The sequence below is a fragment of the Talpa europaea genome (assembly GCF_964194135.1).
Source record: "Talpa europaea genome assembly, chromosome: 4".
NCBI lineage: Eukaryota > Metazoa > Chordata > Mammalia > Eulipotyphla > Talpidae > Talpa > Talpa europaea.
Window position 1 is genome coordinate 82,840,788 of NC_140070.1, and position 72,089 is coordinate 82,912,876.

The 72,089-nt window shown below is 35.1% G+C and overlaps 2 protein-coding genes across 2 annotated transcripts; one reads left to right on the forward strand and one right to left on the reverse strand.

Moving 5' to 3' along the window:
* Positions 1-23,710: 23,710 nt before the first annotated feature.
* On the reverse strand, positions 23,711-24,166 carry LOC311169570 (large ribosomal subunit protein uL24-like; the record flags this gene model as incomplete). Its single annotated transcript, XM_084231630.1, has 1 exon — positions 23,711-24,166. The coding sequence occupies exon 1, from the start codon at positions 24,134-24,136 to the stop codon at positions 23,711-23,713; it is 426 nt and encodes a 141-aa protein (XP_084087756.1). The 5' UTR covers positions 24,137-24,166.
* A 27,448-nt stretch (positions 24,167-51,614) lies between these two features.
* On the forward strand, positions 51,615-56,679 carry LOC311170257 (ferritin heavy chain-like; the record flags this gene model as incomplete). The annotated part of the gene is made up of 2 exons (XM_084232641.1): positions 51,615-51,659; positions 56,026-56,679. The coding sequence occupies 2 exons, from the start codon at positions 51,615-51,617 to the stop codon at positions 56,677-56,679; spliced, it is 699 nt and encodes a 232-aa protein (XP_084088767.1).
* Positions 56,680-72,089: the final 15,410 nt, after the last annotated feature.

Here is a 72,089-nt window from a genome sequence, read left to right on the forward strand (position 1 = left end):
CTAGCTTTTAAAATTAGCATCTCTAAGTTTCATTCTTTGAATTTTAATTTCTACCCACATACTGTTTTTTCATTTATTTTCATAAATTTAACAACCTCCTCTGCATAAATTATTTCTAGTGATATACTTTCAGTTTCAATCATTTTCCAACTGTTGATCCTGCATCCCTAACTGCCTGTTTAAATAGGTTAGTTTTGATATTGGCTGGTAAGTCAAGCATACTGTGTCCATACCTGGACTCACTATATCCTATATCTCACTATATCACTCTATCACTATACAGTGATCACTTTATCACTATATACTCACTATATCACTATATCTCATCATCCTAAACCAATCCTCCAATTCTCTTTCTGTTAATGTCACATCTTTCCCCCCAGTGTTAATGCCTAGATTTAATTTCCCTGTATGTATAATTCTCTTCTCCTTGACATTCAAAGACTTATCAGGAATTGGAGATTTTTCTTCTGAAATGTTCCCGAATTTTGCCTCTCTCCTACAATCCAAATTCACCTCTTTGTAAACTTTGTAGACTACTGCAAGAGTGAATTGTCATTCTCCCTACTTCTGATAATATTTGTAAATTTACCTGTAAACATATGTTATGTTAATCTGCTTACATGCTCAAAGGCTGACAGTGGTCCTGAAGAGCTAATAGTGCTTTTTGTTGTTGTTAAACCATCATATTTTCTCCAGAAAATGACGCCAACTCTTGGGAGAACAGTATGTTCTGAAAGAACTCCGCTCACTGATGTTTTGTTTTGTGTATTCCATCCCAACCCTCCATGCCAGAGAGAGCCCAGGTGCTGAGGACTACAACTCCCATCATGCCACGAGTCTGCCATAACTCTTGCCTTCTTGAAAGGGGAATTGCTGGGAAGCAGCCATGCTTGGTGTAAAATGAAAGACACATAGGCCTGCAGGGTGGCTGCATGGTTTTGCCTGCCTCCAGCATGTACCCGGGTCCTAGCTCAGAGAGCATCACAGGTAGGCTATATTGACCAATTACTCCCTCAATCTCTCTCTCTCTGTGCTCCTCCTCTTCATTTCCTTTGTAAATAAACCTTCTGTTAACCTTTCTATGTATGCCTTCCATTGGTTCTTAGAAATCTGAGTTTTTTTTAAGCACATAGGTGAGGACTCACATCAGGCCATTCCATTTCCCTTTATGGGTGCCCTGTAACAAAACTACCTTGTTATTGTTTTTTCTTTCATTTTACTGTGCATTTTCAGTACAAGTCCGTATTAAAATTTATGTGCATACAAATCAAATGTGGCTTATGTAATGTTCTTAGAAATTACTATGTGCTTTCTTGACCCTGTGCTATTTACTCTGTGCAATACTTTGTCCTCCAATCCCCATCTATTATAATACTATTCTTCCTTCAGAACATATCATAAAAGGCAACCTATCCATCAGAATTTATTTACATAAATTTTATATTTACTTCTTTCAAATTCTCAAATGTCTGTTGTCCATAACACTTAAACTAAGTTACCCCACATAGTAGTTTCTCAATTAGAATGTAAAGCATTTTGAAGACAGAGATATGCTTAATTTTCACTTTGTATCTCTTTTGTAGCCCCTTTAGAGCTTGCACAATACCTCATGTGAATAGGTGCTCAGTGATTATTGTTTAAGTGAAATTATTCTGTGTGACTGAGCCAGAATGGTAGAATAAATCACTAGTAAGCAGACTTAAGTTAATAATTAATGTTTGTGATAAAACTGGAAAAGCTTGGATTTTCTTTAGCAGTGTCTTTTTATTTTATTTATTTATTTATTTAAGATTTATTTATTTATTTATATAAGCACTGGGTACAGTCAGAAGCGCGGGAGGGTGAGAGAATTCACCAGAGCCAGAGCAGGGAACAGAAGAGTCAGAAGGACCCAAGTACACTGCTGAGGGAAGCAGTGGGTGGCAGGAGAGGTCTGCGCGCCATGTGGGACCCTCGCAGGCGGCCGGGGATTTAACCAGCGCTGCAGAGGCTGCGGGCAGCTTCTCAGCCCAGCTGTCAACTGCTGTGCCACCAGGGGAGGCCCAGCAGTGGCTTTTTAAAGAAATGCTTGTGTAATTCCATATATCAAAATATGCCCTATTGTTATAAGAAGATCAGGTTTTAAGATGTTTGAGATTAAAAAGGAAAATGCTAATTAGTAATGATTATGAAGGTTAAGCCTTGTTTTTTTGACAGGGAAATCTAAATTGGTACAAATAAGTAGGAATGGGGGTGTTTTTCTGGTCTAACTGGAATCTTTTACCAAGTTTTTCAGTATATGTTTAAGAAATGTACATTCTCAGTGGTTGTCTTAATTTATCACCACCCAAGGAGAGGGACAATTGCTCCCATTGTTAGGTGAAAATTGCTGGAGCTTTAGACATAAAGAAAAATGCTTCTGTGGTGCTCATTCACCCATTTGCATTCTTGTGCTATTAATATGTGTCAAGCAATGTGTTAATCATACCAAATTGAAAACTATGACCTTTTGGGAGAATCTGATAGGGAAGATGGGAAAATAACTAATCACTAACAAGAGTGTGACAGTGGTTAATTGGGGAAGAGAATAAGTAGGATTTGTTTGCTACACAACAGACTGGAGAGGGTGTTTCTCATTGAGCTGTGTTTCTCAATCTTTTTATTTTTTCATCATTACCCCTGTCCTAAGGAGTATTTTAGAGTCTTTTCCTCTGCTAGACCCCACTCCCAGGAAATGTTACTAACAACAGACATATTGTATGTTCATTTATGTACTGTGGTGTGTTGGAGATTCACAAACCATTGTAACATCTCATTTATTTTTGTTGCCAAGACACAATTTTCATTGTTAGGGGTTATGTCACCCCCACTGAGAATGCCTGATACAGAGGTACTGGTATGTCTAGATCTTGCCAGCTAATTTGAATCCCCTAGAATCAATTTGGACAATCTTTTTAGAGTCCTATTGCCCTGTTATTATTGTCCCTTCCTTGCTCTCAACTATTTCAACTGATTATGGCTGAGCTATTACAAGTAGATGACTTTTGGGGTAACCCCTCTGCATTTAGTGAGTTGAAATTCTTCTGTGAGTAAAAGAACAATGAAAACAATTGGTGGTTTATACAAGATAATTCTTTCATTACTCCCTTTCATAGAGAAAGGCCAGGGACAGACAAGCCAGGACTCTGCTCTGCATTTTCTTGAAGGAACCAGGAGCCTTACAGTTCACACTACTTTGTCTCAACACTTAGCTGTGGTCCTTGTCCGAGTTGGCTTCTACACCCTAAGGTAACAGGAGGAAGGAATGTGGAAATGGGCGGATAGTCAGTGACAGCTGCCTATTAAGAGGATCCAGGAAGCTGCCACATAGTGCTGCCCACTCACAGCACTTGGCCAGGACTTAGTCAGATGCTTGATGACATGCCTGACTACAAAGGAGACAGGGGTATGACAGATTATTTTGGTGGCCATGTGCCCAGAGGAAATTTTTGTAGAAAATGAGAGGATGGTTATTGGGAGATCCCAATGGTTTTTGCTACTCCCTGCCAGGAAATTTTGCTTTAAAGGAATTATTTTTACTATATAAGTACAAAGCATAACATTGATTGGATTAAAATGCAATGCATTAAAATGATTCACTGTCAAAGATTTCACAGAATCAAACTCCTTAATGTATTTTTCCCCACATTTTCTTGGCATGAATTTTTTATATTTATTACCAGATGCAATTGCTTATTTTTGTTTAGTATTATTAATAAGTATACTTTTCCATGTTACAATATTAATGACTTTTAATTTGTTGTACCAAATATTTTTTTGTATGTTAACTTTTCCTTATGACTTTCCTAATTTTTTAAATCTATCTTTACACCAAAGTTAAGGTAATTGGATTATAGAATACAATCATTTTAAGTTTTGAAAAACTGGAAAATCATTTTTACAAAAGGAATCTTCTAATTTATTATCTTCCATAAGTTACATATGAGAGCACCTGCTTGACTATCATATTTCCTTATTTTAATGGTTCAAAAAGTCACATTACACTTATTTCAGGGCTCTTCTAAAGAGTTGTTAATTTCTATATACATTTTTTTTTTTACTTTTCTAAGTTTAATTCAAATTGTTAACATACTTTTTAAAATTTTAATATTATTTTGTTTCTACTTCACTCCCCAAATTAAATTTACCTTTACATTGGTATATGACCTTGGTAAACAGGCAGAAGCTTTTCAATCCCTGCTTGAGAGCCAAAGAAAAGGCCAGAGTACGATAAGGGGAGGAGGGACCTTTATAGAGAATCTGACCTGGAAAGATGCATGATAGATATAGAAAGGGAAAAATAATTAGGAAAGAATGACTGAGATGATTCAGATATGTGACAGTTATCATTTGGTTATTCTTCACACTTAAATGCATTTAATGCCTTTACCCTTGAGTTATGCTAATCTCTCTAACATCTCATGGCTAATACCAATCAAAATACCATTGTCTCATCACTTGAGTCTTTTACATGCAAGTTTTCCTTTTGTTGTTATAAGAACAAATATAAAACAAAAGAGAGGGACCAATTTCTATGAATTTATTTATTCTGGCAATCATAGCTTGATGAGTTTCTTTGAGGTTGTCATTGAGTTTGTATTGACTAAATTAGCTAGGTTTGCAACTTACATCAAATAGTTCATGAGCTTCAGAATTACCTTTGTACATATTAAGGTTCAATAGAAGGAACAACATTATATTGATTTAAGCTATCTTTTTTCTTATATAATTCAAGCAGGAAAATTTCAGTGGGGGAGTTAACTATTTTGGCCACTTGATTCCCAAAATAATCCAAGATGACAGAAAACTAAAGACCTGATTTATTATAACTTTTTGCCAAAGTTAGCTGGCAAGTTTCACAATCTTTCCCCCCTGATATTCTCTGTCAAAGTGAGTTCTTTTAAAAAGTTAAAGTGTAAAACAATAGTCAAAATACATGTTAAATATCAATGAAAAGTAAATGTTAGAGCAGCTATCTCAGCTAAGGGAACATTTTAATAAATTTCCCTCCCTGATTAATTTTTCTTGAACACCTCTGAAATAAATACACACACAAAATCAGCCTTCAGGGTTTTCTGTTTACTGTGATTGTGTGTTTCAATCCATTAGAAAACTAGCAATATATATAGTGCTTCGCACACTCCACTCGAGGAATCACAATTTCACAGTTTGGTTCCCAACACTGCCTTCCAGGGCTGCTATCATAATGAGTTTCTGGCTCTGGACAAGCAGCAGAAGTCTCGTATGCTGGCTTCTCAAAGGGGAAGAAGAGAAATACTAGAGTAAACAGCAATTATATCAATACATAACAACACAAAACTGTAGAATTATTCATAATACTCATGTGTATATGAGTACACCAAAGTAGCATGTCTCTTTCTCCTTAAAATAATGATTTTTTTAAGAAGACTGTTGTAGATTTGTATAAGCTAAAGCATAAGAAGCCTGAGAAACTAAGGTATTGTGCATTTTTTTTTTATTTAGAGCATTATTTAACTGGAGTCTTTGTGTGTGTATTTTTTTTAATTGGAAGAAAAGAAATGACCAAATTCAATAATTTAATGAACCATGGAATTTCTGATACAAAAACTTTATGGGTATGGTGTTTATAATTAAAAAAAATCATTGCTATTAAAAAATATTATGGAAATCCAAATATTTTATGGGACATAATCTCACCATATGCAGGGTAATGGGGCATATTCAATTTATGCTTTGTGGCACCTTTTTTTTTTTTTTTAATAAGGTCACTGAGCAACCAGAAGAGTCTAAAGTTATTTTACAAGTGCTGCTCTAGTCTCTGGAGACATATGTTATCAGGCTCCTCCCTGGCACTATTTTCTACCAGAGGCAATGTATATATGGGAAATTGCATTGGCCTTGAAGTTAGTTAACTGGGGGGACACATTGCTGCCTATTACTTTTGTGTCCCTGGATAAGTTTCTTAACCTTTCAAGGTCTTTCTCTATTGTAAGATTTTAAAAAGTGACACAAATATTTTCCTCGTAAGGACTTTGTGAAGATCTGTGAAAATATACTATGTACATAAGTAGCCAGGATACTGCAGTAGCAACTTGGGGATTAAATAACTAGTAGATACTATTATTTTCCATTTTCTTATGTATCCTACAGGTTCTCCCCCCCCCCCGATATATGTGTGGCAAATATATCTTTAATGTACTTGTATTTCCAAGCTTATCCTCTTTTCACATGGAGAGACTGGTAATTGATTATGGCACTGTATTCTGTTTGGACCATCTTAGATTCTACTTCTGCCTTATGTGAGCCTTAAAGGAAATCAAACCCACAGTTCAAGCAGATACATCTGTTTGTTGTAGTTACTGCTAGATCTTAATTTTCTAATTAATCCTTCTAAAGTCCTACATCATCATCAAGGTTTCTTTCATAAAGCAATCACCCCAGAAGACAGTGCTTGATTCCCAACCTGATGGTGTCACTGATTTGAACCCCATTAACATGCTCTGCCCTCATTCATCATTTACATCCTTTTTACTAATATATGTATATATTTGCAGGATTCTCTTATTAGGAAGCTTCACTCCTCAGATGCTAGTTCACAGTATTTTGAAAGGATGATTTCTTATTTATAATTTCACCCTCCACATTATCTAATTTTGTATCTTACAACTAGATTGATTTTTGTTTTGTGGAAGCAGAATTTAATTTTCATTTATTGACATACCTTAAAAAAACATTTCATTTATGAAATGAAGTAGAGAATTGAAATAATTACTAGAAGAGCTATTTAGTTGAGATCAAGCAAATTAAGAAAATTTATCGCCCAACTTTTACATCATCATCACGTAGCATATGATGTTACATACTAGAATTCTAATTTAGTTGGATCCATTTTCTTTTTTAACCTTTTCCCTCTCCTTTCATTTTTGCTGTACATACATGTCTGCAGGTACTATAGCAATGACCATTTTTCTTCCAAGATGTCAAAGAATTCTTTCTTTACTTGATTTTCCCTAGGGTTAGGTAGAGTAATTTAGAGTAAACTAAATTTGACTTGAATCCTTACACATTTCTAAAATTGTCAGATTTCTAAATTGCATACCTCTGCACAGGATTTGTGAAATCTTGTCTTCCAGATTCTGCTTTGAGCAACAAAACACACCATGCTTAAAATCAAACTCATTTGGAAAACACTGAAAGTAATGTTTGAAAGAAATATTACCCAAAATATCTCTTCCTTTCAGAAATGTCTCAATATGCTTGACATACCTATCTGCAAAGGAACAAACCTTTAAACTGAGCAAGTGAACAAAATTGATCTTAGTTGTTTACTTTCCTTTGGGGAGATCACAGTGAGGATGGAGGGTAAATGCTGCATAAAGTCTATCTTTACATGTTTCTGTGGTACTTTCCAAATATCATTTCACTTATAGCTATTTTTTTGAGATGTTTCCATAAAATACTAACCTGGGTACATCTTTACATTTTGATCTTTACATTTTTAGAGAAAACTGCTCAATTTGGAGCATATTCACTTCTGTTGAAATGTTACTGTTGAAAGCTGCATGTAGATCTTTTGAGAGGCCACATGGTTGAGTCTCTATTTTTAAACTTTCATGACAGCTTTTACACTCTCCTGAGCAGGCAGGATCTAAGTTTCTACTGAAGCATGTAATTACCGGCAATGACTTAGCACCTGCCATGTGGTGCCAAGTAATGGTAAATGGAAGCGATGTCAATAAGAGAAAATTGGCAGCTGGAGATAGCCAAGTGAGATAACTCAGAGACTCACATGCTCTGGCAAACACTTCCCCTATTGCTAGTGGTACAAAAGAACTTTATTTTTAAAGAAATTCTTATGTAATCTCCAAGGTGCTCTACTCCAGAGAAAATAAAAGGGTTGCTTTTCTGTTTTGAATGAAGACAGGGCATCAATGATGATTTAAGTGTCCTACTCTTCCAAAGTGATTTCTCCCCTAACCTGTCATTTTATCTACTGCCTCCATTATTTGATTTGCTTCTTTGGACTAGGGCATGCATGTTATGATATGGAAGACCTGGGACAGGATTGGAAATGAACCTGTAATTTTGCCTTTAGTACAGGAATCACCTGGGTAGATTATTTAAATTGTAGATTCCTGGGCTCATCTCTCAGACATTTAGATTCAGTAGGCCTGGAATTAAATACTGCAATCTGTATTTTTCTGAAGCACTGAGTCTTTGGACTAGACTGCACAGACACTGAACTAACTTGATAAAAGCCATTTCTCCTTAAAATGTGACCTGTGCACCAGCAGGATCCTAGCATCACTTGGGAGCTTATAAAACTACAAAGTCCACTTATTGAATTGGAAGTATCACTTGACAAGATACAAAGTTGATGCGTGTACACATTAGCGTGTGAGAAGTGTGTTTAACAATCACCTTGGGTTTAGTCACAGCTGCTTAATTAGATTAGTTGTCACCCTGAAGAGAGAAGGGAGGGAGGGAGGCAGAAGGGCCACATTTGATGGAAAGGTCAGCTACAACCATTGGGCATTAGGTGGGAAGGTGGCAATAGAAAGCTCAAGGCATTTTGGTGAGAACAGTTTAGGATAGAACTCCCCCATGAAGGTCAGCAGGGCAGATTTCAGTGATTTCATGTGACTTTCGGACCATATTAAAAAGTGCGAAACTCTACTGCTTCTCTTTGTTTAAAATGATTATATGTCATTCATTTAAACTTTGGGTTTTCATGAAGCAGTTTTGATAAATTACTATTTTGCAGTCTGTTAATTATGTGCGTTAATGTTTAATAGCTAGAATGGATACACTTTCTGAACTCTCTCTACCTTAAAATTTACACTGATTGACACAGTCATAGTTGCTTAATAATTCAGGGGGGGTGGAAATAGTATCTGACAGTTTTTAGGTAGCCATGATCTTTAAGCCTGGCTACAGATGCATTTTGCCTCAGCCAAATGATCTCAATTAAGATTAAAGTTTCAGAAACTGTGTTCTCTGAATGAGTTCCAAATCTGGTGAAATGAATTCAGGCATTTTAAGTATCTATAAAGCAGAATACATTTCATGATAATAGATTAAATTATATAACCTAATGAATGTACTTCTTGTCACTTAGTGAGATAACTATTACAAGTGAAATACTAAAAGCTGTGTATTTAATAGAGAAAATCACATTTATTGCATTAGAAATACATAGTTACCCTGTAATGTTACTACTATATAGAGTTTTGTCTCATTAATCCCAAAGAGACCTAGTGCAAGTTTTATGGTAATTTTGACAAATTAAATTTCTTGGTGTTTTAATTTGAATTTTGTAATCCTTCTTGCCAAATAAATATTTACCCTCACAAATGCTAGCTTTGTTATAATTAATTGGTATTTAATTATAATATAACAGGTAAGGTTATAATCTCTAAATGAAATTTTATTTCAATTAAAATAAATGTTCATTTTAACTTAAATTTGTTTTTAGAACAGTAAGAATTTTTATGCATGAAATAATGAACTTGATGATTCTTCCTAACTGAGCAAGCAAGTAATTTTTCAAGGTTAGCAAGGAATTTAGATTTCATTCTTACTGAAAACTGCTGTGGAGCTTTTTTATTCTAAAATACAAATCCAAATCACACACTTTCTTCCCTTGAGAATCTAAACAGAACAATTATTTGGTTTATGACATAATTAATTAGTAAAAAGGTAAAAACGTGAAAGCTAAGAGATGTAATTTTAGTTTTAGTGCCTAATTTAGATAATATTCTTTTTTTTAAGGATTTATTAATTTTTATACAAGAACTGGGGTACAGGCCAGATGTGCAGGAGGGTGAGAAGATTCACCAGAGACAGAGTGGGGAACAGAACAGGCGGACTGATGAAATACACTGCTGAGGGGAGTAGTGAGTAAGACAGGAGTGGTCTGCCGCACCATGTGGGATTCTCACAGGCTGTCTGGGATCGAACCTGTGCCACAGAGGCTGCGGACAGCTTCACAGTGTGGCGCTCAACCGTCTACACCACCAGGGAGTCCGGCCCCTAATCCAGATAATATTCTTGACCCTGAATGAAAAGTAGCAAAAATCATACATATTTATTTTTGATTTATCACTCTTTCTTAAATTTCCATAATGAGAAGAATCACCTAGGGTACTTGTTAAAAAATACCACTTCTTGGGCTTTCTTGAAAATTCTGATTTACTGGGACTTCGATGGGGGCCTTAGAATTTGTATTTATAACAAGGACCTAAATAATTTAAACCACCAGGGAAACACTGTTCCATATTAATATCCAGGAAAAGTTAAATTCATTATCCCTTGTGCTGAAACAAGAGCACAGAGCAGTGTTCTCAGCTTTGGTTGTACATTAGATACTCCTTTTTAATAATCTTGATGTGCAACATACATCCAGATCTATTAGGTCATAATGTGTAGAACATAATAAGTAACTGGGCAACTACCTCACAGGAGGGTATGATATTTACATCACGGGGTTTTACAGAATTTTAATATATTTTAATGCAAAAGGATAGGAAGATAAGCATAAAAGAAAAAATGCATAATTTTCAAGGTGATAAAGTTACAGGGTTACTGCCCTTTCACTGGGAGAATATAATTTAAAAAATGGAATTAGGAGTGTAAGGCAGTGGTTTTAAAGCTTGAACATCAGAATCACATGCAGGGCTAATTAAAACAAATGGATTTGTCTACCCCTAGAGTTTCTGATCAGTAAGTCTGGGTGGGACCTAAGAGTTTGTATTTCTAATGAGTTTCCAGTGAAGTTGATGATGTTGCCCAGGGTAAACACTTTGAGAACCAGTGTTCTCATGGAAAGAAAAAAGATTTCAAATGGGAGCTTAGTAGGAACAAATTACATTGAGTACAAGTCTGGGTAGAATGTTCATCTAATAGAATACCTCCAGCATGGGATTATAACTCAACTGTTATAGAATGTCTACTATGTAGTAATTTAATCCCTAAAATAATCCCAGATATACTATTACTGTTTTTATTTTATAGCTGTGAAGTTAAGGTGCAGGGTCAGTAACTTGTCCAAGACAATGCAGTTAGTAAATTGTAGAGTTAGATTTGGAATCCAGATGTTCTGGCTCCAGGATCTATGCAGCTGACCACTGTTACAGTGGAGTTGAAGATAGGTAAGACTTTTTCAAACAATGCATGTTTGTAGCAGGCCCAGAACTCATTCACTTTACTTCTTTTACTATCCCCACAGGGAAAATGTACAGAAATGTATTAGGGAAGTAAATATCTGGACCAGAAATTAAAGTAAAACGAAAGAATGTAGCCAGATCCAGTAACAACCTTTTATTTGTAAGAGAAAGAAGAAAACCAATTTAAAAGGAGTTTAAAAATTGTAGCTCAGTTACGCCTTCGTGAAAGGGTGTGGAAATTGTAAAAAAGATAAATAAACCACTAGGGGCATATCCTATCACAGCAGAAAAAGATGTAGCATAAAGAAATGCTATTTGAGGGTTGAAACATTCATACCCTGAGGAATATCCACAGCTGGCTTTCATTAGGCCAGCTGGAGGACAGGCTTTGGAAATACCTATTGTGGTTTCAATTTATGAATCTGTAAGGGTGATTTTCAGTTAGAAAAATTTCAACACTTAATGATGTTTTTCATTCAACCATAAAACATTAATATACTATCTGTTAGACGTCTAAGCGCTAAGGATTTAGCAGTGAAGAATCAAGAACAGTTTCTTATTGGGATGGTGCTTATATTTTACAGAGGAGAGTGTTAATAAACACATTAAATAAATATAATAAGTTACATGTTGATAAAAAGCTTTAGAGAAAAGTAATGCAGGAAAATGGGGACAGAACATGTGAGAGATTGTGGTACTGTGTATGAAATGGTAAATGAGAATAGCATTTACTCAAAAAGTAGTCAGGAAAATCTCTGATAAGTAAGTGATTGAGAAAACTGAAAAGAAGTATGAAGGAAAAGGATAAATGACACCTTAGTGAGAGCCCTAGAATTATCCATGTGGCTCACAAAATGAAACAGTGGCTCCTGTATGCATGATGGGGCCCAATGACGGATAATACATTCCTTTTGCACCAAAGAGACTAATATTGATAGGCAAGAAATTACCCAGACGTGGTTGTGGACACAGTTTGCTAAGGACAGATATCCACTTCCCCTAGAGCCGGCAAGTCGACCAATTGATTCTCTTGCCAGTGTCATTCCTGAGAGTTACCAATGGGTACTAACTGAAATTGATATATTTATATGTATGTATGTATGTATGTATGTATGTATGTATGTGTGCATGTATATGGATTTTATTCCTGGTTTTGCAAATCCTGTAGGAGAAAAGACTGTAGAGAATGCAGTTCAGGAATTGGAAAGAGTCAGTTTGACCCACCAAGATATTTCTTTTGATGAACGAAGTCATTTTTAGCTACCAATGTACAGGAAAGTATAATATTAGGCAAACATATCACGTTCTTTGACTTGTTGAGTATTCATTGAAAATTAAATGGGAAATTAAAGCATTTCCTATTAAAAATAAGTACGGGATTTGAAAGGCTGGTTTTGTCACTTAACTATATTGAATATGAAAGGGGAAAGTGGGAATGCATATGTTTTTCTTTTGTCTAATCTGCTTGTCTTGGGACCAGAATCAAAGTTACACATGCCAGTAGAAGAAGATGTCACTGGATAAGGGACAGTATGCCAACCATTAACTTTAGGCACATTACTAAATATATATTGAGAATAGGTCATAACTTTATGCCATAAGTCAAACTGGGGCTAAGTGTGAATGGAGTCCTGTTAGTAAACTGCAATGATCATCTATGGTCTTTACCTGAAAAATTACATAATGTCATCTGAGGAATGGGACAGAGGAGAGACAGTGGCAAGTTTGCTGTTACTGTTTGCTTTGTAGGTAAATACTAGAATCAAACCAGAGAAACATAACATGGCAGAGAGGATATGGTTGAAAACATATGGCTGCTGAACCTCTCATAATATGTTCATATATCATATACATGTTTTTATTCTCTATAAATCTCAGATTGTACCTCTGGAGACTATTCCCTGGATTCCTTATGGTCAGGCTTTAAGGAATTTTCTTAACTATCAGAATATTGAAAGATGGAATGAGCTGTTTTTGATTAAAGTTAATTCCAAAATTAAATTTCAGTACAATAATTATAATTTCTGAGTGTGGCTGTACAGATGACTTCATTAGTACCTTAACATATAAATGGGATATTGTGGGTATGTTGGGATTGGAGAAATATGAAAAACAATTAGAGGTTTTCCACTTCTTATAACTGGAAGTGGCATTATTGGTAATGGGCAAAATACAATTTGGTTGTCTTGCTAATTTTGTGGTGTTATTTCCTGCTATAGAAAAGTGGATGGTTTGAAAGAACCGTGATCAAGGAAAGGGTTGTACATTGTGGTTCTGTTAGCCATCGCTTTTACTTATTGATGCCTGTGAATTTTTTGTTGTAATGCTGGGTTCTCAGAATGATACAGAAGCGAAGGAGTTTACATGAACATCCAAAGTTAAAAGAGAAATATTTCAACTGAATCATTTTATTGAATGATATTTTAATATTTCAACTGACCAATATTTTATTGAACAGGATTGTATATTATATCTTTAAGCTACCTACAAGTATTTTCTATATTAAACATTCTCTCAAGGCCCATATTGATATAAAGATTTTAAATGCCATTAATTCAAATAGCTTTCAAAATGTCTTGATAATAGATTTTTAAAAAGAGTTTTATGGGTAAGTGAATTGGCAGTGTTTTGGGTTAGATGTACTGAAAGTTTTCTTTATTGCATAATTTTCCAGAAACTTTACAATGTAAAGATAGCATTGTGAATCTCTAAAATAAGGTATCACAAATTACATTTTGTACTCTTATTTCATCTTGAAATCTTTCTGTCTTGGTGCTTCTCCTGGGCAATAGATTTAGAACATATCCTTTTGAACTACTTTTATCTGTACATAAATATGAAAGGAAATTTAAACATATATATGTCATGAATATGTATTCTTTTTCTTCATTGGATATATAAAAATTTAAAGAATTAGTGCTTAAAGGGGAAAGTATATAGAAAGAATATAAGAATATGTTTGGTTTAAAATTATTATTGAGGTAACATTGTTTTCTAGCACTGTATTTGATTTAGGGGAATAGGATCACACCTCCGCAGATGTTTATTTCCATGGCCCACCCACCACCAGAACACCCTTTATCATATACAATTGGGCGCCTCTCCACTTTGTTCCTATCCCTTCTTTTCCCCTCTATTTGCCAAAAATCTGTGGTTATATTCCTGTACTTTGTTTTACTTTAGTTTTTGTCACTTCCCTTGTTTTGTTTTTCTATATTCCACATGACTAAAATCATGTTATATTTAAAGTAAATATTTTAAATTATTTACTTAAAATAAATTTAAAATAATTTATTTAATTTTTAAATTTAAAATAAGATTGAAATACTTGTTTCTGGTGGTTGTTATATTGTATGTGGAATTGTTTTCCCCAAATCCATGAGTAGCTTACTGAATAAGAGTTTGTCTTTCTCCTGCTAGCTTATTTGACTTTGCATAATCCCCTCCAATTTTATTCATATCATTGCCAATGGCAAGAGTTCATCTTTTTTAATAGCTGAATAGTATTTGTATATAAACCACATCTCCTTAATCTGGTCATCTGTCATTGAACATGTAGATGGTTTACAATAAATTAATTCTAATATAAATCTACATTACTGAGATAGCTAATGAAATAATGAATTTATCACATCATATGTGCTCTTCCTCTTCATCCTAAATCTCCCAAAATAATGTGGCAAACACCCAGATGCTCATCATCAATCCCAAAATGCTTAGAAATGACTAAAACTGAAGTGTGTGAATGCCATGTTTTCCTGTCTGAGTTGAATTGAATAATGAAAACTGCAGTTTAAGATGCTAATTACATATATTAATACTATGTCTTCTTTAGTAACAATGTGTGATTTGTTTTCTGTGAAGAAACATAATTAGGTTTAATAAAACTCAATAGTTAAAAATTAAATAAAATCTTAAAATTTTTAGACACATGTTGACAGTCATGTAGCCACCAGGTGTTAAATTTATGAATTTCTAAATTTGTTTTATTATATATTATTATATGTTAATATCTCATATGTTCAGCCAACTCTCCTCTATTGATATGTTTATCTAAAATCATGCCCAATGGGGTATGTTTTATGTTCATCCTAACACATCTTGTAAATTTATTTTAGTTTTTTTTTTAAAGATTTATTTATTTATGCATACAAAAACTGGGGCACAGGTCAGAGGTGCAGGGTGATGGGGTGAGAGGATTCACCAGAGACAGAGTGGGGACCAGAACAGGCAGATTGATGGAAATACATTGCTGAGGGCAGCAGCGGGTGGTCAGGAAAGGTCTGCTGTGCCATGTGGGTTGATCCCCGGCTGGGGATCAAACTTGGGCTGCAGTGGCTGCGGATAGCTTTACAGGTTGCATCTTAACCCCTTGAGCTACCAGGGAGGCCTGTAAATTTTGTTCTAAAAAGCAAACACAATGCACATTGGTAGACCAGTATCATGGATCAATACTCTTCCTCATGCCTTTGTATCTTGATTGAAGAGGGAGATGGTCTTGTTTTAATCCTTCTGCAACTCTCTCCTGGCTTAAACCCCCATTGAGACTCCACTGGACTTTCCACATCATTGTGTTTTAGAAATTATGGATATCCTCCAACATGGTCCCTGCAGTTTGCTTACCTCCCTTATTCACTAGAACTCTGGACTGCATACAGAGAAGGCACTGTGGCTCTAGTAGAGGATGGAATGAAAATAATCTCAGAATATTCCTTTTGCAGAGTTCTGGCTTTATTCCATATTTGGTTTTGCTTCAGTTTACTCTCTGCTCCTGCTTATGTAATTTTTGCTCATATTCTTACTTTTGGGAGAACACCAGTCAATCAACAATCTGCAGAATTCTGACCCCTGGTATGCCTTATGCCCTCCTGTCAGCATTCAGTTCCAGTACTTGCCAAGGTGGCTTACACTGTGAATTTTCTATCTCACTCCTGCCTTAGTGTATTCTAGAATATACATATGTATAAGAAAGTCATCTATGTAGTTTTGCCCTAAACTTTCATATCATATTCAGTGAGTACCTTTTGTAAACTCATGAATAGGACTCCAGTATAGACAGTGACCTGAAATTGCCACTTGAAAGTATTTTAATGTACATATATATGATAAATATTGTATAAATTTATGTTAAAATCATATCCCATTATTCTCTCACTTATTTTGTAGTGTCTAAATATATAGAAATAGATGAGTGGAGTATGAGTTTAAAAAATAATTGTTTATCTGGCATATTTAGAATTTCAAATTTGTGACCAAAAGTGTTTAATAGACTTGATGTACTTTTTCTGTTAAAATAACTCTTGATTTATTTAAAATAAGATTGGAACACTTGTTTCTAGTTCTTATTCTTTTGCCAGTGGAATTGTTTCCTCCAAATCTATGAGTAACTTACTGAATAAGCATTTGCCTTCTAGTGACTTCTGTTAATAGCTAAAGATAATATTCATTCTTCTGTTACAACTGTGAAATCAATTTTGAAATGCAAACACAGATATTTTCTTACAGTAATATATTGTGCATATCTTTTGAAAAGGAAGGCTATGTGTAGATATATTATAAGTGACATATATGTTAATACCGTGGCCATAATAAAAACCACATTTGTAGAAAATTATTATTAAATAAGTTGTTCTGACTAGTGTTTTAAATCAATTTCATTTAACTGAAACTCCACTACACTGACTGAAATTACATAGTGATAATGGAGGGAAGAGTGGCAAACTACATCATCAGTATCAACTCCAGCAAGGTCAAGATACCAACCTTGGATTAATATGATGAGGGCTTCATAACTTAGAGACTGTAGAAACACGCACGTTGCCTGACGCTCCTAACTGTGATGAAAATCATCCACTGAAGTGGGTATTATTGTAAATCTTTGTCTACATGACAGATTTACATCTTCTTACCTCCATAAAATTCACCGTTAATGGCACAACACCTATTAAGCTGAGATATTTCTAGGTGTAGTACGTCATGGTATTTTCCTGTATAGTTTACATTATTCTTGGCATTTCATTGCCTGTCTCATGAGATGGCTGAGAAGGAAAATATAGTAACTTGCACTCACTTCTCAAGGACAAAATGCCATGTCTAACCAGAGGAAACATTCAGAAAGTGAAAAGCAAATACTGCAAAAAGAATAAGGTTGAAAAATGTGGCATATGAGAAGTCTGGAAACTTAGGGAAAAAACGTTTTGTTTCATGGAATATAATTTTAATACATTACCACATTCCCAGTTTTTAAGGGTTTTCAAAAAGGGACAAATAAACGTTTATGAAAACTCATTCTTAGAGCTTGGTATATACAGGAGAGAAAATATGATCTTTGACATAAACCCAGTCTTAGTGCTTAAGCTTCCACTGGTACTTGTATAGGGAAACCCTGGGGCCTCAAACACATTTGGGTTAAACTACTGTAGCACTTTTTGACAATACAAGCTGGGAAGGCTTTGTGTAACAGAGGCAATTAAAATGTCCAAGCTATCCCTTGAGATATGTCAGCACACTGAGAACCTGGGATACTGAATAACTTAATTCTTATTCACTTACAGCCTGAGAGGAAAATAATTTCAATTCTTCCCATAGAGTCTTTCTCTTTTTCCTCTTAAGAGAAACAATTAAACAGTTACAAGCATGTATTAAACTTTGACACATTGGTATGAAGTTTTGGGCTGTAATGTAGGATAGAAAATTCTATAATGTCACTGTATCTTACATGGCTAAAAATAAACTTTAACAACCAGATTGTAGCATTCCACAACTGAAACAGATTGGGTGACATTTTCTCATTCAAAGCCTTGTTTTTATATATGAGAGAACTGCAAAATGACTAACTAAAGTTCATATTATTAGCTAATATTAGACCCAATACTTAAGAAATAGAAAATTTAATAGAGTTTTCTTTTGAAGCTTGGTAAAATAAACCAGGTTTTCTTCTCAGGAGGTACTTTTGGGAAATGTTACAGTGTAGAAAATGTTCTTGTAAGCCTTTTTGCCTTTTCACTTTGGAAAAGGAGAGAGTGAAATTATAGAAATTTTAAGCAAATTTTTAGGAGAACTTGTTCTTCTTCTGTATGTAGTATATTTTGCTTCTTGATCCATTTCTTTCGTTGACGCAACAAGCCTTTCATTTTATATTAGCAATAAAGGGCACAGTGGAAAAGCCTCATGTGGAACAATATGGTCATTACACAAAACTTTGGATGTATGGTGTTTATTGGAACTACGAACTATTGGAAATAGCCATATAGATCTTGTGGAAGAGCCCTCTTAATAATGACTAGTAATGGTTTCACATAATAGGAGCTCAGAAAATATTTGCTGTTTGATTTGCTTCTTTTATGGGTGCTTTTTCTTTTGTTGTTGAAGCTATATTGAAGATAATCCAGTCTGGAACATGAATTGCTTGAACAAATGAATATACTGAAATGTTCAACATGTATCACGGGCTTATTGGTTTTTCTACAAAAGAATTTTCCTGAGACTGTGCTGTATAATTTTACTATCTCCACAAAGCAGGACAAGAAGGTTTTTAATAATCCTAAGCATTAACATATAGTATATACTTCCTTTTGACTGAAGGGGAAGTTCAAGAGTGTTCGCGTTAAAGAATTGTTCACTAGATAACTTCCCAGTTTCTATGTCAGTCATATTGTGTAGAGACCCTTTGGCTCTGGTAGGTAGGATATTGCCGTTATGGAATATTGTACCCTGAACTCCAACATTGCATGCTATTTGGAGATGGGTGTTTGTGGGTGTTAAAAGAGGTCACAAGAGCGAGATCCTGATCCTTGTGGTATCTTTGTAGGAAGTGTCCTTGTAGAACTGGTGTCCTTGTAATTTATGAGAGATTTTTCTTCCTCGCCATGTTGTGTGGGCACATAGGAAGTGATCACCTCCAAATTTGGAAGAGAGTTATCAGAAACTGACTCTGATGAACCTTGTCAGTTTTCAGAAATATAAATTTCTTTTGCTTAAGCCACCTTGTCCATAGTGGCTTAGGTCTAATCATTATCACTAATCATTATCAGAGATGACAAATACAATTTGTCTAATCATTATCAGAGATGACAAATACAATTACCATTTAAAACAAAGAAAAGATCCATCAACAAATAAGCATTTTTGAAAATTATTACATGATTAAAGGTTTTAGAAAATGCTTTGTTTTAGGGCCTCCCCGGTGGCGCACTGGTTGAGTGCTGGGTTGCGAAGCTGCCCGCAGCCTCTGCAGCGCTGGTTCGATCCCCAGCTGCTCCCCAGCCACCGGAGGAGGGTCCCACATGGCGCGCAGACCTCTCCTGCTGCCCGCTGCTCCTCTCAACAGTGTACTTCGGTCCTTCTGCCTGCTCTGCTCCCCGCTCTGGCTCTGATGAATTCTCTCACCCTCCCGTGCTTCTGACTGTACCCAGTGCTTGTGTAAAAGTTTTATCTCTCTTTTCTTTCTCCATCTCTTGTGGTTCTTTATCTACTTCCTAGATTGTTGGAAGAGCAAATTACTCTTGGGAATTAAAAAATAAACAACAAACAGAGACATAAAAATAAATGCATTACAGTATTTCTACTACCTCAGTTTCTTTGTAGATCAAATGAAAGAAATAAGGAGTTTTAAAAAAGTTTAATTGTGTAAGGACCACTAATGTCTTGTGAATTCTATTATCCTTGCTCAGCTTTGACCTTGACCAAGCGTCTTAAAGACTTCATGAACAGTTACTGCTTCTATAAGACTGTTTAGAGTTAGAAATGTTGAGTTTTTCCAAGATGAGAAATTATGTTTGCATAGCAGAAAACACACATTTAAGCTAGAAATATGTTGGAAAATGTCATTTCCTTTGCAACCCAAACAAATTAAGATGAAGGGAAATATCACTAGTAGAATTTAGAGCTTGTTGTGAGATTTTGAAAAAATTCCAGAAATTTGGCAAAACCTAAAATATTGCTTGGCAATTATGCCCTGGGATGAGTATTTTAGGAGTCCAAATTAAACTTGTTGACAGATATGTACTGAGAATGTGTTAACATGGTGCCATTTCTGTTTCTTGCTGTGAGTACTGTCCTGTGAACTTAGGATTTATCCCACCTAGAACCTATTCAAGTTACTATATGTCATGTAGATGAAAGATTTATATTTACTATATACATATTTTTGAATCATAGCCATATACCCATGGGTTAAAGCAATCCCAAATGCATATAAAACTGAATACAGTAAGCCAAAATTAACTTCTTTGACATATTTCAAGGTTACCACCATGCTATATATCATCTACTATTTGAAGAGAAAATGGCAGATGGTATGGAAGTTAAAATTCAAGAAGTCTACTAAAAAAGTTCCAACTGCTTTCTTCTTTAGATCATATGTGCATTAAATGTTGTATATGGTTGTCTTGAGTCACGATTAGATTTAGTTATATATCTCTATTTTATCCAGCTTGGACCACTGGGTTGTATTAGTGTCTCAATATTTACATGAGCTATTGGCAAAATCAGTTACAGTTAAGGGAAAAAAGGAGTATCAAGATGCATGACAGTCTTTGTAGAGATGGTATTGTAGACAGTCTTTGCTGAGATTGTAGAGATCTATCTTTTGAAGTCAAGTTTCTAAATTTAAAACTTTTTATATTATTGGAATATTGAATTTAAATCCTATAGAACAATCATAAACAACAATTTCTGAAGAATTCTCCCCTTCATATTTTCTATGTATAATAAAGTCCACACACATCTATTATTGTATTTGCAAAAATATTATTTCCTTTTCTTCTGTGTTATTTATGTTTTAACTTTTTTCTGGAAAGTGCTGGTTGATAATTGTTCTGATATTTTCATCTTTGAACTTTGTCCAATGATTTCAGTTATAAGAAGAGACTAAATGTAGCATCAGAGTTTTGAGACAGATTGGAATTTATATGGCATCATGGGTTCACTCTTTTAGCTCAATCCTTGTGGCTCAAGCCTCTGCCCAATCAGGATAAAGCAATAGGCTGACAGAGTAGTGCAGAGCTTTCCTGGTACTCACAGCCTACATCTCCTTTAATGGCATGTAGGGAAAAGTTAACACCTTTGGTAACAAAGGAGTTCAGAACAAGAAATTTCTGAGAGTAGCCTGAAGATGATGGGTTTTCTCATTCTACTGGTTCTTGTTGGGTTCCAGTCTCAGCTGCTCCAATGTTGTCCCTTTCTAAATTTTGCAAGCATAAATATCTGTGTAAGGGAGAGAATTCAACTTTCGCAATTCTTTAGGGTGCATTAGATAGGAGTTTTAGAAGTTACAACTTAATGGCCACGTTTATACTACTAGCAGTAGACATTCTGTTTCCACATGGAGAAGCTTGGATTAAAGCTTGTCTCTCATATGTAGGACCTAAATGAAGTCTGGGAAAACATTCTGATATTCTAATTTTTTTTTTTTACCATTGAATGTTGAGCTTAGGCAGGCATATATTTGAGACAAATTGTTCAAACAGATTGCTTAATGAACTGCTTCACTGACTTAGAGCAATTATTTTTCCCTTTCTGGGATGGAAGTTGCTTCACTATCCTCCAGTCCAACTCGAAAAGCCAATTCTGTATACTCAGGCTCATAACTATCACTCTCCTCTTTTTTTTTAAAGGACTTATTTATTTTTTGCTTATAAGAACTGGGGTGTAAGCCAGAGGTGTGGGGGTAAGAGTATTCACTAGAGACAGAGTGGGGAGCAGAACAGGCAGATCTACTAAAATATGCTTCTGAGGGGAGCAGCAGATGAGACAGGAGAGGTCTGTTGTGCCATGCGGGTTGCTCCAGGGCTGGAATCGAACTTGTGCTGCAATAGCTGGCAATAGCTTGATAATGCTGAGATTTTAATCCCTACACCACCAGGGAGGCCCCTACTCTTCTCTTTTGATACAATTATATTTTATTAAAATTATTTCCTTGAAAGTAAAAATAACTACTCAAATTAACTTTAACAAAAAAATCCCAGTTTTTTATTTTTATTTTTTTAAGGCCAGGATAGCTAAGGAGGCAGAAAAATCCCCAGGATATTGAAGAAATCAGAGGCTTGATTCATTAATCTAGCACACTGTAGTTGAAGAATTATTAATACAATGTGCCAAACCTTGATATCAAGATAGAGCAAAAATGGACACTTTCTGATTTTCTAGACCTTAAACTCTATTTCAATGAGATCATCTGCTTTGCACTTTTATTACAGCTTCTTGATTAGCTATTGAATTCATTCTCTCAGATTCCTTTATGTGATAGTGTACAAAACCTTTAGGATTTCCTGAGTTACATCTTTTTAATTTCTGGACTTGACGATGGGGTGAGTTTTCTCTGATGGTTTTACTCACAAAGACCTTGGAGGAACCCACATAGGGTCAGGACACAGGGGCAAAGGAGGAAGACACTGGCAGTCAGAGCTTATCCCCTCCTGTGGTTTTCAAAGACTTACTTCCTGAGACTTGCTTCCCCCTTGCAGACTCAGCTGCTCTCCCGGTTGACTCCTAGTTCCTCACATGTTGTAGCTATTTCATTCTCTTTGTCCTTGGATGTTTACACTTTTAACTAATTTCATTGAAAGCTCTTTTTTTTTTTTCTCATTTTATTGTAGACTCAGAAAGAACATGCGTTAACTGTTACCTGTAAGTTTCATGTCGGTGTACTTTATATTAAATTTTATTTGACCATTGGTCTTTAAATGCCTGCAATTGGTGCAGCTGCATTACAAGCTGTGCAGTTCCTTGGATGAAGTCCTATTTGATTAGATTTTACCTTATGTTCTTTAGATCAAAAGCTATATGTTCAATTTTCAGAAAAAATTGATCTAAGGCTGAATTTAGATAAGAGATGATCATTTCATTTTATGTTCTTAATTTTCTTAAGAATTTTTGATAATTTCATGTCATCTTTTTATAACATGAACATCTTGACTATTGATTTTTAATGGTATTAACCAGGTTTTTCTCTACTTTTTTTTTTTTGTGTGTGAGTTGCCATAAACGTTGGAGTAGAGAACTATCTTGGTTTCCACAAAAATTTGTTAAATGTTTTAATATTAAAGAATGTGTCAAAATTTCAACAGTGTTAACAAAGAGTTTAGTGAGAGGAAAGGGAAGATATTCATAATTTATGTTGCTATACAGCAACCAAAATTCTCATCTGTGAGTTTGTGCTGAAATATACTGACAAAGGTTGCCTTGTGGTTTATGATTAGCATTTATCTAATAAGCAATACTAACAGATAATAATGATATCAGCTGATGTTTTTTAAAAATAACTAACTCAGCTCTCTCATTTCTGAGAGTGCTTATATGACTGTAAATGTGTCTATATTGCAATGTTTGCATACTGGAATTGCCTTCAATGCTTTGGTTCTGGCCCAATCTAGGCCAATAAATCTGAATTTCTGAGAATGGCACCTGGATGACTCTAGTATGTTAACTTTTCAAGGTTATTATAGTATAGAGGCAGAATTGAACACTTACTGATCGCTTTTTTTTTTTCATTTTAGCAGTTTTTAATAAAAGTTGTATATAAGACTATTTTATTCCTGCATCTACTCAATTGTTTCTTCCTTGTATTTGCCCTTTTCCTTTCCTACTTGGCGAGATTTGGCTTTGCATTCTAGGATCTTTTTGTGGTCTTTGTCCAGCTTTAGTCTAGTGATAACCACCTTACTGGGGTGAATGCCCACATGAACGGTTGTGCCATTTGTCTTCTCCCGCTGCACTCTTTCAATGTAGATGACATATTTCTTCCTGTAAACCTGGACTACTTTGCCAATTTGCTGTCCTTTATAATGTCCCCGAACAATCTGAACTTCATCATCCTTCCGGATGGGCATGGATGGGACATTGTAATTCTGCCTCAGCTCTTTGGAAAGAGGGGAAGACATGATCTTCCTACGAATGTGGGAAGGCGCATTGAAATGCCTATTACGATTCTTGCTCCGGTCAGAAGTCACAAAGGGATTGAACTTCATTTTGGCCGCCGGTGCTTTAGCGATGGCCGCAAAAGGGCTGATCGCTCTTTATGAAACAAAGAACATGAAAATGAATATATGATTTTCCCTTTTGGAACCGGCGCTGCAGAGGCTGTGGGCAGCTTCGCAGCCCAGCACTCAACCGCTGTGCCACCAGGGGAGGCCCTAGATGGACATTCTTTCTAAAAGATGTTCTCTATAGAATGTTGGCTCTTACGGTGATAGAAGAAGCAGAAGTCATTTATTAAATGTTCAATCATTTATTTAAAATATTTATTTGGGCCTCCCCCTGCGCGGGTGGTTGAGCGCAGTGCTGTGAAGCTGTTCACAGCCTCTGCAGCGCTGGTTTGATCCCGGCCGGCCGCTGAGGGTCCCACATGGTGCTGCGGACCTCTCCTGTCTTGCCCGCTGCTCCTCTCAGCAGTGTACTTCGTCAGTCTGCCTGTTCTGTTCCCCACTCTGTCTCTGTGAATCTTCTCACCCTCCCGCACATCTGGCCTGTATCCTGGTTCTTGTATAAATAAATATATCTTAAAAAAATATATTTATTTGAGTCTACTATGTCAGACTTTCTTATTATATATTTTTAATTTTATTGAGGTAACTTAGTTTTACAACACTTTATGTTATTCAGAGGTCTGTACAGGAATACGTTTCTTCAAATGCTTCACACACCCACCATGCCCACCACTAAAACACCCATTGTCTTCCACCAGAGGCCATCTGGAGCCCCTCCACACTTTGAGCTCTACCCTCCTTCTTCCCCTCTGGTACACTTAAATCTGCAGACAGATTTCTAGGGTTGTTATTCATTTGATTTTTGACTGACCCTTGTTGCGTTTCTTTATATTTCACATGTAAGTGAAACAAATGTTAAGTGAAACCATCTGTCTTTCTCCTTCTGTCCATTTCACTTAGCATCATCCTCCCCATTTCTATCCAGGTTATTGCTGAGTAGTATTCCATTGTACAAATATACTACATCTTAATCCACTTTGGGGAGGGTTATTTGGATTTTTTTTTTTTGGGTGAGGATCAGAAGTCCAGGGTTATAAGTGATATCTTTATATGCTATAATGAATTTTTTAATCCCTTTGAATTGATTTTATTTCTATTGGCCTTATCATTCCCATGACCCTTGTTTCCTTAATTTATACAGTTATTGATGATTTCCATAATTCATCCGTGGAATCATCATGTTTATTATTTTTCACAAGTGATCATTCATACATTGAAAACAAACTAATTATAGATAGGAATTTAATTATTTGTTATTATTATTAATATGTAGATTGAGGTGAAGTTATTCCTTAAGACACTTATTTAAAACCAGGGACAATTTTGTACCCCAGGGGATGTTTGACAATGTCCGCAGACTGTTTTTTCTTTATTGTTACAAGTGCTATTGACATCTAGTAGAGGTCAGGGATGTTTCTATACGTACTACAGTGCCCAGGACAGCCCCATGACAAAGAATTATCTATCCAAAATGTCAGCAGTGCTGTGGTTGAGGAATTCTGCCTTAAAATAATTCAAAGAAAAAGACTATATTGTTGAATTTTTAATATATGCTTAAAGCCATAGTACTATAACTTTTATCTAGGGAGAAGATATTTTAAAAGCATTTATGCTTTAAGTCTTCTCCCCTTTACACATTAATGTATTCTTCTAAGCTCTAAATTGAGTAGATTAAGTGATTTCCCTTCTAAAATGTTCAACTACCTATAATCACAAGAGTTTCCTTTTAGTACAAGTGCAAGCTGTCTTCTCAGCAAGTTATGCCAGATTCAGTTATTAAGAAAATGAATACCCTGTAGATAAAATATGTTCCAATTTCAAAATAAATTGCACATTTAGAGGATGCTACAGCAATTTTCTAAATATGTTTTTTCTGTACAAATCAAAATTCTATTTCTGTGTTCACCATATAGTTTCACCTATAATATCTAGACTTGATTTCTAGATTTGTAAGGGAATGAAAGCAAGTGTGAATACTCATGCTCTCTAGGGATACTGATGTATGAGTTGCCTATGTGTGTACCTGTATATTTATATATAGCTTCTGCACCTATCATTTCAAACCTTTACCTGTATCTAATATAATGTCTCTCAAGGAATGTTGTGATTAATATATTAGATTTTGGGGAATGTTGTGATTAATGAAAGATACTTTGCCACATGTATACTTTTGTAAAGAAAATATTTTATTTTTATATATATAAATATATGTCATATATTATGATAGTGTTTTGTAGTCTTATTTTCTGTTTATGAAATTATAAATTAATAGAAACCATCTCTTTCTGTAGATGACAGATTCTTTAACTCCTTTATTCTAGAGTATAGACATAGCATAGCACCCAGAATGCTGCTATTAATCCACTTACTGGGTTGCTTCAAAATGCCTATGTATGTGCTGTCCTACATACATAGATTGTGATTGCACTTTTCCTTTGTATCCTAGTTCTGGTAAATTGCTGGGAATTCAATAAAATCACAGTGTTTGTTGGTCTATAATGAAATGTGATAGTTTCTAAAACAGAAAATCTTTATATTAATAGCAAGGCCTGTTTCTTTTTTGTTAATTTGTTTTTGTTTTAAGTCAGCCTGGTCCTAGAGCCACATAAATATTTCATCATGAGTTAGAGATATATACATACCTTCTATGTTTCTATAAGAACCCTGTTTTTTTCAGATAACCATCCATCCCCTGTAACCCATGTGGCTCAAGTGAAATGACCACATTTGCAATTGCATGGCCATGTGGTGGTTAGTGTAACCAATCTTGAGATATACATCCTCCTTTCCAGAGAATGTTGCTGTGATTTTAATTGGGTAACATTGGTTTATAACACTGTATTTGATTTTGGGGAATAGGTTCATACCTTCTCAAATGTATGTCATTATACCACATCAACCACCAAAGCACCCATTATTCTTTACTGTAAAACATTGGGTACCCTTTCTCCCTTTGTTTACATCCCCATTCTATCTCCCTTTCTAGTAATCTCAATTCTGTAGTATTATTTCCAGGGTCTGTTTTGGTTTAGTTTTGTCAGTTCCTTTATTTTGTTTTTCTATATTCCATATATGGTAAAACTATCTGATATTTGTCTTTCCTTTTCTGATTTATTTCACTTAGCATAATATCATCCAATTCTATCCATGTTGTTACAAATGACCACAGTTCATATTTTTCTTTTTTTATATAGCTAAGTAGTATTCCATTGTGTATATATACCACATCTAATGCCACTCATCTGTCCTTGCGTACTTGGGTTGTTTCCATAACTGGACTATTTATAAATAGTGCGGCAATGAACATAGTAGTGCAAAAATATCTTTTAATTAGTGCTTTTGGTTTCTTCAGATAGATATGTAGGATTGAAATTACTCAATTCTATGGTAGATCTCTTTTTAATATTTTGAGTAACCTCCATACTGTCTTCCATAGGGACTGGATCACTAACAGTGTATAAGAATTCCTTAATCCCTATACCCTTACCATCATTTGTTGTTGTTTTTTAAATATGGGTCATTCTCATAGGTGTGATGTGATATCTCATTGTGGTTTTAATTTACATTTCCCTAATGATAAGTGATGATGAGCATTTTTTCAAGTGCTGGTTGACCGTCAGAGAAAGGTTTTGGAATCCATGTTAAATCCCAAACACTCAGCATTCTGGGAGGGGATAGTTATCAATTTAGAAGATTCAGCCTAATCATACTGGGAGAAAGGATAGTTCCCCTATTGTTAGGAGACAGGATTTTTTTCTTATTTTGCTCAGTATACATGGATGAATAAGCACACTGCCAAAGCTGCTTCAGGCAGTCATCTTGCTACCATGGAGAAAGTCTTTCTAATAATAAAACTGACGTATAGACGAGGAGCGAGCCAAGGTAATAGCAGAGAAAAAGAGCTAGATCTGTGCATATATCACACCTGGAGCATATCCTACTTTTTGATTTAGATTATATGAGAAAATGGCTTCCTATATTCTTTAAGCCTGCTGGAGTAGTGCTTTCTATTACTCATAACCTAAGTTACGAGTGTTAGAAATTCCCAGTCCCCTCCTTTTTAAAATTCATTCATGTTTGCTATTTTTCTTGTAATTCAGGCTATAATCCCCCAGAATACATTCAGTGATTCCCTTTTTCTTCACTTACTTTTGCTACACCTCAGAATTTCTGTTCCTATCTTTTTGCTTACATTGAGACTCTTTTGATAATTGTGTTTTGGTTCTCAACTTACCCAACTTATCAAAACTCCTTTAAAATAAATTTCCTCTAAAGGGAATTTTCTAGTACCAATTTTTAAGATGTAGTTTTCATAGTTTTTCAATATTCCCATTTATTACTGAGGATGCAAGAGATTAGCCAATCTTGAGGGACAGTGGGTTGGAGCTCAGATCTGGAGTCAATCTATTTCAAATGTTGGTCTTACTACTTAGTGAGAACTTGAGGGAGTTATTTAACCTTGCTAATCTGAATTTCATAATCTGGAACAGGGTTTGACAAACAGTAGCCCTAAGGCAAAATTCAGCATGCTACACTTTTGTGTGTGTGTTTGAAGTTTTTTGATTATTGTTACATTTAAATTTTCTTATATATTGTTTGCACCACCATAGCTGTTGAGTAGCTGTAACAGACTATAAAGCTGACAAAGCCTAAAATATTTACCAAAAATTTTGGCTAACACCTGATCTAGAAAATTATAGGATTAATAAAAATTGTAGCTCATAGGGTTGTTGGAGAAATTATAAGTGAAATACATTGAAATACATGGCACATATAAAACTTCAATAGAGGTTATTATTGTGGTTAGCAATAGTATTGTGGTTAGTAATAGTAATGTTCTGGAAAAGTTCAGTGCCTACAGATACAATGCTGAACCAGCAGCCTCAGCATTATTTGCAATTGAGGAAAATGAAGACACACAGGGTAGTTTCACTGAACAATATTAATTAGCAGGGTTAAGAAAACAATATTTCTGGAGTCAATCCCTCAGGTGAGGTATAAATATAATTACAAGTCTGCATATATATATTTATACCACCTCAGTGAGACTACAATACTTTAGATCTTATTTTTCATCCAGAGGAAATTAATGTTATTTTAAGCATCATACTTCATTCCTATTGTTAATTTAATAATAAGAATTGTGTATGGTGCTGCATTAGAGAAGGGTACATCACTAGTATTTGGCCAGACAGTGGAACAATTAATAGAATCCCCATTTTCCCTAAGAGGTTTATTTGTCATGTCAAAGTTACTCTGGTCTGGTGCAACACAGATGGTGTTGTGACAGCACAAAATGATGAGTGCCACATTGTTCCTTCTAATGATCTGCTCCTGCTCTATTCATCTTGTTTTGCAGCCTTGGATCTGCTACATGACTGTTTTGAAAATAGGGGGAATCAAGTAAGGAAAGTCAAAGAAGATGCTGAATCCTTTTGTTATTTTTCTGATTGGTATATGGGCCTAGAAAGAACTAAAACACAACGTGGGTGAGAATCCAAAATAACCCTCACCAGTTTTGTTCCATAAATGAAAAAAAGAACACACTTTCCTCAAAAGTGGTGGAAGGTGTCACTGTTTTATGTGAAATTCTGCTAAACTAACTTAGCTATATCTACCGTATAGTATGGTAGAGAAAGCTGTAATACATATTAGACATTGACACAAGTTAAATCATGATTTCTTTTTCTGTTAAAGGACAGAAAACTGTCCTTTAGAGAACAAATGAGGGGCTCAATAAAACAGAAGTAAACATCAAGAGGGAAAACAGGATAGTTCAAATAGCAAAGAACTAATAGCAACATCAAATCCAAAAACTAACATAGTTACATACGATTAACATATATTTTGATTAAAATGGATGGTATTGACAAAGTAGTAATAAAATAAAATTGTATTCAAATTTATATTTTTCTGAAGTTCACTGTGTGGCTTTCCACATTTTCTCACTTCTATAATTTCTACTTGCTTAGATATTGAATTAAACACCAAATGGAGGGCCTCCCCGGTGGTGCAGCAGTTGAGCGCTGGGCTGCGAAGCTGCCCACAGCCTCTGCAGTGCTGGATCGATCCCCGGCCGCAGGCGAGGGTCCCACATGGTGCACAGACCTCTCCTGCCGCGCCCGCTGCTCCCCTCAGCAGTGTATCTCATCAGTCTGCCTGTTCTGTTCCCCGCTCTGGCTCTGGTGAATTCTTTCACCCTCCCCCACTCCTGTGCTTCTTACCCAGTGCTTGTATAAATCAATCAATCAATCAATCAATCAATCTTTAAAAAAACCCAAAAAACACCAAATGGAAGTTTCCTTCATCTTATATCTCCTCCCAGAATAATGAGGACATGGTAATAAGTATAGGACACTGCTTTTCAACTAAAATCTTGACATTCAACATATATTTTAAGCAACCATTTAAGATTAATTATATATTAAAATATTTAGAAAGTACTATTTAAAATTGGCAAATATGCCAAATCTATATTCATGAGAAGGATGATATTGCTTGCAAATTTTCTCCAAGATATACAAATGAAGCTTCCAAATAGTTAGCTTGAGCCATAGATTAGATTGCTCATCCAGTCAACCTTTATTCTGTTTTCTAAAGTAGAAAATCTTATCTCACAATAAATGCATTATGAATGGCTTCAATTGTTAGATCATTCTCGATATTTTAATTAAACTTCCTTCAAAGTCAATGAAGCTTTCCCATTCAGAAACTGCATTCATTAATTCCTGATCCATTCTTTGCTTACTTTTAACTCTGTAAAGTTTGTGCTCTTATGTATTTGGATGTAGCTTGTAAATGTGTCTAATTAAAAAAAAAAAAAACTATTTCTCCAACCAATGAAAAAATCAAATGCTAGGAAAGAGTAAAACTCTCCTTGAGCTCATAATGATTTTCCTGTGTTGTTTTGTCTTCAAAAATAAAAGTTATAGGGCCTCCCTGGCAGCGCAAGGGATTAAGCATCACACTATGAAGCAATCCGAAACCTCTCCAGCAGGAGATCAATCCCCAGCCAGACAGGGAGCAAACCCACATGGCACAGCAAACTTCTGTCTCACCTGCTGCTCCCCTCAGCAGTGTATTTCACTCAGCCTGCCTGTTCTGTTCCCCACTCTGTCTCTGGTGAATCCTCTCACCCCCGCGCATCTCTGGCCTGTACTTCAGCTCTTGTATGCATAAATAAATAAATCTTTAAAAAATAGTTGTAATATATTGATGCTAAAGTGATAACTTTAGGCTCCTCAAGATATTACACAGATCACTTAGTTGTAACACCAAAGCAAGCCATATGTATCATTTCCATGGCCTTCCCAGGTATCATTGCTGTCATGAAGTAATAATAGTTTTCATCTCATATCCTATATTGTATTTGGTGAAACCTTTTCCCTTGGCTACTAATATACTTCAGTGTTGAAAAATAGTGTGTATTTACTTCCAATTTCTTCATACAACATGTTGGTAGAAATATATACTCAGTTGATAAAATGTGATCATAATGAATGTTTTCACTTTTTCTTTCTCTGTGGATATTACAATGTGCTGGATTGGCATTCAGGTATAACTTTTTTTTTTTTTTTTTAATTGTAGAGCAGTGCTTTTCCTTGTTAGACACAGAAATGTTGCTCTGTTAAGATTAATCCCAGCACATATTTTCTAGTGTACACTACAGAAGAAAAAAATTACCCCCATAGCACATTTTTCAGTAATAAACCATAAAAAAATTAGACACTTCTAATATTTTACAGTACATTAGGAAAAGATTATTCATATATTTCACCTACGCATGGTCTTGCCTACTACAAAATGAAATACACACATAATATTTTAGTGATTGATTTTCCACATTATGTTTTGTGGATACATATATGTATGACCTTTAAGTTGTACCTTCAAAGGAAAGAACTCACTTCTTTTTGTCCAGGCAAAGTTGAGTTTAGAACAGATTCCTGGAACCTAGAGATAAAATGGTATATTGAGAAGGGTAGAGACCTCTTTCCAGTCCTGTATTCTTTGTTATTAAGAAATAAACTTTGATATTGTTAATCAAGTTTATGTATCTCTTTTATAGCAGCTCAGCTGTTTTTCTAATTAATATAAACAACAAATCTCCTAACTGAAAAAAATTTACATCAATAGCAATGAATCTAACTCTTATTTATAATCGTAATCATTAGCGAAAACTTAATATCTCTGAGTCTCAGCTTTTTAATCTATAAAATATGGATGCTAATACCTACCTTACACAGTTGTGGCAAGGATTAAATGATAAAAATACATAAAATGCTTTAGCTGGATTTCTAGTGCTATGAGTAAGTACTCAATAAATTTCAACTGTTACTATCCAATTTGCTAGATAGGTACTTTGGAACAGCACTAAATCACTAATTTATTATTCTTGTGAATTGAGATTATTTCTAATTAAATTAGTTTCAGATAACTTTCTGTTGCTTTAATACACTTGATGATGGTATATACATTAGCATGGTTCTTGCCTTGTCCAATAGATGTGTCCCCAGCCAGAAAATTTTCTCTTAACTCACTTCTGAGCCAGTGATTCTGGGTCTCTCGGCTCTTTCAGCTGAGTTCTTGTCTCTACAATTTTTTTCATTAAATAAAATAATGACTGTAAATTATTGGTATATATTTAACACTTGATAATTTGATAATTGGAGATTATGATGATGATGATATTTTTGGGTTATTTATACAGTAATTTAGTGCTGGTTAAAAAATATACATGGTGTCGTTGACTTAATCGGGTTCCTACCTGTTTGATCTATTTTTCACATTGGTCAAAGTAGAACAAATTAAACTGGATAAAAAGAGGAATTTGCTGAGAGTATTCTGTGGCAGTTAACAGAGCCAAAGGAAGGATAGAAAATTGACATGTTCTTAGGAAACAGTAGCCAGCAATGAAGAAATGAATGTCATCCATACTCTCTGTCTCTTCTAGGAAAATTATGTATTTGTTCAGTTGCCAAATATCTAGTTTCTCAGTAGTAGAAAAAACCTTGAATAGATTGGAAAACTCTAATCATGAAATATTTTGTACATCCAAATAAGTAACATAATTTTTGCCATATAATGATGTAGCTTTTGTACTTTAGTTTCTTTGATTTTCTTACCTATGTTTTATCCTGTTAAACAAATGCACTGGAGAATATGAAATAAGAATGTGTGTCTTAACTGCACATAAATTAGATGTAACATTATCACATCTTAGCACAGAGAACCAATCTTACCAATGCAAAATTGTGAAATGTACCAAATTTAAGAAATGTGTATGCTTCTTGGGAACTGCAGATCTGCTGAATTTTTAAAAAGAGTGAATTTTGCCTGTACTTCATTTTTAAAAGTATTTTCTCATATTGTGTTTTTTTTTTTTTCCAAAGAACCTTTTGGCAATTTTTTGTGTTAAAGATCCCATAATCAATAAAACTTAGAAAAATTCTTTGTATTTTAAATTTCTTGGGTATTGCTGTGATAAGCCCTTTCTTATAAAAGTTTCATTCATCATTCACATTCAGTGGTGAGGAGATGGACTTCAGAACCTGATGCCAGGGTTTGAATTCTGATTTTTCCACAAACTGGATTTTTGATCATGGCAAAATTTCTTAACCTTTCTGTGCCATAGTTTCTTGTCTACAAATCAGAATACTAAGAATAGCTAGTGTACACTATACTTGTAGAGATGTCGCAAGCATTTAATACATTCATTTGTGTAAAAATCCATAGCAGAGATTACTACTATAATTTTTATTATGACAGAAATACAATTAAGGAGAATAGAAGATGGTGGCTGGGGGAGATGAACTCTGTGGAAGGTGATGGAGGATTGTATGAGCTTTGGTGGTGGGAAAAGTATTGTGAACAAATAAACAAGGATAAAAAAATAAAAAAATACATAAATAAATTAAAAAATAAATAAAAACTTTGTTTTGAGAATATAGGGTACTTTATGTAACAAAAACTAATTAATATTAATATTAATTTTTAAATCTGGGATTTAATAGCCTTTGTAATTTTGGAAACTATTTGTCCTAATATTTCAAATATTGCTCTTTGGTTCTAATTGTACATATACTAGATCTTTTCATCACATTCTATCATCTTTTCGTCTTTAAAGCTTTAGTGTAAATATTTCCTACTCATTTATTTACTAGTTCACTAATCTTCAAATGTCTGTCTAGTTTGACATTAAGTCAGTTTATTGGGTTCTTAATTTCAGTTATAACATTAGTTTTAGAATTTTCACTTGGACTTTTTTATAGATGTAACTTTTGCTAATTTTCCAACTTATATTTTATTTTCTTGACTATATTTACAAATAGTTTGTGGACATGTTTTTGTTACCTTTTTTTAAAATTTTCTTTTAATTTTAATTTTCTTTTCAGTATTTTGGTCTTTTTGCCTCATTCATGATAGATAATTTTTGGTTAAATGCTGATGGTCCTTGTTATCACTAAATTTGGTGATATGATTCTTAATGCTCTTAGTGTCATTAAATTGGGATTTATTTGATTCTGACAATCAGTTAGGGAAGATGCAGATAGCCTTAACTGAGTTTTATTAAGGACAGGGTAACTTTAATTTGCTTTTAAATATTTGTTAGTAATATGTAGGAATCCCAGTAGAAAGCTTGGGATGTTTACCAGGTGGTCCTTCATGCTTCTTAAATCTCAGTGCTATACACCCTACCATATTACCCCAAATCTACTCAGCTTCTCAGTCACTGCTTTCTGGTTCTTTGCTTCATGGAGATAGAAGGTAGGTTATGAATTAGCAAATGCTTATTGGAGAAATGCAGTGCTAAATGCCAGGTTTCTCTGATTCTTTTTTGTCTTCTTGATCCCCAAAAGCTATAGTAGTTTTCCAGTATCTTTAAACAAATTTAGAAACACTTTATTTAGCTTCTCCAAATGTTCTTAGTGAAAACGTATAATACCAATTATATTGGTATAATATATTATACCAACAGTCACATGTGGAAAAGCTAGTAATCATCCTTTCTTGAGGAATCTATGTGACTCTCTTGCATATTGTTAAATATCTTTCATTTGTAGAAGGATAGTTTATTTTAGTACAAACATCTTTGTTTGCATGTACACATAGACATTTACATCCATGTTTTATCCACTAATTCCCAATTAGCCCCCTTTTTATGATTTATTTCGAGAAAATCACCCCAGTTACTCTCTATGTGGTAATTATAAAATCTCTGATTGAAATTGTTAGTGGTAAATTTAGTGGTATTAAAAATACACCACAGATAAAAAGAAACTAAGTCCTGATATGTAATGAAACACCAAAATAAATCATTACTACCTTGAAATAAAGCCTCCTTATAATTTTATAATGTCCTTAATCTGAATCAATACAAATCAAACTCCTTGATTATCTTCCCTTCCTAAATTTAGCTTGCTGTTTTTCAAATAGTCAGATTTAATTAAAAAATGATAGAATTCTAAGAGCAAAATTTATTGAATAAAATATTGTTTAAGCTATAGGATCAGAATGTTACTACATATCTCTCTATTCCTTCCTATCTCAATTATTTGGCAAATTCTTCAGTATACCTAATGTCTTTTTGTATCTTTCACCTTTCATGTTGTCCAAACAAATAAGGCACTTCTTCAATAGAAAGCAGGCAGTGATACTTTGAAATCTCAAGTGACCCTTTGCTTCTAACATGGTTGGAAACTTAATTGACATAGATAAACACAGCCTGGTTCACCCTATGATATAAAACTTGCTAACTCAAATAGCTGTGCAGGCCCCAATTTAACACTGTTGGGCTCTGAAATTTATGATATTTTTACTTAAAACTGTCAGGCATAGTTCTCAAACTTTTACCACTTTCTCAGAGACATGGAATTAACCTTTTCCTATCAGCCTTTTCACCTAAATTGAATGTTGAATCTAAGTCGCTTGTCCTTACTTCTCTTTCTTTCTGTTGTATTTTCTCTGGAAGACAGTGTTTTCTATTTCCCATTAGCATTTTCTTCAATCAGATACCAACCCATCAGATAAAATACTAAATTGGAATTTAAGGTTGAAGATGTGATTCCTCTTCTGAAGAAAACTCCTTGACACCTATACAAATGTACCCATCTCCTTCAAGAATCAAGACTGAATCAAGATCTTTGTCAGGCTACACAAGTTTTTCCTCCTTAGTTTCTATAGGGATATAGCTGCTTGAATAATTACTTAATATATAGATAGGCTAATTAGGTATTTAGGCATAAAAAAATCTTGAAGATGATTTGTGTTCATCTTCTAATTAATTTAGCAGCTTTCCTTGCTCAAAACGATTTTTCACTGACTTAGAACATTTTAAGATATTTCTTTGTAGGAATAGAGGACATATGCTATAACTTTAAGTGAGTATAGGAAAAATATTTTAAAAGTCATTAAACAAATGTGTGCTGGAAATTTAGAGAATTAAGTGGCTATTTTCTATAATACCTTAAAATTTGCAAAAAAAAAAAAAACAAAACCCAAAACACAATAACTATGGTACTTTACTTGAAAATTAGGATTTTATGAGACAGTTTGAGAATCTGGTCATTGTGTGTGTAGGATAAACTTATGAATACATTTTAAACCATTGACATGTGAATAAACTTAGTTCCAATCCTTTACAAATTGGGCATTACTTGTGTTTCTATTACTTTTTTGCTCCTTTTCATTTTTGCTTTAGAAAATGTTTAAATGTGAGAGAATTTGATACTTTGAAGAAAACAAAATGGCTTCTGGGAGAAAAGTTACTTGATTCTGTTGGAGTAGCATTGTAAGATTAAACATTTTGCTTAATTACATGCAAACATTCTGGAATTCATCAGGAAAGAGTGGTATACTTAATCTACTAAAGATCAGAACCAACAGTAATACACTAGTAATTTCCTATCTGTGGTTTTGCCCCTTCTTTCCTTTCATGTGTTAATGTAAGTACTTTCTGATCCAGGATGGCCATTTATTATGAATTGCATTTATTTCTCAGTGTCTTAGTTCTTATTATGGAGAACATCATTGGAAAGACATCATACTTTCATAGATGACTAATCTGTGATAAAGATGTATCACCCAGCGTTTATAAGTAACATCTGGCATCAAAGATAATTCCATTGGCTTGAAATCTCATAAAATGTAACATCATTAGTTTAAAGAAAAGACTGTCATTCTCTTTGGTTATATAGAAGCATTCCTACCATAAAGTCACATAAGGTGCTTTATAATTTCTTCCAAAGATCTATAAAGTGGGAAACATATTTCCAGGGGCTATCCTAGAAGTTAGCTACCCCATGACAGACGATCCTTGAACAATTAGAGGGAAAAAAGCTGTAATTTTGAGGCACAAATCACGATTTACTGAGTGGCTTCTAATTTGCTAACACTTATTTTGCTGATTTATAACCACAGATGCTAACAGAGGAGACAATTGATTTCTAATGAAAAATATATTTCCGCAACAAATATGGCCCATAAACATTATTCACTCTCCCTCTAGATAATACATTTTAGTGAAAAAAATTGTATATAGGATTACATCATTGATAGATTTGAATTGATGAGAAAGTGTTACTGATTTCTGGGAATAAATCAAGAAGTCATTTTGTTTTCTTCCAATATGTAATGATGTCAAGTTAATTCTGGGAATGCTTTTATTAGGTAATTCTAATTATAACCAAAAAAAAGGTTAAGATTTAAATTAATTAAAACAACAATAATAATAGTTGTTTAATTACTATGAAATAATGTTATTATAAAATATTATAAAGTAAAACTATTTTCTCTAAAGAAACTTTTCTTTGACTAAGAACTGTGTAAGACAGATATAAGATGTTAGGTATCCCAAAATAGAATTAGAATTAGAAATCAAATATCAGATAATTCAAGAACTATTTTTTCAAAAGCTTAATGTATGCTGTTATAGATTGCTTTATTGCCTTTGAAAAGATTCACTCATGTTATCTTTCCTATGGCAAATGAAAAAATTCTGTTTATATATTGTCTATGAAAATGTCATTTTAACAAATGAAAAATAATATGTACATAAGCTGAAAAGGCAAGTATAAGTTGGTGATACTCTCTTTTCTTAAAATATATAAGTTTATAAGATTTCAATAAGTTGAAAGATTTCTACAATACTAATCTACAGTACAACTTTTGAAGCGTCTTCAAGTTTTATTCATTATATTTGTGGCTATTGATTTATCCTTCTCTAAAGAATAGCTACAATGTCAGAAAGCAGGAAGCAGCTTAATTTATAGTGTGTAGAAAGATTTTTTCCTGTAGATAGTATCTTTAATTCTGTCATCAAGAGTTTTCTATATTTTTAAATTAGTAACTAACTGCAGGAAAGATATTCTTCATATTAATGCCTTTTCTTTGACTAAAGAATTTAATTTTCTCTAGATTTTCATTATTCTGTCTGTAAAAGAAAACCAAAATCAAAATAAAAACTGAAACAACTCTCGCACACCAAAAACAAACCAGTGTAGTGTTGGTGGCATAGTGGTGAGCATAGCTTCCTTCCAAAACAAACCCAATGCTTTTATGATCATCAGTGATAACTCTAAGAGGAGGTTCTCTTTCGACCAATTTCCAAGAAATACTTGTGAACCTTTTTTTGTGTGGATGATTTATTTAAAATATAGAATGTATAGAATGTTGGAAATTAACATTTTTCAATGTTAATAACTAGTAGACTTCTAGTTGCTCTACATTTATGATATTTTTTAATCCTTTCTATAATTACATAATATATTTTATCTGTTATGGCATTGGGGCTCATAGAAGTTAAGTTGAACGAGCTGTGTTGAAGTTTACACATGCTGAAAATATATGGCTGTCTAACGTAAAATACCATGCTCTTTTCATTATATCAAACTGTTGATAAAACTGTTCAATTATGAAAGTCTTGGAAAAGTCTATTTCTTATGAATATATACATTAGTTGTTCTCAATAGTCAGACCTGAGGTTAGCCTTCAGTTTTGTAGGTTTCTATGTAAAGAAAAGCATCCCAGACATGAAATGCCTGTTAAGTAAATGATAGACCCTTATAAGAGCAGTAAGTTGTTAGTGACAACTTATTAGCTCAGAAACTGCAAAGGTCTGATATTTTACTCTTCTGCAAGCTAATAAGTCTGTCAGTCACAAGTTACACACACACACACACACACACACACATTCTCTAGGTCAAAGAAATAATTTTTTTGCTTCTAGCAAAAAGCAGCAGCCAGAGCAATAACTTGCATCAGCTTCTTGTATTCCAGTTCCTACAGGGTGAGATGCCAGATGCCAGATATTTATCTGCATGTCAGTGAGTGGCACCACGGAAGAAGAATCCCAAACTGAGACTGAGCTTTTTATTTTATTTTTTAATTTAATTTAATTTATTTTTTAAATTTTTTATGTTATCTCATTTTATTTTATTATTTTTTCCCTTTTTAAAATTTATTTTTTACATCATTGTTTACTTTTAAATAATATTTGCTTCCCCGCCTCCCTCAGGTGTAGTCCCCATAGAAATTCCTTCACCAATGCATCCATGCACAGTCCCTGGCTTGTGGTGAGATTCGTATTTTTCATTCTGGAGTGAGATTCCTCATTACCCTGGGATGAAGAAAATCTTTTCTGGGTTAGCAAGGAAGACATTTTGGGACATACTGGCCTGGAAGATAAGCAGATCTCTCTGGGAAGGAAAGAAAAGACCTTTGTCTTTACTATCCTGGAATATCTCTAAAATTCTTCTGGATGAATACACTAGTTCTAGCTTCCATGTTTAAGCATCTCTTTGCCCAAAGGCATGGAATATGCAGGAAGTTGATGGAAACTTGTCTCAAATAAGCCTTGGCACCAACACTGCTTTTGTTTTTCTGGAAACTTCAATGACCTCTGGTTGGAAATTCATTTAAGTTGTCTTTTAATATTATTACCCTCCTTCCCTTTTTTATATCCTGTGAGTTTCTTTGCCCTAAAAAGCAGAACATGAACCATTTAAGTGTAAGTTGTCTATTTCAAGGTGTGATGTTAGGCAGCAGGAATTGCTCACAAGGGAGTGAAACAGGAAGGAGAGAGAGGCAACATGAGGAGACACTTGGTTCAGATCTCCATGTCCTAAGGGTGATAGACCTTTTATCTGTTTTGATTGTGATGAGAGCATAACTGGTATGGTACTGTATTATATCTCAGATTGTTTCACATCTTTTGTTATTTAAATTCCTTTTTTCCTTACCTCTACCTCCTGTGCTTGCTTGCAAGCGCCAAATAAAGCATTGCTCCCAAAATCTTTGCTGTAGGTTTTGCTTTCTAGAGGACTTAGGCTGAGATAAAGCTTCCTATGATTTAACATTTTTTTTTTAAAGATTTATCTATGTGTAGAAGAACTGGGGTGTAGACCAGAGGTTTGGGGTGAGAGGATAAACCAGAGGCAGAGTAGGGAGCAGAACAGGGGGATCTACTGAAATACACTACTAAGGGGAGTAGCAGGCAAGACAGGTGAGGTCTGCTGCACCATGTGGGTCAGCTCCCTGACTGGGCATTGAACTCAGGCCACAGTGGTGACAGTGCTGAGACTTAACCCTTATGCCACCAGGGAGGCCCATCTTACATGAGTCATTTTATAATTAAGATTTTTTAATAATCAAAGTAATATTGTGAATAAAAACTATTATATTGTTTTAAAAAGTTTATGAGAAAAAAACAATTTCCTATTCTGCTTTTACAGTTCTACAGATTCATCCCCAGAGGTAGCATTTTTTCAATAACTTTTGCTATTTACTTAAATATCAGTTTCACGCATGCATGCAGTTTTAGAAAATATCTATTTGGGGCAGTATCTGCTTACTACTTATTAAGATTTGGGGGTATTATCACTTTTATTATGTTAAAGCTTTTCACTTCTACTTATCCTATTCAGCTATTCGTTTTTCCCTTGGTTAATAGTTGTTTAATTTTTCACCTACTCAGTTTTATATATTCCTATTATTAATTTTCCCCAAATTTCCCCCCCAAATCTATCAAATATGAAGATCAGACTTCCAAACATTCTAGCTTATTAAAAACCTACCAGTTAGAATTCATTTTCTTGGACACCTCCTCCCCTAGACTCTACCCATCTGTTCTGTTCTGGAAAAAATTGCTCCCTGTAATTGATGCACAGTTATTCTGATCTTTGACTAATCACTTTGCTCTGTTGATTGCTTATTTCCTGAATCATTATGTTTTCCTATTTCTTGGTTTACCCCTTCATTTCACTGGAATGCATTCTCTAACTTTCTAAAGGTGAAAGTAAATATTTTGAGGACTTTTGAACTAGGCCACATCATAGGGATGACATCGATTCAAATTAGAGAGAATGATCACTGGATTTGGCTCAAATTACTATCACTTTGATATATACCCACAAATAATATTGCAAAAATAGGTGAGGTATAAGCAAGTGATTGTTTATAGGCAAGTTGTACTCAAAGTTCTGTGGTCAGTGCAGCCTACACATATTTGATAAACCTCAAGATCATAAATACTAAAAACTAGACGTCTGCTTCTTTTTATTCCATTAGCTTGGGAGGAGAAACTATGTCAGCAATCAGAGATCTGCTAATGCTTTCTTGTTTTATTTATTACCAAGGCATTGAACCATGACCAAACTCTCTTTTTGTATGCAAAAATGTTTTTGTTTTCCCTGTATGCTTGAATGATGGCTTGACTGGATGGAAATTTCTGGATTGAAATAATATTTTCTCCATAAGTTTTGATGCTTGGTCTCATTGCATTTTATTATAAGATAGTGCTCTTAAGTAAACCAATGCCATTCTCTCTTTTCTGAATTTCATTGTCATTTTGCCCATTCTTCCTCTCTTGAACCATTTTGGTCTTCTCTACAACACACTGAGTTACATCAGTCCTGAACCTTCTCCAGTCCTGATCCACCTCCACTACATTGGCAGCAGCTGCAGGGATAGAAAGTAAGGGGACTTTCCATTTTGGTCAATATTTAGAATTAATTTTTAACTCCCTTCAGGTACTTTTCCATAGCTCAGTAAAGTCTAAGTTTCCCATTTTCCCATTATTTTATATCAGAGGACCATAAATTTCAAGGTAGATCTATATTCCAGTTGATTAAAAGAACATATCTTACATGTTTGATAATGAAATCCAAAGATGACTCAAAGTAAAGAGTTTAGGAATAATGAAGATCATTTATAAATGAACTGTCGGTAAACATGAGCCTATTAAACACAAACTACTGCCAACTAAAAGTAAGAATTATGGTTAAAGAACTGAACACAAATTTATAAATGTTGAAAATATGGATATAAGCAAAAATCAGTAGATTATAAAAAAGACACATAGAAATTCCAGCCTACTTACTTTTTGTGTTAGGGATTAATATATGTATAATATTTCAGTCTAATATTGAGGATTTAATGTTTTGAGTATATCTGAATAAAGTTAAACTTCTAGATAAACTGTTTGGAAATAGGAGTAGTTATCCCGTAAAAGAACTCGTCGAATATTCTCATGGGACAGGTAAAATATCAAATTAATAGTGTTTGTTATATCCCTCCCATTTAAGGAAGAAATATTTATTGTCATCTGCTACTGTAACTTCTTTGAATAAAAAATTCAGAGTTTTTATTTATTTATTAAAAAACAAATACACACCACCATCCTTTAGGCCCCGTCCAGCTTTTCTCCCATCCCCCACTGCTACCTTATGGTAATCTCAGTTCTATTGTTATAGTCCACTAGTTTATTGTTATTTTGTTTTATTCATTCATTTGTGTTGTTTCCTTATATTCCACATATAGGAGTAGTCATCTGGTACTTATGGTTCTCCGTCTGACTTATTGGATGTACCATAACTCCTTAAGTTCCTTTTGTTTTGCTACAAATGGCAAAATTTCTTTTTTTTAAAAATATAGACAAGTAGTATTTCATTGTCTATATATATACCATCTTTTATATCCCGTCATCTATCAGTGGACACTTACATTATTTCAATATCCTGACTATTATAAATAGTGCTATAACAAACACAAGGGGTACACTTGTTTCTAGTCTTTTTGATGTAAGCCATTCTCATAGGTATGAGATAATATTGTGGTTTTCAGATGCATTTCCCTAATAATAAATGATGACAAGCATTTTGTTTTTTTAATGTGCCTGTTGGCCATCTGTTTGCCCTCTTTAGAAAAGTGCATATTAAGATTTCAGATCCTCTGCCCATTTTTTTTTTAATTTAATTGTTGGACCATATGTGTTCTTGATATACCTTGGATATTAGCCTCTTGTAAAATTTGTTTTGTGCAAATATCTCCTCTCATTCAGTAGGCTGTCTTTTTGTTTTGTTGAGATTTTCTTTTGCTGTGCAGAAGATTTTTAATTTAATATAGTCCCACTTGTTTGTTTTGCTTTTGTTTTCCTTGCCCTTGGTATCATGGCTCCAAAGACATCAATAAGGCTAATGTCACAGAGCACATTACCTGTTTTCTGTAATGCATCTTATGGTTTGGAACCTTATATCCAAGTCTTTAATTCAGATTATTGTTGAAAAGAGGTGCAGTGAGAAGGTGGCCATGACAGTTGTTAAGTGTCATTTGATATGGATTTGATATAGACAGAAAAACATAAATTTCATGAAATTTTACCATGTATTAGTTTTTTCTAGAAAACTATAAATAATTTATATTATTTATTAATAATATGTGACCTATAAATAATTCAATTTCATCTAACTTATTCTTGGTTTTTTAATTGGTATTTTCTGGAATGACACTTTATACTGTGATTGAGTTATAAGATAGTGTAACTCTATATAGTGTACATTTACAAATGCTAGCCTATATAATTTGCAAGTTGCACTTGCCAGTTAACCTATATTCAGTATTTCAAGAGTAAGACAAATGGAAGTGAAATGGTTTGCTAACCTCTTCAGTTGGAAAAAAAAAAATAAGAATCACAGTGTGAAACAATTTCATTCTTTCTTAGTTTTCCACCGAACCATTCACAGTTCTTACTAATTGTAACTTATCCCTGCTATATATAAAAATCTATTTGTTTTTTGGTTAATCATAGGGTAGAATTTATAAATTTTAGAGTTGTAAGGTATCTAAAATGTTGAATGACTTCTTGTTTCCATTAGGTAGCCAATAACAGATCTAGGATTAAAATTCAGGATTTTTTTTTTAAAGATTTATTTATTTATACAAGAACTGGGGTACTGGCCAGATGCATGGGAGGGTGAGAGGATTCATCAGAGACAGAATGGGGAACAGAACAGGCAGACTGACGAAACACACTGCTGAGGGGAGCAGCGAGCAAGACAGGAGAGGTCTGCTTCCCCATGTGAGATTCTCGCCGGCCAGTGGGGATCGAACCCGCGCTGCAGAGGCTGCGGACAGCTTCACAGTGCGGCGCTCAACTGCTTGTGCCACCAGGGAGGCCCAATTCAGGATTATTTTTGACTGAGTTTCTTTGAACAGTAACATATTGTCTCTTTCAAGCTACCACCCCCAAATTTTGATATCATATTCACTAGAGAATCATTTGACAGTCTCTAAGATCTAGGTCAGACTTAGGAATGTTTCATTAGAAGTGCTCCAGTTGTATACACTTGAGTATACATTATTTTAAGGTTGTTTCTATTGAAACAGCTCAGTGGTCACTTGTCTCTGCAAAATACTTATATCAAAATGTTTTCTGAGCTGTTTAATACAGTGGAATGAAATTTGTTCCAGTCTTTACAGAAAAATATATTGTTCCTTTGTACACAATGCAAAACTTGAAAACAACCAATTTCTATCAAAATAATTATTCAGTATCATTCTTTCATTTCTTTGTTACTTTGGATTAACCTCTATAGAATCTATACAAATATTTAGCAATCTTCATTTAAATTTCAATTGTTACTGTCTATACAAATAGACAGTAGCAATTTATATGCAGTGGAATTTCTATGTACCCCAACTGCAGCATTATTTCATGTTTTTCTTCATCTGGATTATAAAACTTTATGAACCTGGGTTGTAATACAACAATGTAGTTCACAGTCCATTGGTGTTGCTGAAATCACTCTTCTGAGACTCCTGTATGGACCTGATTTTGCAGGTAATGGCCTGTTTCAGCTCTGCTTGAGCTTTCATGGCCATCTCCACCCCAGCAACAGCTGCGTTTTACTGTTGTCATTTGGAATACATAAATAAAGGAGAGAATACTAATATTCCTTTTAATAGTCTTTCCCAATAAACATTTGGGGTGAGTATAAAGAATATCCACCTTTTCTGAGTGAAAGATACTATACAAATGTGTGACAATTTAGCATATTTTCATAAATCATATATACTTAAAAAGCAGAACATTCTCCATGAAGCTTCTGAATCGCATCCTAAAAGTTCTTTATCAAATTTTTAGTAGATCTGTAATCGTAGCTCTCATGGCTCATAGTTCAGTGGTGGCAGAACTTCCCTGGCTCACCTCGGCACTAGTCATGGGAGAGGGAAAAAAAAAAAAAAACTGCAGTAGTTTTGAACACACACAGGGTCAGATTTAAACCTAGCCATCATCTCTCAGATAACAGTAGAAGTTGCCAGCCTAACTATAGTGTGAGATAACACAGGGACGGATGCTTGGACACGCCATGGGGGTTTCAGTTTTGAATTCCAAGCTGGTTTTGAAAATGGATCAATAATATTTGAACTCCCACTGGCACCAATTAAGTCTTGGAAACAGCTGGTTTGGAAAATGGACCAACCAGGTTTGAAAGATGGGTACCTGAAGGGATTATAAGCTCAGGTTTCACTTAAATTCAGAAAGACCTGGCTTCAGAAAAGACTCTGCTTCAAAGAGACTCATCTAGACACTCTCCTGCAAAGAACTTTGATGCAGACCATTGCAGACTCTTTCAGACCCCTGGGGACCTGCAAGACCTTTGAGACCTTTGCATATCTTTGAGAAATTTGCTTATACTGCCTTCCTCAGGCAACTTTAGTTTCAGCTTCATTCATCGGGAATGATGCTGGCCTACACCTGGCATCTCTTAAGTGCTGTAATACTGATGCCATGGTCCTCTGGTCCTGCCTCCGAGAGTTGTCCAGTCTGCCACCTGGCGCTGCTTAGCCCACCTTTGGATTGCTGCTGTGCTGCTGTGGTGTGCCTCAGCAGCAACACCTGTGACTGTCTCTAGCTGCCACAGAGTTGGATCCTGATCTACTGCTTACCGTATGCCACCAGTCTCAGGCTCTCACCAGAGGGATAATGCCATCTTGCATAAGAAGCATTTGGTTTGGACTATTGATCACTGTGGACACTATCTGAGTTAGGGCAGTCTTTCCTAATCTTCATCACCCCTTTATAAACACACCCTGTTTTTGTTGCACCCTGAGCTTGAGTTGTGTCTTGCAATTGTGAGTGCAAGTGTGAGAATCCATAAAACTGTGACATCTCCCCAGTCTTATCTGCTTTCAGATCTTATTTTTGGTGACATTTTTAAAATAGAATAAAATATTTTTTAAATAAAAATAAAACAAATTTTTAAAAATTAAAATGTGTCTTATCAGAAGCAAAATGAGAAATAACACAATATAAATAAAGTCATTTTACTGGGCAGAAGATACAGTTTTCCACTTTAGAGTTTGTCAAACTGTGACCTATGTTATAAATCCAGTATATTTCAGATTTTCGTAAATAACATCTTATTTGAGTCCAGCTACTACCATTGGTTTGTGTATTGTCCGTGACTACATAAACTAACAGTAAGGTTAAATAGTTATGACAGATACCATATGTTTCATGAAATCTAAAAATTTACTGTTTGACCCTTTATAGAACAAATTTTCTGGCCCTTCATTTAACCCAATAGTTTTCAATCTTCACAGAATTCTTGAAGATTTTTCTGAAAAAATACAAAAGTTTAGGCCTTAAACTTAAATATTTAAATTCAGCTGGTATGGAGAGGGGCTTAGAGCTTCCTACATAATTTGAATGTGCAGCAAAATTTGAGAAATAGTATCTGACCTCTCTAATAAATTTGCATTCCTCATAAAGTACTTTACATTGTTCTTGAACATGGAAGGCCAATCAGAGAGACTCAGGTTTGCCAGATCAGTCATTGGTTGTATATAAAAACAAATTCAGCATGACTTTCTTTTTTTGGTTGACCAAACATTTCATAATAAACAGACATAATTTAATAATCCTAGAGAAGGACCTCCCCAGTGGCGCAGCGGTTGAACGCTGGGTTGCGAAGCTGCCCGCAGCCTCTGCAGCACCGGTTCGATCCCCGGCTACCAGGTGAGGGCCCCACATGGGGTGCAGATCTCTCCTGCCGTGCCCACTGCTCCCCTCAGCAGTGTATTTTGTCGGTCTGCCTGTTCTGCTCCCCGCTCTGGCTCTGGTGAATTCTCTCACCCTCCCATGCTTCTGACTATACCCAGTGCTTGTATAAATAAATAAATAAATCTTTAAAAAAAAAAATCCTAGAGAAGTTGAATTCCATGTAAAATATGTTCATCATGACTCAGAAGAAGGAAAAATTACTTTTGAGTCTAGGTGTCAGGAAAGACATCACAAATAAATTATTTTAAATTGTGCCTAGATGTATCAAATATGGATAGGAGTTAGTGTTTAGATATTATCTTCTTTAAATTATTTTTTTCTTCTCCAAAAATCTGCACTAAAATCCCAGAATCAAAATTTATCCATTTTGGCTTTCCTTAGACTATTCAATTCATTAAAAATAACATTGATCTATGCACTATTAAATATTGAACATATCACAACAAACAAGGCAGACACAACCTTGCTGTATTGGACTGCCTCTGTAGTTACAATTCACTGTGATAAACACAGCCAGTTTCTATATAGGTAAGTTCTTTATTCAATCTTGAATGAGCTGGGAAACCTTTTAATATTAAGTAAATTCTGAGTTGATACATTTTGATAGGTTGGTATGGAGTAGGGTGGAATAAAGTATTATCAAAAGAAGAAGGATGAGAGGGATAATTTTAAGCAATGACAATTATCATGGAATAATAGTACAGAGTACAGGATGGTTATGGTGACATGATTTTGGAGAGTAATTAGTAGTAATGTCTTTTAATGCTGTGATGATGTATATGGACTTTCTACACAACTATAGGAAAGCCTAAAATAGTTTTGAGCTATAATACGGCATCATCAGAAAGTAAAATAGTCTGCTGTTATGAAGGAACACATCTTGTGACAAGAAGTCCTATGAAGTTTCTGCTTTAGTCTTTTGGAGCACAGAGACTGATCCTTTGACGCACCTCAGTAATAACAGCAAAGGAGATAAACAGATGAGTTTCAAAGCTGATTTGGAGGTATGATAGACATGGAACTTGGAGATTTTATGTTTTATCTAAAGAGGGAGAAGGGAAATGCAATGACAGAAGGCCTGGCTCCATCTTTATCAAGAAAAAGCATTTGGAATCCCTGATATTATGGAATTTACTACTTCAGTTTTATCTCTCTCTTGCCTCCAATTCTGCCACTGAAATAATCATAAAAAAAACTCTGCTCTACTGAGACCACCAATGCAAAGTCAATTTGCTTCATGACCCTTGAGGAGAGGGTTGATTTTGAGGATTTCATTTTGTAAATGGCTAGGGGCTCACACTGAAATGAGCTGTGACACATTCACAACTATCTTAATATTGCAAAATATAAAAGGGAAGGACATTTGCATACCTCTGTCTGCCAAGAGGTATTTTGGAAAGAAACCCCTTTCACCTTAAAGATCCATTCATCCTTCCAAATGATCCCACTTAATGTATGACTCATATTCATTCAACTGCTGTACTTGGAACATTTAAAGGATCCATGGGCCATTTACTTCTTTTAGAGATTGTTAGCAATGCTATCTTGGGGATTTATGCTTCCTTTACCATGTTTCTTGAACTGTGAGGTGGGTCTTTACTATTCATTTATCCCAGTCCTGGAAAAGCCAAAGCAGGAATAAAAGAAAAATAGTAATAGGGAGGCAACGTTTGTATTTATTGTTTATACATTGAGCATTGGCAAAGTAGTATTCTGCATTCAAATGATAAATATTCAGCAAGGAATATATCAGCTATAGAATTGCCCAGAAAAGAATAAGTTTTATCTGCATTCATATTGATTCCAGGTTAGTCATACATCATCTTTATTGAAAACAGCACATGGTTTGCAATGAAAGCAATTTGTTATTGCATTCTCCTGCTAGCTTGCTGCACTTTGACTCCATGCATTGTAAAGTTTTCTTTCACTTTAATAGCCAAACATTAAATGAAAGTATGTGTGGGGACTAGAACTGGATAATTGGTTAAATTGACTAGCCTATTTTAAAAATGTAATTTCTTTTTTCTTGCTGTTCTTTCCTGCTAGACTGTAAAACCCCTTGTTAAATCACAAATTACTTCCTCTCCACATGCTGTTTTCTTACACAGTTTACAGTCATAGTTGATTTTTGATCTGCATTTAAAATTGTCAGTGGATTCCCTTTATCATCCATTCTTACAATGAATGCTCTTAATATACTTTTTTTAGTTGTCTTATAATGCAAACCATTGTTTTCCTTTACAATGTCACATCTCTGACTATTGAGTGTCTGAAGTTCTTGAACAGTTAATATTTGTTTGTTAGGTTTTGATCTTCTTGGGTTTGAAGTGTTCCCACCTTGAACGTACTACCATGTCATTTCCTAAATCAGTAAAAAACTTCCATGATTTTGTGCATAATTGCAGATAGTAGCAATACTTTCATCTATAAAAAATGTGGCAGGGAAAAATGCAGACTTTGTTATTTAGAGGGTAGTTAAAAGGCAAGCATGATGGTAATATTTATAGCCATAGCAATACATACCCAGAAAAGCAAGATAATGCTAGAGGTTGGAGTCATTGGAAATTAGTAATATATAAAATGGAATGAGGTGGGAAATGAAGGATGAACTAGAATAGGAAGAGGAGTGGATAGGGCAGAGATAGCAAAGCAGTGATGGAAGACAGTAGGTACTTTAAATAGAGAATTTGGTCTAAACAAACAGGTAAGTCAGCCTCAGGTTATTTAAGAAATCCCCCCTGCATGTGTGTCTCTTCCCATTTTGCCCATGGCTGTGTCTGCCTTTCTGGACTTGGATATGGGTTTAACTCTTGCTTCTGTGTATCTGATCTTGATTTGATAAACTAGAGCTGTATTTCCTATGTACCTGCTTTAGTTTTTGTTTTGCTTGCTTCATCAAAGATCTTAGGCTATTGGTGCTAAAACAAACTCAGTTTTTGTTTTGTTTCTCCAGTTGGTTCAACTTGTTGCTTTTGTTTGATGTACGTACCTCTACTTTGCTCTGGTCCTTACTGGTGTAGTGGAATACCTAAAATGAAAAATATGATTAATTTTGAAATACTAAAGAGCTTTCATTCTTGATATTTTATTTTCTCAGCTATAGATGGCTTCCCTCTAACCCGCTTTTGGTTCTATTTATTATATATTTTCAAAAGGAAGATAATAAGGGACTACTTAAAATGTATTTCAAGCTTTCAGAAACTTTAGTTACCATAAGACAGCAAGAAATTGAATTATCTTGAAAACGATGACTTTCATATTCAGTCAACCAGTGTATAAATATGTGATGCTTCTATATTCTGGTCATATAGAAATGACACATAAATCCCTCAGGAAACTTTCATGTTCATGTGAGGAAGAAGAAAATAAACAAAAAATAATAGAATAATTTAATTTCCTATGCATATAGAGTTTGGAAGGGAGAAGGTATTGCTTTAGTTAAGATTCTCAATGAAAATACTTTGAAGGAAAGGATATTGAAGATAGGATGTGACATTTAAGTTGAGATAGGATAGGTGAAATATTAATCGTACACATAATTGGGGGAAGAATACAAACAAGTGCAACACATGTGAACACTCTTAAATGGGTACAAGCTTAATGTACTCAAAGGACAGAGGAAAGCATGTTAAGAATATAGCAGGAATGAAGATAAAAATAAAGTCTTAATTAAAAGGAAATAAAGATGAAACTAAAAAATAGTTATGTTCATATTTTAGATTTCTACAAAGGAGATATTTTTCCAGTGTACTAGATTTGGTCCAGGTTTTATAACAAATCTTAATATGTTGTGATTTTTCTACTAAATTTTTTGCTTACCTTTATGGGTTAAATGAAGTTCAGATAGTTTGAAAGACCAAATCAATTTCTAATCCTTTGGCAGGATTTTGGCTTACAGCAAATTCATCACTTATCGAAAATCAAAGTAATTTTTACTCCCTTTTTAATATTTAAAATGTGATAAAACTTCTCTTCCTTATTACATTTTCCAGCAGACTTAAAGTTTATGATGTTATATGTGGGCAATGCTAAAAGAAGGACATGCTAATAAAATTTAACCCAGGGTTCACTTTATGTGAATATAAATGAGATGTGTTTAGCTTGGTTTAGCATGCGTTGATGAATCTTGTAGCTTTCAAATGTGAGTTTGAATCCCGCACAAATGTGAGTTTGAATCCCGCCCTTCATTAGCTGTGTCAACTTACACAAATTAATAAATCTTCTGATCTTCATTTCTTTTGTCTGTAAAATGAAGGTTTTATGAGGATTAAATATGCAGATGAAGTATGTGGAAGCACCTCTGGTATGCTTAGCCAGGCTCCTACTGCATAATAAATACTTGAATTTGTAGATGTGAGTAACTCCTTTCTTTGTTGTTCATTTCCTACTAAATTTAAGGACTCATCAATTCGCAGAAGTAGGGCTGCCCTGAATCATGTAGATTTGAACAGCATCAAATGGATAAGGATATTTACAACAGAAAACTGCTCTGGGGCAAACCTCTTTGTTGTATGATGATTAAGTTGGCGGTTTTAAATTGCCTACTTTTTTAATGTGGCTTAGGAACTGGCTACTTAACAGGAAGCTTGACTTTCTTTCAGGGCACCTGAAGGAGTTCTTTCTGCTCTGCCATTCGATTTCATTTGCAAACTTTTTACTATGATAATTTTACTTTGACCTGTTGTCAGAAAATATGTTAGGCCTCAATTGTGGAATTTACAACTGACTTCTCCTTATGGTGTCTCTTCTGTGTTTCATTGTCTGCATTTAGCATTCCCCTCTTTTAATAGTGTTTTTTAGTACAATAACATAATCATAAAACACCATATCTGACTTAGTGGTATAGATTTACATCTTTTCAGATGTGTGTTTCTACATCATGCCTCCATCAGTACTCCACTTCAGCTCATGTGCACTTGCTTATATAGAATCTGTTCTTTTTTTTTTTTTTTTTACTGGTCTGTCATTGAGTTACTCATTTTTATTTCCTTCTGACTCTCAGGTTCTATGCTACGATGGAGACTTGTACTCTGTTTTTAATGTTCCACTGGGGAAGCCTGTAGCCCATTCATATTGTCACATAAAATTAACTTCACAATGACCAAAGAGACTGAAAAGCACGTATTTGGAAAATAGTCAGTAGTTTTGTGACTAAACAACTTTGAAAATTTAATCCTCTAAGTGTTTTAGATACACATGTGATCCTTCTGAGACTACTTCCTAATCTGCAAATCTCTTTGCTCAGTCAGAGATTTTAGTGAGCTTATTATTCTGGATGACCCGGCTTGTTGGTCTCTTAGCTTTACCTCCTTCAACAACATGATAGAACTAAAGGTGATAAGAAATTTAGTTATGTACATTCCTAAGTATTTTGAAACTTTCCAGAGTAATTGCAAATTGGATGAGAAATCCTTTTTTATTCCTGATTTCATGTGGAAATGTGTAAGTTGAATTTATTACATTCCTCTGCACAGCTAATTTCATACAGAGTAGGAAAAAGCATGTAATTTGTGAGCGCAAAGTAGAGGGAAGAATCATCTACTTTATTGTTTATCAACCTGTAATCTTCCAGTCACCTGAAGTGCTGGTGAAGCATTTCAATTGGCTTAGTCCCCTAAACATTCACAAAAATTATCTGAATCTTCTAGTCTTCCAGTTAGAGATGAATCTACATCTCTAATAAATGAAGTGCTTCTGTAAGTTTAGAAATTCCATGAGTGGTAGAGCTGAATATGACAAAAAATATTGCATTTATTATTTTACAAATTTCCTTAATGGTAGATAAAATTTAAAGGAATAAGACAGTGAATCTTAGCTACCTCTAAAGAATATGAACAAAACCAGAAAGTTATACTTTGTTGGACTGTCACAATGAAAAGTTTGTACCTCAGATAGACCAGTTGTGGGTGCTCTAGAAAGCAGCTAACTTTCCTTTCCACATGTTTTCACTTTTCTGCCATCCTAAGTAGTTATATTAAATGGCACCAAATAGATCCTTATATGATGGTATTTCTGTTTATTGCTCTCCCATACATTCTATAGCTTCTGAAGACTAAGTCTTCCATCTCTTAGAGGAACTTGATTTTAAATAAAATAGGATATATATAAGTATAAATAAAAGACTCAAAGTACTCTCTGTTTCAGAATCACTAGACCATCAATGGTCATCCATCAAGCACTCTTTGTCTTTCTATTGTTCCCCTGCTTCAATTTATTAAAATATTCCTTTTCCCCTTCTGTTGTTCCTTCTCATCTGTCTACCCATCTCTCCATCATTTTTCCTTCTTTATCTAGTATACATACATTCTCTTCTATCATCTTTAGTTAATTGTGTTCAATACTAAACAAAATTTTGAAATATAAAAGTATAATTCATAGCCTATATTGACAAAAATATATATAAAAATTTTTAATTTTCTATTTATGTTAACATAATCAATATGTTATCAGCATAAATGTCTATGTGTTGACTAAAACTCTTCAATTTTATAATTTATATAAAAATATATATAGTTGCTTGTTGATTTTGATTTTTACTTTATTGTAATTAGTCATTTTCCTGATCCCTTATTTAGGTCTTCTAAATTCCTGCTATGAGTGAGACCATGCAGTATTTTTCTTTATCTTTCTGGCTTATTCAGAGGGGAGGAGGAATTATGGTCAAAATAAGGGGTTGGGAATTGTATGGGGAATATAACCAAGATGAAAATGCATACATTATGCAAAAATGAAAAATGCTGTAAAATATATATAAAATAAATAAATAAATATATAAATGGTTCACTTTATTTTGGGGTCCAAGTTTATTGAGGAAAGGAAAACAAGGAAAGAGAGACACCTGCATTGACATAGATGGGCAGTCTTAAAAGACAAGCGCTGCCTCATTTTATTATTATTTTTTGTATATTTTCTGGTGATAGATGATCATAGAATAAAGTTCAGAGTTATATAAAGGGTATGCCAGATGTCAGTTATTCATAATCTTACCACTTTGAAGTAAGGTTCATTGTGTTTTTATTATAATTTCCTAAAATATTTTTGCCCTGTGGAGATACTTGGCACTCAGAGTATTTTTGAAAGTCTTCTATATTTGGGCTTTGAGATGATTGCTGATTTTGTGAGGTGATTGTAAAAGTACAGATTCCTGGGCATCTCGATCCTTGAGCTGCTGCTTTAGTATATCTCATGTGGTAATTGCTCATCTTGAAGTTTAGGAACGCCTATACACAAATATGCTGATGTTTTGATAGTCTTACTTCATCTTTATTTTTTCCCCCTGTCCTGATGTATACTTCTAAAGTCATAGCTAATAGTCTACCTGTGGGAAATGGTTTCAAATGTTTTCGCTCATTGAGTTTATACTTGGTTTTTAATCAAAACATAACAGGAAGTTCAATAAAAACAGCACTTTACCATAGCTAATGCTTCCCCTGAATCCCTAGAAAACATTATAAAGAGCACACATTTTATATTAGACTTCCTTCCATATCCTGCTGTAAAAATCACAGTCACATCTGCCCAGAAACAGCCCAGAACAACAGGAGGACATTGTAAGGTTTCCTCTGCCTTTTATTCACTGAGGAGCAGTGTAGTGGCTTCTTGATCCTGGAGTTTTGCCTCTCAGCATATTGTAGTCCAACTTGGAAACAGATGAGATGTTGCAAATGACAGATGATAACTCTCAACAGGCTTCAAAGGAAATGAAATATTTGAAAAAAAAGTGGTAATATTTGTTGATAGTTGTTTGAAAATTTCTTCAGCTTGCACTAATGACACCACTTCCCGGAAATCACTCTTTCCTATCAGAGAAAAGCAGACGATACCATGTCTATTATGTCCGATTCACAATTTTGTGGAAGGCTTGGGGGGAATGGTAAAATCAGCTGACTACTGCCTCTATTTGATGACAAAAAGATCCTTCACTTATTTTGACAGAAAAATCAGAACCAAATGTTTATTTGGATGCCATGCATATACAGATGGCTCTCTATTTTCATATGCCACAATTACACAGTATTTCAAAGAATTGCTTTGCTGAGCAATGAAACAAATAACTTTAAGGAATGGAAAGAGATTGTTTGGACTCTAGTAGACCAATGTAGAACTTTATTAATTAGCAATGTGTTGATTCCATGTCAAACACTTAGCTAAGAGCTTCATATCTGTTTTTTTTTCCCACTTAAAATGTGTTAATTGAAATAAAAGCCACAACAAGTTACACAAAGAGTTTACTAGGTAATTAAAGTAAGGAGTCAAACCTGGGAAGCACTCCAACACATTTTATTCTGTGAAAATTGTTGGAGTTTAATTTATATAGCTAAGAACAGTGGGTTATTGACATTAAAAATGTAATTATTCTTGACATAGGTACTTCTGGTCCTAAGTTATTTTGACCTAAAGCTATACAGATGTTATCTAAGTGCAGAGTAAGGGAAATGCTGCACTTTAATCAATTCTTTTCTGAAGAATGAACTGGAAATGCAAAGGTTGAGTACCAACCTTTGTTTAAATCTTCTTTATCCTGCCACAGCCATCGCGGAGAGTCGTTTCGGTTTCCTGCTACAACAGTGCTTGGACGGAACCCGGCGCTCGGCCCTTCCCCCCTACCCCCCAGCACCCCCCCACCCCGCCCCCGGCCCCCTCGCAGGTGCGCCAGAACTACCACCAGGACTCGGAGGCCGCCATCAACCGCCAGATCAACCTGGAACTCTATGCCTCCTTCGTCTACCTGCCCATGTCTTTCTACTTTGACCGTGATGATGTGGCTTTGAAGAATTTTGCCAAATATTTTCTTCACCAATCTCATGAGGAGAGGGAACATGCTGAGAAAATGATGAAGCTGCAGAACCAACGAGGTGGCCGCATCTTCCTTCAGGACATCAAGAAACCCGACCTTGATGACTGGGAGAACGGGCTGAATGCAATGGAGTGCAATTTACACTTGGAAAACAGCGTGAATCAGTCACTACTGGAGCTGCACAAACTGGCTACTGACAAAAACGACCCCCATTTGTGTGACTTCCTGGAGACTCATTACCTGGATGAGCAGGTGAAATCCATCAAAGAACTGGGTGACCATGGAACCAACTTGCGCAAGATGGGGGCCCCCGAATCTGGCATGGCCGAGTATCTCTTTGACAAGCACACCCTGGGAGAGAGTGACAAGAGCGAAGCTAAGCCTTAGGCTGGCTTCTCATAGCCAGGGGGTGACTTTCCTGGTCACCAAGGCTGTGCATACATGTTGGGGTTACCTTTACCTTTTCTATAAGTTGTACCAAAACATCTACTTATAGCTGTCATTTGTACCATTCCTTCAAATAAAGTAATTTGGTACCCGTATAAATCAATCAATCAATCAATCAATCAATCAATCAATCAATCAATCTTCTTTATCCTGCTCCTTGGCCTTTGGTATGGGCTGAAAAGCTAGTTGCTCTGCAGTCAGCTGTATGCCCAGGCGCTTCACACAGTTTAGATCTATACAGATGCTTTGTTCTTTCCTGCTAGTCCAGGGAGAAGAGGTCCCAGAACTTTCATCTATGTGATCACAAATGTGCACACTGAGTCAAATCTCCTGTTTAAAATGTTACTTACCTTTGCCTATTTATTGTCTCTATCCATCATGAGAAGATGAGCATTGTCTCCCCTGTACCCAGTGTATTTGGCACATAGTTAATGGAGTATTATATCCTAGATCTGATTTTTCAAGCATTGTGAGAATTGTTCTAGAAGCAGTGATTCTGTTCCTGAAAGCAATTCCCAGTGCTCCACTTTCTTGTTTGAAAATCTTATACTGTATTTCATTTGAAATGAAATCTATAGTCAAAAGCTTATTATTGAAGGACCTCTAGGGATCAAGCTCTATCTTATTTACCTAGCCTTATCTCTCTATTTTCATACACACATTTTCCCACTTAAGGGCCTTTGCATTTTCATTCTCTTAACTTAAATGCTCCTCATTGCTCATGAAATTTTACTTAGACCTCATGTTCAAGTTTTGGTTTAAGAGTCTTAATCTGATTTTCCCAGATAGAAGGATCTTTTCAAATTTTAAAAGTCAATAGTTTTTCTAATCTGTCTCAGGATACTTATTTATACAATGTTGCACATCATTTACAATGTCTGGCCTTTATGTATGTGTGTTTTCTCTGGTGCTAGATATTTACTTTGAAAAAAGTAACCATTATTCCTCTTTGGTTAAGTAGAAAATAAGCATTCAATATTTATTTGTTAAATAGCTGGATGTAGGGAAAAAAGAAGTTTTTAATAGAAACTTTACGATACTTGCCCCCAAAAATACAAATGTACATTTTCCAGAGAAGATGCTATCTCTCAACAATGCAGCGATACCTTCTCTTTAGGTATTTTAGGTGCCAATTCCTTGCAGATTTTTAATAGGTTAGGAATTAGACTGAGTTTGAAAGCATAAATGACATCAATAAAACAACTAACATAGGCCAAGCAATAAAATTATTTAAATATGTTTGTTATTTACATATTTAGGCTTGTTCAGTGTTTCCAAATTTATTTGATTATGATTTTCAAAATCAGTAGCTTTTGACAGTTACCTTTCTCATCATATATGCAAACCTATTTATTCTATTGAAGTAATATTCATTTATAACATTATGTAGGTTTTAAATACACATTACTATAAATCAACATCTGTATACTTTATTACACAATTAGAAATTATGAAAAAGCTCTGGTGGGAAAAATATTTTCTGGATTCAGAGCATTCACTGAAGAGTTATAAATATAAATTGAATATATGTGCTAGAATATTTTATAAAGGAAGTTATGTGATTTTAGAATGTTTATCTAAATCTCCAATATAGGTGAATTGTGAGAATATATATAGTAAATAGAATAACCTGTTGTTGACTCTGGACATAAAGTATCAAGACATGTTTTCATAATTAATTGGGCAAAAATGGGCTCTTGAAGAATAAGCTAGGAATGCTTATTATGCCATTTTGATATTTTGAGATTGTTGTAATTAATAACAGTACTTGCCTCTAGTTTATCTATGCTTACTGCTGAAGACAGACTTTGGAACCCAATGGCTTGCCCTGCTTCAGAAAGCATTTCTCCTTAACAAATTATTATTATTATTTTTTAATATTTTATTTTATATAATTCTTACATCATTTTCATTTTTGCACAATGTATGCATTTTCATTTTGATTATATTCCCCATACAATTGCACCCCTCCCCCCTTTATTTTGATCCTAATCCTTCCTCTTCTCCCCACAGAGTGTGTCTCTGGTTTATAGTTGCTTGTTGATTGTGATTTTTACTTTGTATTATTTTTCCTTGTCCCTTATTTAGGTTTTCTAAGTTCCTGCTATGAGTGAGACCATCTGGTATTTTTCTTTTTCTTTCTGAGTTATTTTGCTGAGAATGATCCCTTCTAGCTCCATCCATGTTGCTGCAAACCGCATGTGTTTATCTTTTTTGATTGCTGAGTAATATTCCATTGTGTATATGTACCGCATTTTCTTGATCCAGTCATCTATTTTGGGGCATTTGGGTTGTTTCCATAGTTTAGCTATTGTAAATAGTGCTGCTATAAACATAGGGGTGCAGGTGTTCTTTTGAATTAATGTTTCTGTGTCATTTGGGTAAATATCTAGGAGTGGAATTGCTGGATCATATGGAAGCTCTATGTTTAGTAGGTCCAGAAATCTCCACACAGCTTTCCATAGTCGTTCGACAGTTTGCACTCCTACCAGCAGTGCAAGAGAGTTCCTTTTTCTCCACACCCTCGCCAACATTTGTTGTTGCTAGTTTTTTTAATATGTGCCATTCTCACTGGTGTAAGATGGTATCTCATTGTAGTTTTGATTTGCATTTCCCTGATTACAAGTGATGTTGAACATTTTTTCATGCCTGTTGGCCGTTTGTATTTAGTCTTTGGAGAAGTTTCTTTATAGCTTTTCTGCCCATTTTTTGACTGGATTATTTTCTTTGTTTTTGTTGACTCTCCTCAGCTCTTCATAGATTTTTGTGATCAGTCCTTTATCATTAGTGTTGTGTGCAAAAATTTTCTCCCAGTCGGTGGAGTTTCTCTTTGTTGTGGTTATTGTCTCTTATGCTGTGCAGAAGCTCTTTAAGTTGATGTAGTCCCAGCTGTTTATCTTTGCCTTCACTATCACTGCTTTGGGCGATGTGTCTGTAAAGATGTCTTTGAGGTGCATGTCATGTAGTGTTTCGCCTATATTTCCTTCTATATATTTTATGGTTTCAGGTTTTAAGTCTAGTTCTTTAATCCATTTTGAGTTGGTTTTTGTGCATGGTGTGAGGTAGTAGTCAAGCTTCATTCTTTTGCATGTAGCAACCCAGTTTTCCCATCACCATTTATTGAACAAACTTTCTTTGCTCCAGTGCATATTCTTTGCTCCTTTGTCAAAGATTAGTTGACCATAAATCTTTATTTCTGGATTTTCTGTTCAGTTCCATTGGTCCGTGTGTATGTTCTTTTTAAAAAATTATTTTTGAAGAAATTTTTATTAAAGCATCTTACTTGTGCCAGGTGGTGACAAGTGTTTGGAGAAATTGATTTGAATACTGCATTGAATCTGGCCTCTAGATGACTATAGTATAGATGAAAATAATGCAGAAGACTAATTATTTCTTTAGAAAATACTCTAGGTTCAGTTTTTATCAATTCTCCTACTGTTACAGGGCAGGGAGGGGGGCACCCCAGAATCCCCAAGCCTGCCCATTCTCAGTAGGTTCTGCCACCTGCCACATCAAGGAAAAACATATAAGACCTTTAATGGAATGGAACTTTAGAACAATTCATGTGGGATAAAGAAAAGGGGAAGAATACAGTTTCCCAAATCAAGCACCCAAAGTTACCCATCCCCTGGTGGGTAAATGTCCAGCCAAACAGGGTTGGCCCAAAGCAGGGCCACTGAGGCTGGAAAGCCTGCCACAAGTGTATGTCACCCCCTGGTGGGGACCCATAGGAAAGGGGAGGGAGGGGCTCAGCACATCTGGGACACAAGGAGCAAAATCAAGATAAAAGCTGCCAGTGTTAACCTCACTGGACCAGCCCAGGACCAAGAAGCAAGTGCAGCTTCTTTACATGTCTCCCTGCTCCATGTGCCTCCTCTGGAGGCATCTCCTATCTCCTCCTGGCTCTCCATCCTTCTTCCCTCCTCAGGCTCCTTTCAGCTTCTTCTCCTCCCTGCTCAGCTCCACCCTCCCTCGGGTCGGGCAGGGAACCTGGAACCTTCCCTTTCCCTGGGGACCATCCTGTTACAGTACTTTGCTTTTCTACTTCATTCACTATTATATAGGAAAATTACTTTTTCAACGAAACATATGTATTTCAAGCTTATAAGAACACAGACTTTCTCACAAATGCACATTTTACATATTTGACATTTTCCCCCCATGAGTGCCACATAGGATCCAAATAATTAGGTACTAAAAGAAATTCTTATAAAAATGTAGGTATTTTTTCCTTCCATTCCTTTTTCTTCCTTTCTTTCTATCTTTTTAAAAGGAAAGAAAAGTCTTGCAGAGCAATACACTGTAAATACATGTCCTGTAGGAAATCTGTATAGTCATAGCAAGGAGTGGTGTTCGGATGGTGACTGATTGACGTTAATAAAGAGAATGATCCCTTTGGAATAAATTTCTTCTCAATCCCTGGATGTGCCTCCCAGGAGCTCAACACTTGCCTGACAGACAGATGTCAACTCTGAATAGACATTTGTAACTGAAAACTGGGTATGGAGGGAAGCTTATGCAATTCTGACTCAGAGGACTAGAAAATAAAGAGAGGATTGCAAGAGTTTCACAATATCTTCCATGATGAGCAGGTGAATAGAAAATGTGATTTCTGAAAAAATCTTTTTTCTATTTCTACCTTTTATCTTTCTGAATTAAACTCAAGTTGAGGTGTGAGCAACTTAACTGATTCTCCTGGAGAGACTGTTGACCACAGGGAGGGCATACAAGGCACAAGAGAAACAAGGAGTTTGAGAGAGAGAGAGCACTACTCGGCATGCTGAGGAGGCAGAAAAGGAACGCTAATGTATACCAGGACAAGTTTTGCCTACTCACATTTTCTCAGGACCACAGACCTCCATTTCCATACATTATCATGAAATTGCAGGAGATGAATGAGAGACCAAGGGGATTGTGCAACTCAAGTGTTATGCGGGAACCTTTGGAAAGGCATGACATTTTGCTTAGACAACCTTGGAACAGGCAGAGTAAAAGAGAAAACAATAGGAGAACAGCATAAGAAAATGGAAGAAAGAAAGGATGGTAGAAATGAGAAGAGAAAACACAAGGCAGATTTCCTAGTAGATATTTATGGGTTTTGTGAAAAGCCATCACCAATTTTAGGATAATATGATGTAGGTTTGCTTGGATTAAATGGCAACACATTAGCACATAAGACAACAGGTCTTGCTTTGAGGTTGGATGATTTCCTGATTCTCTCCCCCTTACCCTTGCTGAACTGTAAGTGAAATATGCATCATAATAACAGAACGCTGGCCAACATGTGGACACAATTCTAGAGTTAGCCAGAACTTTAGTGAAAGTCAAATAAGCAATAAATTGCTAGACAAACTGCTTTGTCCTTTTAAAGAATGTATTTCAGAATTCTCCTTTCACATATTCCCGTGCACATTTTTTTAAGTGTATGAAATCCTATTATTCTTAGCCACTAATATTTTTTTCAGCTTATATATGCATCTTACAAAGTATCACATCAAATACCATACAGTTTAATTACTGAATTCTGATTGTTGACATTAAAAACAACAAATGAACAAAAATTGAAAGATGACTTCTTAGTTTCAACAGCCAATAGGAGGTCAGTACTGACCTCTGAAGAGTTGGCTTTGTGACTTGGTTGTTCTAATATCAGTTGGTAGCAGATATTAATAAGAAACTCGTTGATAAGAACCACTCTTCTAGTTATGATATTGAATTTTAAATCTTAGTTCATTATAGAAGTGAACAACTGACAATGGTTGTGTCAACAAATCTTGCAAAGAAATGAGTGATGACTCTTGTTAACAATGACTGGCAATAAAAGTATGTCAGATAGCCTATAGTACCTGGTCCATGGAGCTACCTAGGTAGGTGTGTAGATATCACTAGTCTATCTCTGAGCAGTATTAGACTTTGTGGGAATATCAACTCTGATATGTAATTCTCCCTCTAATATTTGTAAGAAGTGTATTTATTATAAATCTTTTCTTATTTTAGTGTTTACAAGTAGACAAGTTGAAGCAAGAAATTTCTCACTAAGGATAACATAGTTTTCCATGAAGACTCTTACTTCCATTAAGTACCCTGAAGAGCTATACTCCCCAACAGTGACTCTATCCCTTTGCAGGGTCTCTGCATTGAAAGAAGTGTACCTGGCTCTGTATTTCAGATAACAGAGAGTCATTGTGTGAGCTGTCAGATTGATGGGTTGGTAACTGGGTGGGAGTGCCTGTAGGGCTGCATTTGAACAATCTGCCAGGCAGGGTTCCTTACTGTTCTCTAAATGTGCTGTGTTCATTAGTGTGGGTAATGATTAGAAAATGAGCATGGAGAGAGAGGAGAGTCTACAGATTTTTCAAGAATCCTATTAAAGTTCCTCCTCCATTGTTAAACTTTCTGATGATTCCAGCCCCCTGATCTCTCCATACTCTGAATGCCTACAACACTTATTATAGCATTCTCTCATTATGGCTTTTAATACTGTGCTGACTATCATTTTCTAAGTGTTTCTAGATGTCCTCTTTATATTGCTCACTCAAAGGAGGAGATCACCCCTTTAACTTCTTTTGTCTCTCCTATTGGGTCTATAAAGGGTCATTCCGTTACTTCAACAAATTCTAGCTTTGTTGAATAAATGAGGTGTAACCAATATTAAAGATTTAATAGTTAAAATTAATGTTTTGTTTTAATGAGAAAAATGGTAAAATGGTGTGATTATTAAACGTCTGATGGAATGAATTCTAATAAATGCAGCTGCACTTTTTCAAAATTTGAGACATATAAAGGATTACATATTACTAAAATATAGTTTATTCTGTCTGAATCAATTAAAAAAGATGGTTATAAATGATACTTTCCTTCTTTAGTTCTTTTTCTTTGAAGTGTTTGAAATCAATCACAGCCTATTTGTTGCTTAGTATGAGTAGGGATATTGCAAGTTGATAGAGTCAGTGACTTCAGAAGTGGTCTATTACTTGTACTTTTACAATATTATCTTCTCATATAGGTCAAAGACTGAAACCAACCTTGTAGAAAGGGGATTGACATTGTAGCTAGTAGAAAAAAATGAAGTATGCTAAATTGGATTAAGAGAAGCACATTTCAATGTGTCACCTCCGGACGTGAAAACTGGAATGGGAGCTTTCTAGGCACATGTCAGCCATCCTTTAATAGCAATAACTAAGTACAGAGGGATTCTCTGTAGCACAGGTATCTACTCATATGATCTTCAGATACTTGAGAGTTCAAAATAGAGTCAGTGCATCCTATTTTTCATTTATTTATTCATTAAAAATATTTTTCTGGCTCTCCTATGAACCAGAACCCTTTCTAGGATCTAGGACATCCAGGAGGAGACAAAAAACACAGTCTTTGCTCTTCTGAATTTTACATACTAGTGTGTGTGTGTGTGTGTGTGTGTGTGTGTGTGTGTCGGGGAGTGGTTAGTTAAGGTGTGCAAAATCTCTAGCATACAGACAGGATAACATATAACTTAGGGACTACTCTGCACCAACAATTTTACATATATGCTTTCTCATAATGTGAGAGTCCATATTTTAACCATAAGAAAATTGATTTGGCAAGAAGTTGATTTCAGAGTCTTAAGTGACACACCTCGATTAAAAGTTCACCTTGGTTTATTTACCTTCCCTTTCTCCTGGCACTGTCTTTTATGATGTCATGCTATTAGCCTTATACCATGGATAGACATTTCGTACCAAATATGAACTTTTGAAATAAGCTGTAGGGATGCACCATTTTGGTAGTGACCATGTTTATACTGCATTGTTCTATTAGTAGCCTCTAACAGTTTGCCTGAACTCAAAATTATTTGATCAGTGAATAAATGAATGAATCAGTATGCTGGGTCATAGGAAGGTCCTTTTATCTTACTGTTCACTTTTTAATATCCACCTAGGGAGTACTATTGCCAATTCACATATCCTTTGCTGATTTTGTCTTTTAACAACTGGGTTTAAGTTTTCACAGAAATGAGTTCTCTATCATACCAGTCATGGATGCTTGTGTACACCCAAGCATCCATTATCAGCAGGGATAACAGAGGGCTTTGGGTGGATGGTAGATCCCTGGGCATGGTTTGCAATAGTGCCCCCTGTTTCCTCTAGGAGGGTGCTCTCGGGTTGGTGATAAATTGAACCTGGGATGGAAGAGGTACTGTCAGGACTTCATAGCCTCTAAATAAAGCCTTTTCAAATTTCCTTTACTTCAGTCACGTCATCCTGAAATTACTACATAATTGCTGAAAGCTCTTGTAGTTTCTCTGAACGTCTAGCTTTAGGAGTCTCTGACACCAGCAATTCCTTACTACATTATCCATGGGATATGTACTAATGACTAGACATTCCATATACATTGCAGGCAAGAAAGTATAACCAGCCTATATGCATATCCGGTCAGCAGATTGTTCCTTTTGTGGAAAATCCACCGAGAACTGAGGCTACTGGAGAGTGGTTTTAAGACAACCAACTTTATTTACTGTTTAGATAGTCCCCATTGATGGTTATCAGTTGTCTAATAGTGACAGTCTGGTGAATAACAGGCAGAACCATGAGTTCAAATAAAAATGCTTTATTAAACTCCCACTACATATAAAGCATTTTGTTAGACACTCTATAGATGCTGGATTAAGGCACTAGAGACTCTTAAAAAGTTAAAAAAAAACGTTTGAAATTCAATTCTTTACATTCTTTGAGAGCTCCTCTCTCCTACAAGAGTAGGCACTTTCACTTAAAATATGGCACATGCTAGGGTTTTGATATATTTTAATAAAAGGAAGAAAGTATCACATTAAAATTTCAACCTATGAATTTAAAATGAGTGATATTAATAATTTATTCTCTAGAAGTTTAGGTAAAGGAGTGATACATTGAGGCCTAGAAAAGCCTTAAATACAATCATATAAAAATAACATCTATCACCATCTATCATCATCTATTCACCTCTCTATTCATATATTTTTTTATCTTTGAAGTTTACAAAATATTTAATATTTTATTCTGACTATGTTACTATTCCTGGGATGTCGGTATTGGGAAACATTATTATTCATTAAATTAAGTGCTGATTAAATGGTAATGATAATTCAATATAACTTTTCCAACTGTCATAGCTAGTGCATGGCAAATTTGGAATTTGGGATTGTTATTCCCAGTCCAGTGCTCTTTCCAACAAAATACAAAGTTAACTTGCACGTTAGTGCAGACACTCTATAAACATATCTTATTTCATTTGCTATCCTGAATATGGACTTGCTTCATTTTTCTAGTTTTTCATGTAGGTATCTCAAAAGACTGGGTCTTTATTCCTTCAAAAGAAAAACAATGTCAATCAATGACAACTATTTAAAATCCAAATGGAACTTTCTAGATGTTGTTGGGGTGAAATCAGTGAGCAGGGAACTAGATGGGGATCAAAAGGAAGAGCATCCTTGGAAATACAAAAACAGAAGATACCATGCAAATAGCACAGCCATTCATTCAGAAATGAGCCTCTGGCAGGGAACTGCATAAACCACATAGAGGGACTTGAAGCCTGCCCTAGTTAGCTTGCCAATGAAAATTGTCTCCTAAGTGCATTTTAATCCATATGGTATAGCACATTTCTGGCAAGAGTGCTTTCTAAATAGCAGACTTCTTTTTAGGGAACTGGAACAGATTTTACAGGTGATAACCTACTTTGTGCCCCAAGGCAGATGTATTGCTTTGCAAGAAGAAGTTGATGCTTAACCTCTACCTGGCCTCAGTGGTAGAAGCCAAGCAATTTCAGGTATTTCAATGTAATGTGCTTCCATTCACGGCTGCCTTGCTCAATCTCTTGAATATCATCTCTTTTGCTCAAAATCAAGCCCCTTGACAGCTTGGCAAAAATGCTTAAGGAAGTGGACATAGAACTCTGATGTTCCTTTTATGGGAATTACTCCACTCCCCAGTAAGTTGCCCCGGTGGGAATGAGAAAGGCTTGTCATATTGTCAACCCACACTAGCCCTGGAATAACTGTCCTTATTGCCTTCTGGTATTTATAAGTTGTTCCCGATCATGTTACAAAACAAAAGTAATGTAAAGAAAATATTTGTATATATGATTAGGCCCTGCAGACCAGGAATTTTTAATAAGATAAAAATTAGGAGCTGATGCTAGGTACCTTTTTCTTTGCTTTTGACTCAAAGTTCTGTTTAAGCAAAATGAGCAGAAGCTTCTAAAATAGCTATCTTTTTCTCTCTCCTTTTGTTCCATATTTCTATCCAAATCCTCTGAGAGAGGATTATGAAAGTAACTTGCCTTTTCTGATTTCACAATTATCCTTAACATCCTGACATAATTGCAATTTCAGAGGTCTAGAACCTCTGAAATTCACCAAGAAGTTGTACTATTAGTTCACTGGTGTTTTGTTTTTAAATAACAACTCTGAAGCAATGAAAACTATACTTCTCTGTGCATCAGCCTTTAGTGTCCTCTGGTTCTCAGTTGTATATGCTGATGAGAAATCTCTTTTGTTCATCATGCCTATTGGACTATCAACTGCATTTTTTTACACTGCTTTTCCTGACATTTCAAGTCCGTGCTCTTTTCCAAATGTGTCAATTTACAATTTTACAAAATTATCATTTTTCACTTTATGAAAGTTCTGTTTGCTTTTCAAGCTATATTATTTATATTGTCAGGACTGATGTTGTGCAGTTGTTCACAGGAATGGAACAGGTCCATGCACATTAGAGCTGATTGTTTGGTCAGGGCTTCTTTCCTTGTAATTGAAGAAACTGAAGCTCAGTGAAAGCTAGTGTCCTAATGTAGATGCTTTAGAAGTTGATGGTGAAATCAATACTTTAGAACTAATGAAACCAGACCCACATATACACCCCAAAATACATATTTAAGAGTGTTATTATCAAAAATTTATATGTGAACATTGGTCTGTTACCAAAATTGACATATAAAAACGGAGTTTATTTTTCAACTCAATCTTAATGTATAATAATTTGTTAAAGTTAATCATTTTAATAGGCAAAGAAGCTTTTTTTATAGCAATTAGAAATACCACATCATTTTTCTACTTTAAACACTTACTCAGTTTAAGTATTTATTTTACCCTCCAAAATTAAATCTTTTTTTTTTTTAAAGATTTATTATTTATGTATACAAGCACTGGGTACAGTCAGAAGTGTGGGAGGGTGAGAGAGTCCACCAGATCCAGAGGGGAGTGCAGAGCAGGCAGGCTGATGAAGTACACTGCTGAGGGGAGCAGCGGGCGGCAGGAGAGGTCTGCGCTCCATGTGGGACCCTCTCCCAGTGGCCGGGGATAGAGCCAGCGCTGCAGAGGCTGTGGGCAGCATCGCAACCCAGCACTCAACCACTGCACCACCAGGGAGGCCCCAAAATTAAATCTTAATGAAGTATATTTTTTATGGTTGGAAGTCTGTTGTTACAGATTCTGTAGGGTCTTTGTCACCAATTAATCTTCCATAAATTTTGAAAGAGCCAGTGGGTTTTAAGTGAAGAATGTTTATTTTGGATCATCTAATAGGACAGGATGAGAATTACCCTGTACGTGGAGTGGTATGCAGGTCTCTTGACTTGAGAATGGTGGTGGGGCTGGGGGTCTTTGTTTTATAGATTTTGTTACCAGGTGGGGTAGTAAGGAGCATTGAGATAGTGTGTTTTAGGCTAGGCTACAACGGGGCATTCACAGGTGGGCTACATGCTTCTTCTAATTCACATTTTTTTTTTTTAGATTTTTTTTGAAGATTTATTTATTTATTTATTTATTCATTCATTCATTCATTCATTCATTCATTTATTTATTTATGCAAGCACTGGGTACCGTCAGAAGCACGGGGAGGGTGAGAGAATTCACCAGAGCCAGAGCAGGGAGCAGAGCAGGGAGCAGAGCAGGCAGAAGGACCGAAGTACACTGTTGAGGAGAGCAGCGGGCGCCATGTGGGACCCTCCTCTGATGGCCGGGGAGCAGCCGGGGATCCAACCGGCGCCGCAGAGGCCGCGGGCAGCTTCGCAACCCAGAGCTCAAACCGCTGTGCACCAGGGAGGCCATATTTTCTTTCTTAAAAATTAGAATTGTAAATAAGAATTATTTTCATTTGAAGTGATGCCTTTGGATGTTACCTAAGTTGCTGTTTACTTAAATGATGGTGGTGACACCGGTGTGTGCTGTTAATTTAGCCCTTGAACCATTAGAGGTTCTTGTCCCACAAAGCCAAAGCTGTATAGAGGAATTCACAGACATTTTAGATAAGCAAGCAGACAGAAACAAACTTCCTTTAAGAAAGTAAAGTTTATTTAAAGGAAGAAAGTCAGGCCTCTGAGGTATAATGTACTAGGGAGGGCCAAGGAAGCTGTTGTGGGCCTGTATCTAGGGTATTTGAACCTTGTTTCTCCTCTATTCTGAAATCTCTCCATCCTATTTTGTGATTGTGTCTTCCTCCTAGTGGCTTTACTCCTCCGGGAAGATGTGCCCATTTTCCCAGCTCTTATGTTAGAGTTTCTCTTTTTACCTCCCCTGTCCAAGTTCTCCTAAAATTTACTGTCCCAATTAGTCTCAAATTTTAGCTTTAAAATTTACTGCCTTCATTAGCCTTTCTGAATATCTCTGCCTTTATCTCAGAGGCTTCCCTGAACTCTCCCAAAGTCCCTGCCTGCACTGTTCCTGAAGCTGCCCACTTAACCCTAACTTGCCCTAGGGCTCAGAGGGAATGGTGTCCTCTAGAAAAGTACAAAGAGCTGTACATGCTTGAAATCTTCATTTAAGTTGTTTCTCATATGAACAATATACTTTTAAATAAGCAACCTTTCCAAAAATAGCACTTCATGTACAAAAGGAAATTGCAAAACATGTTAAATTAACATATTAGGACATCACAGATTGTTTCTTAAAAAGTATAGCCCCTAAGGGCAGGCATTAACAATTAGCGATGAAGTCACTTAGATTAATACTGTGTTTGGATTACAGTTTGGGGCTTTAAAAAAACACATTTCTCAGGACCAGGTTAACCAATCTTACTCAAATAGGAAGGAAATAGAGTTTCTGTCACTAAACATTGCTTTCTAGCCCCAGACAATATCCTTTTTCCACATGAATCAAGCCCTGAGGAAAAGCTAGTTCTGATAAAATGCCCTTGTCAATTTCATTGCACACCAGTGTTTTGTGACTTATTTGGGGGCACGCTGCCTTTTTGATAAAATAATCTTCCTTGTGATTAAAAGTCTGTTGGAAGTTCAATTTCACATCTCAGGATCTGTGTCAAGGGAGATCTGGGACTCAAAGTAGCTCAGAGTTTAGGGTTAGAATAATTGGGAGATTGCAGGTTCTGAATTTAAAGGGTTCAAACTTAAGCTCTAAGATTCTGGGTGAACTTGGGTCTTAAAGAGTTTGTGTGGACTGAAACTGGGGGAATTTAGCCTTGTATAATGTGATCAAATATGTTTTAACAGTTGTTTTTTTGGACCGTAATGTTCCTGATAATTGGGAAATAGAAAGAGGCATTTTATTTTTTTATTTTTATTTTTTTAATATGTATCTTTTGGGATGGCCAGTTGACTTTCTTGCCTCCAATCAGTATACTTTACCATGTCTGTTCTGCCTTGATTTTAGGTTCCATCTAATCACAGGATGAAATGGGGTGTCATTTTCCTTTTCCAGAATGAAAAAGGAAACTCTATTTTTACTTTTAATTAAGAGATACATCTCCACAATACTTACTTCCATTTCTGCAGTGACATCTTCAAGTAACATTTATAATGATATTTCCAATAATCTGAAGAAAATGCTACCATGTATTGTGGCTTTGATCTGTAGCCAAAACACAAAACCAGAATAGCTCTGCATCTATCTATTTGGGGTTAGTCAGTCCCTCAAGGTACCAACAATCCAACACATGTTCCAAGGTAAAATTCAATTTAGTTTAACTCCTTTTTACATTGATTCTTTAGCTAAGTGTAGTCATTCCTTCTTTGCTTTAAATGTCCTGTAAACTACCACATAGGGCGGTATGCACATTTTTCTTTATGGACATATCGTATATGTCAAAATGGTTACTGAAAAAAAGGATTATTTTTCTTATTTAAGCAACACAGTCATCAGTCAACACTGCTGAAATATATTTCTCTCCCTGCTCCTCCCAAAATTATAAGAGCATTTAATTTCTCAGTAGAAAGTATCTGCATTCAAGTTAATTCATTCCACCAGATTTCTCTTATAAATAGGAAGACAAAACAAACGTTATTTGCAATTCTTAAATTGCAGTCCTTTTAAAGAAATCTTTGTTGCTCTTGTTCTTGTTGTCTATTCAGAAAACTCCCAAAAACTATATATTACTATTTTGTGGATAACATTTTTGTTGAAGTTTGTATACCTTTATTACTTAGTCTTACAATTGTGCACATTTCAAATATAGGTTTTATGTTCCCCATTCCAGCAGAATATAGCACTTTGGCCTCTTTAATGATCTGGAATGGATGAAAATACTTTTACGTTATCATGGGCTCCATGAAGTTATATTTGCATTAAAATAATGACACTTGCATAGTCCTTTACAGTTTATAGAACTATTACCACTAAATGGATTGATAGATAAGCATCTGGAACTTTAATTTACAAAAATCAATAGATTACTGAGACTCATTTGATCATATATAGAGGTTAACTTTTGCTTTGCAACAAAACATCCTAAAATTTAGTGGCTTAATGCACATCAATTTACTTAACTGATGATTCTCTGGGTTGGCAATATGTGCTGGTCTCAGCTGGGAAGTTCTGCTGATGTAGCCAGGCTCAGCTTATTGCAGCTTGGCTTGCATGTGTATCTGCAGTCAGCTTTTGGATTAGCTGGTTGATTGCCTGGTCTGGGATAACTTGGCTGGGGTAGCTCATCTCATGGAGTCTTTCATCATCTATCAAGCTACTGTGGACTTATTCACATGATGATGATGATAGTAGGGTTTCCAAAAGTAGCAAGAGAACAACTCCCAATTCACAAAACTTTACAAACTTCTGTTTGCATCATATTTGTTAACATCCCATTGGTTAAACTGGGAGGGAGAGTGTCAGGGCTCTCAAAGGCATCGTGGATAGAGGGAAGGAAATTTTGTACTCAATCTATGATACTGTGGAACAGTCCATTTTTTCCAAATGTAAAGCGATACTCATTGATCACTACATCTAAATTGTTTTGTTTAAGTAATCAACCTAGTAAGGTGTTAAACACATTATTAAACTTCCATGATTCAAAACATTTGATTTTTTTTTTAGACAGTGATTAAAACCCAATCTAAAATTCCATTTGTAACTCTAGACTGTCTGCTTCTAGGAGGAAATAGGA